Source organism: Haemaphysalis longicornis, unplaced genomic scaffold, assembly GCF_048455015.1.
Source record: "Haemaphysalis longicornis isolate Haplotype H1 unplaced genomic scaffold, Haemaphysalis longicornis Haplotype H1 scaffold_5, whole genome shotgun sequence".
Lineage (NCBI taxonomy): Eukaryota > Metazoa > Arthropoda > Arachnida > Ixodida > Ixodidae > Haemaphysalis > Haemaphysalis longicornis.
The window spans coordinates 177,630,647-177,702,735 of NW_027526385.1; the positions used below are offsets into that span (position 1 = coordinate 177,630,647).

Below are 72,089 nucleotides of genomic sequence, written 5' to 3' on the forward strand. Positions count from 1 at the left end.
ACGAAGGGGCCAACCGATGCGGGCGAACTTCACATCGGCTCCGCGAAGTACCTGTCCTCTGACGCTCCAACTTGATGCAAGGCCACAAAACCAGTACTGGTCGACAGACATTATCAACGCGATCCCCGGGAGACCAAATTTTCTTCAGGCAAGTCATTGTGTCTCATTGTACGAGTGCGGGAACTTTTGAAGCGGCGGCCGCCACGCTAACCTTAAATCAAGGGTTAGCTGGCCAGCGGCGGTGATGCAATAGCGTCCTTGAACCAAGGCGTTCTACGACTCCGCCGGGCTTTTCGTCGCTTCCATTTTCGGAACATTACGCAACAGTTACTGAAACAAGACGTCTACCGCTATGCGCGTAGAAGTGGATGGCGTGGAAATTTCGCCGGATCAATTCACTCAATCGCACGGTTGGAAAACCGCGGGCGAGAAAGTCAAGCAAAGCGGAGCGGTGGACCCAAGCCTAACGCGTAGAACTCAAGCGAGCCAAGGTGACGCAAGGCCACGACTGACGTCAGCAGTCAGGCCACTGACCTCAGTGACGCCACCCGCAACGATCTACGTCAGAGGACGCAGAAACGAATCAACAGGGGCAAGCTGTTGAAGGGCGCGCGACTGCCAGACCTACCCCGCGACGACACGAAGATAATAATGCGGCCACGCGGCGGACTTCGAGTGAGAGAAGTATTCCGGCCCGAAGTTAGCCGAGCCATCACGACGGCAGCGCAGGTCAGCGCCATTGAAGCAAGAGACGATGTCATCTGCCTGAACAACCAGCAGAACATTATAATCGTGAGCACGCCGGTGAGAGAACGAGCGTACAAGTACGCGGCCGTGGAGGGCATCGCCATACGTGGCACGTCCCACGCGGTAAGCACCTATGAGTCCGCCACTCGAGGGACCGTAAAAGGCGTGATACGCGGCGTCCCGTTAGAGGACACGGCCAAAGAAATTCAAGAATTGGTAGTGCACGAGCACAACCCGACGGCGCTACAAGCGAACCGGATCAGGAAGACAATGTCCGTAGTGATCGCCTTCGCGGGCCACAAGGTCCCGAACTACGTTCGCTACGCAAACGCTCTGATGGAGTGCACGCTGCATCGGAAGCAAATCGACGTGTGTTATCAGTGCGGGCGCGTCGGCCTCCGAATGGACGTGTGCCCAAATCCTCATGACCAGAATATGCCGGGGTTGCGGAGTGGCCAACCCGGACGAAGACCAAGTGTGCAACCCCAAGTGCGCGCTGTGCGGCGGCAAGCACCTGACCGCCGATCGTAAATTCAAGGCACGGTTCAAGACGCCGTACGTGGTTCGACGCCGGCGATGGGAACGGTGCCGGGTCGAGTAAGAAGACTACGGCTACGGTAAACAAGCGAAGACAGGTCATGCAGGGGGACCCCAACGCAGCTCCACGTCGCGGAGCCGGTGGAGAACGCCGATCCGCGGCAACGCACGTCAAAGTCGCCGCCGCTCGCGGTCCCGCTCCCGCGGCCGAACGCCATCACCGGCCGGCCGCAGGAGTGGCGGCAACCGCCGTTGGGAGGCGACCGGAAGAGATCCAGGCTCGAGCGGAAGACAGAGAGCTTCACGTTCGAGGTCCAGGGGAACATCCAGGTCCCGGGCCGGTTCGAGGTCTCCGGCCAGTTCGAGAGCAGCATTCACTGGACGACGAGGGATTCTCGCCGAGAAAAAGGTGTTCTCGACGAACGGGTCTCCCGGCGCTCGAGTAACGAACGACAAGGACTTCCCGCCCCTCAATCCCAACCCCTCCCCTTCCCACTCTAACCAGAACGTCGCGATGCAAAGTGACGAAAGTGCAGAACTAAAAGAAATCGAGAGGCAGAACGCTTTAATTCAGGAGCAAAACGCGCAGATCAGAGCGCTAATGAACAAAATATATGCGCTAGCTAGCGGTAGCTCGGCAAACGCAGTAACGAAGGTGAGTGTAGCGTCGGAGGACGCCACAGGAAAGGAATGGAAGGTGCCGCGGAGGGGCCCCCCCTCGACCCGCCTAGCGCAGGGAGTGGCGGCGAAGCCCACGCAAGAGGAACCGGGAACGCAAGAAGCGATGGACGCCGAAAACAGCGTCGACCGCGAGACGGCAGCACTGGCACACCATATATCGAGACAACTAACACCGCCGCAAGAGGGCGACAAGCTGGCAGCGATACTCGAGGCAATCAATCATATAGATGTCAGGCTCGAGGGCATCGAAGCAAGACTAGGGAACGTGGAGGCAAAGGTCGAGACGCTATCAGTCAAAAATGAAAGACTGGCGGCGAAGGTCGCCAACCAAACAGTACGAAACCGTTTCGCGGCAATGAGGAAAAAGCGAAATGATAAAATCAAGCAATCGATCGCGTACAGGCGCGGTCACATCGAAACATCTGAAGATGATGAAAAAGACAAGTAACAAGAAAACTAATCACGGGGGGGGGAACCACGATCATTTATCAATGGAACTGTGGAGGCTTACGCAAAAAGGACTGCGAATTGTTACTTCATACAGAGAGTCTGGACCAGAAGCCGGACGTCGTGGCTCTGCAAGAGACTCACGGCAAATCGCGCCTGCCGGGATACCTGACGTACACGGACCCGATAGAGCGCGGCACGGCGATTCTGGTGCGAAACAACGTCGCCGCAACGCAGCACGTCAGCCCGCAACACGGCTCTGAGCACACGCTGGTCGAGTTTCACTCAAGAACGATCGATAATGCAGGGAACCTGTTTGTAATGAGCGCGTACTGCAGGCCGTCACAGAGGCATTACGATTTTTACAAAACCGTGAGGCAGGCGAAGAGATTGGCGGGGAGCAGGCCGCTCCTGATCCTCGGGGACTTCAACGCCCCTCACCCACCGTGGGGCTACAGGCATCAATCGAAGAGAGGAAAAATCCTAGCCATGGCCATGGAGGACCACAACATGACCCTCCTGAACGAACCGTGCGTCGTCACTCGCAAGGGGAACAGCGCTAGCCGAGACACCACACCGGACCTATCGTCGCTCGCAGGGACGGCGGCGGTAACCTGGCAGGGCGAAGACGTGGACTTGGGCTCCGACCACAACATCATAAGCCTAACGATCAACGGACCAAGGCATCGGGCAACCCTGCGTAAAGCCAGAGTGACCGACCGGGACCGAATGCGCAAGCAGACGGACCTAGAGAACGAAGAGTCGTCCGAGGAATTGGAAGACTACAGCAACAAAACGTACGCAGAATGGGCGCGGGCGGAGAAGAGCGCGCTTGACAAGTTCACCCAAGAGATCGTGACGGCAGCGCAAGCCGCTTTCGTGGACACTCGACTCGCACACATGTGAGCAGCGCGCCACTCCCTAACGCGCAGGTGGAAGCGCCAACGTCACAACAAGAAGCTTGTGAAACGAATTGCGGTCCTGAACAAGGAGTTCGCGGAGTACGCAAGCAAGCTCTGCCGCGAAAACTGGCTGGCCATGTGCGACGGACTGCAGGGCAAGCTGTCGGCGCGCAAAACCTGGCGCCTGCTGCGGCATCTGATCGACCCGCTGAGCAGCAAGACTGCCAGCAACAGTAACCTGACCAAGGTCCTCAGCGCTTACGACGGGCGACTGCTGAAAGACCTGGAGAAGACTTACCTCAAGAAGGAAAAGGGCCAATACCCGATACCCGAAGAGTACGACGGTCCTGAGAAAATTCTGGACGAGGCATTCACAATCTCGGCGCTCCTCTCAGCCATTGACGATAGCAATCAGAAGAGCGCGCCGGGAACGGACGGTATTACGTGCAGGCTGCTCGGGAACATAAGCAACACGGCGGCGCACGGGCTCCTGGGTCACATCAATAAGGCCTGGGAGAGATCGCGATTGACTGCCGAGTGGAAAGAGGCCGAGGTACATTTCATACCGAAGCCCGGAAAGCCATGTGCCCGATCTCGCTCACGTCCTGCATGGGCAAGGTCGTGGAGCGCATGGTTCTCAGGAGACTTCAAGCGTTCTTGGACGACACGGACCAGATGCCGGCGGCCATGTACGGGTTCCGACAACACCTGAGCACCCAGGACGTCCTCGTCCAGTTGCACGAACTAGTAGTCAAGCGAGCCACGAAGAACGCACCACGGGAGATACTGGCACTGGACCTCAAGGAGGCCTTTGACAACGTGTCTCACGTGAGCGTCCTGGAGAACCTAAGGAAGACGGGATGCGGCCGCAAGACCTTCGGCTAAATCAAAGACTTCTTCACAAAAACGACGGCTACGATACGGATAGGCGAGGAACGGTCAGAACCCGTGGAGCTCGGACACAGGGGCACCCCTCAGGGGTCGGTAAGGTCGCCTCTGCTCTTCAACCTGGCCCTCCTCCCCCTTCCCGAACTACTCAAGCAGATTGAAGGCGTGGACCACGCGTTCTACGCCGACGACATCACGGTGTGGACGAGTCGCGTGGGCTCAGACGCCTGGGCGGAGGAGGTGCTCCCGAGAGCGGCAACGACCGTCCACGAGTACGCTGCGGCCTGAGCTGCGCTCCACAGAAATCGGAGCTACTCATGGTGCAACCGGGCAGACCGAAGGAGGAGGCGCCGCCGAACATGACCATCTCCATCGACGGCACACACATCAAGCCGACCGAGCAGACCCGCATTCTGGGCCTGTTGCTGCGAGGCGACGGCAGGGCGACGGCGGCTTTGACAAAAATCACGAACACGTCAGAACAGATTACGAGCATGATCAGGAGAGTTGCCAACCGCAACAGAGGACTCAAAGAAGAAGGCGCCTGCGCCTGGTGCAGGCTTTCGTAGTGTCGCGAGTCACTTACTCCACGCCATACCTCCGGCTGACGAAGGCACAACAGGGAAGCGCTCAGCGCGACCATAAGAAAAGAAACAAATACCGCCATGGGCATGCCGATGTACTCGTCGAAGCAACGTCTTGTGGACATGGGCACGCTCAACTCCGCGGAAGAGCTGATCGAAGCTCACCTGTCGAACGAACGCATACGGCTGAGCAAGACCGAGCACAGCCGGGCCGTCCTGAGAAAGATCGGACGGCAGATCGAACCACAGCAAGAGACAGTAGCGCTACCAAGGGAGTGTCAAAAATCGATTGAGACTAAACCCCTCCCCCGTAACATGCAAGCGGTAGGGCACGACGAGAGGCGATCGGCGCCGGCCAAAGTTCTGGCCCGGCAGCTGGAAGAGGACCCCCGGGTACTCTACGTCGACGCTTCGCTCCCGAAACACGGCACGAAGGCAACGGCGGTCGTCACCACCATCGACAAGCTGGTGACCAGTGCGTCGGTGCGCAGAAAGGACCCGCCCGAAGCAGAAGAGGTGGCCGTGGCCCTCGCCCTGGCTACGCCGGAGTCGAAGACCGTGATAACCGACTCCAAGACAGCATACGCGCGCTACCGGAGGTGTAGAGTCTCTCCCGTGGCACTAGCCATTCTGAACAAACGACCACCGGGACGAGCGATCAAGCTCGCCTGGGTCCCGGCTCCCTCGCAGGTGGAAGGCAACCTCCTTGCCGACCACCACGCCCGAGAAATTTCAATCCGGGCCGAGGACGAGCTACCGCACCCCGCCACGAGCTACAAAGACATTGTCCAAATGTACCGAAACGAGCGATGTAGGCTTCCCGGTCCGTATCCGCAGCTGGACAGGCGACAGCAGACGATCGTTCGTCGCATGCAAGCGGGGTCGCTAGCGCATCCTGTGCTCCTGAAAAGGACGTACCCGGCCGAGCACGACAGCTCGTACACGTTCTGCAAGGAGAAGAGAGGCACTCTCGCGTACATCATAGGGGAGTGCACGAAACTCAAGGCCCCCCCACCTTCCCTTCCACCTGCCCCTATCCCCAACCCCCTCGAGCGATGGGAGACCTTGCTGTCCAGCCCCGACATCGCCACTCAGTACTGACGGGTGGCCAGGGCCCAGGAGCTGCTGGACACATACGGGTCCCGTGACTAGGGAACCACCCCATCTGGTGCCTGCGCGCACACACCTTCTTTAAACGGCTCAGTAAAAGTTGATTCTCTCTCTACACAATCTGGCTATATCACAGCGAAGCTAAGTTAACCGGGAGATTGACCTATAAGCAGCGGCAACGCCGCGCTACTAGTGTACACGCTCCAGTGAGCGGTAGCGGAGAAATGCACATAGTGGGGCGCGTCGTGTCTATTTAGCGGATTTATCCGCATAAAACGCTTGTGGTGCTGTTCGGTTCCTCTTCGTTAAAAGTGTTGAATAGAAGCGGCAATAACTTTATATTGCTACGCAGAGAAGGCGGTAACCCTCCAGAAATCCCTGACCGGCCGAAGTACTTACACGGGCCCTGCAAACAATAACACATGCGACGTCACTTGAATTCCAACACGTAGCTCTAGAAAGAGCGAAAGCAGAGAGTCTGCTGCCAGCCGTTACCTGAGTTCGCGGCGGCGCGGTCCCGAACGCAGCACCATCGGCCACGGCCGGGCTCGATCGATGGACGCCGCCATTGTAGCCCGGCCGTGCGTCGGAAGGAAGGGAACCGAGACGAGCGCCTTCCGAAGGCTGAGGCAGCGGAACCTAGCCACCGTGATGTGCTAGCTCGGGCCTACACCACTGCGCGGCACAAGCGCTAAACCGAAACAATTCCGCGTGTGAGCTTGGTGATTACAATTTATGGTGATTTAAACTAGTTAGGTTTAGTAAGTATGACAATTGCGAAAAAGCTGTGGGAACTTCTATAATCCCAATTTATCAAAACCAGTTGCTTTTTTTGCCTTTTGTAAAACCTGTTCATACACAGCCGAATTGGCATAAAAAACGGAGGCCGATTTGTTGCAAGAAGGGCACAAAATTTATCATTTCTCTCGTGGCCAGATGTGGGTATGTGGTGTCTACGTTTTGTTTTCCCGCCCTGCAAACCAATCCTCGACATATCTTTCCCCTGCGACCACTGAATTCCGTTGGGTGAGGGTTACGCAGGAGGTGCTGTAGAACAGGTTATTCAAGCCGTGCGAAGTAAGGGCGCAGTTGACGTGAAGCTGCGCCAAAACAGGCCCAATACCATCGCTAAAGCAGACAACAAAGCCGACAGAAGGATCCCGCCAACGCGCCCGCCGGGGTGAGCACGGGGAATACTGGGTAATAGCGCCCTATCGCCACGACATCTTCGCTGTGCTCCGTGAGGGAAAACCACCCTCCGCCGCTCCAGCCGCGTTGGGAGTTTCTTGTACCGCACTCCACAAAAGGACTGCTGGTTGGTACAGGTAGAAAGCTTTGGTTTAAAAAACAATACTCAAGTGTGGCATCTAAGGCTGCATAGTGGGTTCTCAGCGTAATACAAAGAATTTCTTTGTTCCTCTCGGGTATTGTTTCTCTGTGATTGCCTTGGGGGTGGAACGAAGATACCTGAAGTTCGCGGAGAAAAGAACTGATAACAAAGCATAAAGCACTTATATCCGCAAGTATCAAGTCTACCAGATAAAGTCAATGGCTTCCAGAGGCCGGCCGTGCACTCCGAGTGAATAAAGCTAAAGTGACGAACATTTGCTGCAATGTTGAGTTAAACTTTCAGTGGTATTTTTGACACGTCGTTTTCCAGGAAATGTATGCCTGCGTATTGAACAAAGGTTTTAAAAAAGAGTAAAAAATGTATTCCTACGCACAGGAACCAAGGCAGGTTATTCTGTATAATTCCGACGCTGAAAAAAGGAGAATTCAGAGAATGTAGCGAAATAGGTAACAGAAAAACATATGAAAATGAGATGAGAATGTACGATGTCAGGATGAAGTTAATTGGTATGTTTCATCGCAGTTTTGATGCAGGAAGAGAGAGAGAGAAAACGCTTTTTGAAACAACAGGGACGGGGTAGGGGAGCAAAGAGTTTGGAGCTGTGGGCGGTCATCCTATTCCGGTAGGTCGCGTGCCATGGCTGCCATCTTCGCCCGAGAGATCCCGGCCTCCTGGTCTTCCAGCTGGCAGCTCTGCAACGTGCACTCCCACTGCTAAAGGGTAGGGGAGTGGGTGCTGGAGGGTTGGTAGTGCACGTCCAGATGATGTGAGCGGTGGTGTTGGGCTCATCGCAGTGGGGGCAGTTAAGTGGGTAGTTATTAGGATATATGTGGTGGAGATGGAGGTGATTGTAATACGTGTTGGTTAGAACAGCGAATTTTTTGAGCCATTACTACTTTTATGCCTATAAGCGTTTAGCGTTACACATCCTTACACATTTGACTAGATTCGGCCGAATGAACAGCGAAGTCTTGATAAAAACTTATTAAGCAGACGTTTTTGATATGTCAGCATTCGGTCAGATCCGTGATTTTTAACATATTGAAACGGCGCAATAATTGATGAAGGCCAGTAGGACAGAGAAAAAGAGGGTGTATTTCGGGAACCTTGTGCCTGATGCCTGGTAGCAGTCACACCAACAACAGGAGCTCACGAAGGGGTACGTCTTCGTCTTTTTCGCGGCTTAGGCAGTGATGATCATTCTTGTGATCTCTATGATGATGATGAAGGTGATGGAGACACACCAGAACGGCGCACACCGGCTCCGGACGATTGGCGTGGCCTACAGGGAATGCTGCGTCGGCGCCATCTGCGCTCCGCCACTGTTTACGCACGAAACACCATCCCCCTCACAGAATAGCATCGTGCCGATGCTGAAGATCACTGTCACCATGGTCCGAAGCCAGTATGGTCGTTAAGTCGCCTTTGCGCGAAGCATACGGTTTCAAACGCACTACATGCACCGTCTCTGGTCGAGATCGACGACGATCGGAAACACCAGAATTCTCGGGTACCACCTCGTAAGTTACTTCGCTAAGTTGACGAAGTACCCTGTACGGTCCGAAATAATTGCGGAGAAGCTTTGTTGATAACTCCCGACGTCGAACGGGTATCCAAACCCAAACAAGGTCACCCGGTGAAAATGCCGCGTGGCGGCGGCGAAGGTCGTAGCGGGAGCCGTCCAGGTGCTCGTTTTCGATGATGCGGAGGCGGGCAAGCTGCCGGGCTTCCTCAGCGCGTTGTACGAATTGCTGGGAGGAGATGTCATATCCATCGTTGATGTCGTGAAGCAGCATGGCGTCGAGTATTGTTGTAGCTTCTCTGCCGTAGAGGAGGCTGAACGGTGTCATTCGAGTTGTTTCCTGCTGGGCCGTATTGTACGCAAACGTGATGTAGGGGAGGACTGCATCGCAGGTCAAGTTTTCAAAATCAGCGTACATGCTCAGCATGTACGCTGATTTTGAACACATGACCTGGGATGTCATATCCGTCGTTGATGTCGTGAATCAGCATGGCGTCGAGTATTGTTGTAGCTTCTCTGCCGTAGAGGAGGGTGAACGGTGTCATTCGAGTCGGTTTTGCTGGGCCGTATTGTACGCAAACGTGATGTAGGTGAGGACTGCATCCCAGGTCAAGTGTTGAAAATCAGCGTACATGCTGAGCATGTCGGCGGTGGTTTTGTTGAGCCGTTCCGTCAAGCCATTCGTCTGAGGGAGGTACGACTGCCTTTTCGTTGAGACATGCGCTGAGTGTTAGTACTTCGTGCAGACGTTTCGCGGTAAATGCGGTTCCATGGTCCGTAATAATAACTTTGGAAGCCCCATGTCGGAGCGCTATTCTTGTGAGGAATAACTGTGCCACTTCAAGTGCGGTGGCCTTTGGAAGAGCGTTTGTTTCTGCGTACTTGGTCACGTAGTCAGTCGTGACTGCTGTCCACCTGTTTCGCGCTGTAGAGGTGGGAAAGGGACCCAGCAGGTTCATGCCCACTTGGTGGAACGGCACGTCGGGAATTTGAATTGGTTGGAGAACTCCGGCTGGTCTCCCGGGCTGCGCCTTCCGTCTCTGGCAGTCTCGACAAGTTCGGACGTACTGCCAGTGGTGTAACAAGGGGGGAGGCTGACCAGGCTTAAGCCCCCCCAAAGTTTTTCCGGCCGTCGCCATGCTGCCTGTATGCCTGGTACGTCGCCGGTGAACAAAGCTGCATATCCTTCGGAAGTGCCACTAATACAAGCATTCACGACTCAATGTCTGCCCTACGCAAGAGTGTTTACACAAAGCCACGGCCGGACTCGACTCTTTTTCCGCGCTGCGGAAGGGGAGTCGAGTCCGGCCGTGACAAAACAAAAAGGGTGCGAACAGCGGAGGGATGCCTGCGGAGGGGGGCAGCCCCGAAAGCCACGGCGCCTTCGGGTAAGCTCAGCGCATGGGACGCCAAAAGCATGCGTTGTGTCCCTTTGTGCGAGACATGTGGCAACACAGAATAATTGGCCGGCTGAGTAGTTCTCAGCAGAGGAGATTGACTCGGCCGGGGAAGCAAAGAGTGGTCCGCACTAACTCGCGGCTGAAAAAAGGAGGGACCGCCGCTCATTGATGGCTGAAGACTGGTACGATGCAGTCCCGAAAGGGAACAGACGATCTTTGTATGTTAAGAAGAAAACTGTGCAAGCGGCGGTGGCTGACCACGGCCGCTCCATCTCCTAGAAAGGGGGAGATCAAGGAGGCCGTCACATTTAGGATAAAATCTGGGACTGGCTCGGGGAGCCGCAGCGCGCCTTTTCCAGTTTCCTAGGTTAGGGGAGAGTACCGCCAAAAGCTGCCTAATCACAGGGGTGAAATTGATTGACGCAACATCGCCGTCGGAAGGGGACACTCAGTGCCCTCTGCCCGCGCACGACATTCATCCAGCTAACTGCATGTTTCATCCATTACGTAGCCCCATCGCATTCTTGAGTTACCTTGCACGAGTCTTGAATATGTGCCCACTTCCCCTAGCGTCGTATACGTAGACGCGGCTGAGTATCCGAGCAAGCCCACTTTTGGCACTGCGGTGATAGGAACACCTGCCACCGACCCGCAAGCTTCAGCCACGGTGCTCACCTCGACTTCAGTTACCGTGGAGGAGGCGGCAATTGCCCTCGTTCTTACCCAAAAACCCACCCCTCTCATTATATTATCAGATTCGCAACCCGCCATCCGAAATTACCTCAAGGGCACCATTTCATCACTGGCCCTCCAAATTCCTCGCACTCGACCCCCTTCCGAACCCGTGACGCTGCTGTGGACCCCGGCCCACACCGGCATAGGTGGTAATGAGTCTGCCCACCACCAAGCCCGAGCTTTGCGGTATGCCCCTCTTCCTCGCGTCAGCCCTTCATTCTTCCTTTATCACGTTTCTGTCGAGCCCGGGAGGGTTTTGTTGGTGTGGGCTCAGATTACGCACACCGGGCAGGCGCTTATTTTACACCTAAACACGGCGTTCCCGAGATGTCCCATCCGGTACTGCTAACATACCGGGACATCACCCAACATTACCGCCTCGTTCGCAGACAACTTCCCCCTCCCCACCCCTCCCTCACCGCCGAGGCTGCCCACATGTGGCGCCTTCTTAAGACTCACTCGTTTCCTCACCGCACTCTATTAGTGCATACGCACCCTCACCTCTTTTCCTCTCCCTACTGCCCCTTGTGTGACGCGCCGGACACGCTCTATCACTCGCTCTGCGAATGTCCTTGCGATCCTTCCCCACCTCTACCCTCCCCCACCCTCTGGGAACAGGCTCTGGGGTGCTCGGACCGCGACCTCCAAGAACTTGTCACCGGTCGTGCCCTCGACGTCGCGGCGGCCCTATGGGCCACCGCCACTCCCCCACCCTAAAACCAGAGTTCCAATAAAGTGGATTCTCTCTCTCTCTCTCCTTGGTGGGGAGTGGTTTTAATGAAGTGGATTAAATCATGAATGATCGTCTAATCCCTCCATTGGTAGGTGCCAGGGACGACTGTAGAAGAGAACGGAATGTCAAATGACATCGCCCAATCTACGCCTGGTTATGTGCTTCCGACCTGCTACAGCCATCTTCAGTGCGTTTGTGTGTGTGTCTGGAAAAGATATTCCCGACCTGACCGTTTTTCCAATAGCCTGTTCCGACCAGCTTCTCTCTTGGACAAACAAACAGACAAATAAATAAATAAATAAATAAATAAATAAATAAATAAATAAATAAATAAATAAAAGAATAAAAAATAAATAAAAGAATAAAATAATAAATATACATGGCGAAGGGATATTGACCGCTTGTTTTACATGTGGGGTGATTTGTGTATGTACCGTGCGTTCAAATATCTTGCCCGCACGAAATATAAAAAATATATGGTCCCTAGATGTTTGTGGGTCCTCGATAAAGGTGATATCCTCGCGTGTCTTCTGTGCAGGCAGTTCAAGCAGTGCTTTTACGGGATCTTCAGTGATATAATGAAGGTGCCCTCTTTTAGATTTCATAAATTTCCTGCTTTGGCGTTTATTCGTGCCTGTTTCGTTTGTGTTTCTTTTTAGGACGTGTCTAGAATGCCGTCTGATGGTTATATAAGCAGTGCACTATATCGACGTCCACCGGCGTTTTGTGACAAAATTACCGTGTCTGGCACTACATCGCTCTAGATAACGTAAGGCTAGGCAACCTAACCTAAACATAAAATAATATAACCTAACGCACAAAGTAATTCATTAAAACACCACAACTAACCCAAGGCATAAAAATTATACTTCAATTTAAAAATGAAAAGAAAAAAAAAAAAAACAACCAAGGCAAGAAACGGTCTCGAACCTCCGTTCTTGAGAACAAGAACCTAAGGCGGATCCTTTACACTACAACGACAGTTTTTTTTCTTTATTGCATGAAAAACTAGCCCGAATAGCTGGAAGTCCCACCCTAACTACAATAACGGTACATTCGCTAACACATGTTAAAACTCAGGCCGGCACACACACGCCTCAAGAAGATGCAACCAGTCCGGCGGCTGCGATTGCGCCGCATAGACACTACACAAGCGCACATTGTTGGCGAAAAATTGACTTAGTTCCACGAGGTTCCTCGGCATGGCGGTCAATCATGCGACATTTCCATAGGCTAAACAATCCTATCACAATGAAAAGGTAGGTCATATGGCACGGAACAGTTCTTCATCGCTCGCAGGAATTCTATACGGTAGGGGGTGATGAATATGTCCTTTTTAAGAATCCGCTGCAGAACATGAAAAAAACGCAGCATCCCGACATAAAACCAAACAGTGTTCAATTCTCTCCGGCTGGTTACGCAAACGACAGTAAACAGACCAAGGGACATATACACCTTTACTACTTAGCCATGTTTTAACAGGCAACGTTGACGTGTGGAACTTAAAAAAGAAAGTTTTTGCATCCGCTTGGATGCAGATTTTTTTGACGCGCTTCAACACACTGTCATCTAAAATCATCAAATTTGGTTGACGGTACATGGGCACTGGACATAAACTTTCAATTAAAATGCCCGTCCATTCTTTCTTGGAGAGTCCGTACAAATACTCTAGAGAAAAACGCACAATAAGAAACTTGAAAGTGTCAGCAACCTCTTTCAGAAAGCCCCAAAGCGGCTTAGGATTCGCGGGGTGGGTTGGAGCAAATAGAAAAGGGAAATGAGCACTCAATTTATGCTGAATAAAAACCTTTAAAAACGCACAATCAGCCGTTTTGAAAAAGAGGAACCGCAAAACGAGCTGGTGTACAAAAAATGCACCAATCCAACACCACCAGACCTTAACGGGAAGAAGAGGTTATCGCGACGCATCCTATAGCTGACGTGTCTGCCAGCGTGGTCGCTTGCTTCTAAGCCGCTTGGTTTTTTGCTTTCCTGGTTCAGGTGATCGGCCAACCTTCAGGTAGATTAGCGGTTGTTTTCCGTCATTTATTTGGTCTTCTTTTCTTCCAGGTTGCTGGTTTCCGCGCCTGGATGTCTTTTGAGTCGCCTGGCCAGGGGAATTCCCCCTGGGCGGCCTCTACTCGTCCGCAGGACGTGCAATTGGAAGCCCTAAAGCGCAGTGGGGTGGGCAGCATCCCCGTGGCCCTGGTGCCAGTAAGCGGCGGATTCATCCGGCTGAAAAACCCGCGGGCTGTACAGGCGGCACTTCGAGCGGCTACTGAGAAGTTCGAGCACATTACGGAGGTTCGCCCGTTTGGCAAAGGTGGCGTCTTGTGCCGATCGTCAGACGAGACCTGTGTCGCTGACCTCTTGAAATGTACAATGTTTGGCTCTGTTCAGGTGAGTGCATTTATCCCCCCTCACCTGGCTTGCGTGAAGGGCATCGTTCGAGGTGTTGATGTTCAGATGACACCTCAGGAGGTACTAGAGCAGTTTTCGGTAGCGGGAGTCACGTCAGTTTACCGTTGCAGCCGTGCTGTAGAGAAAAACAGGGTGCCAACAGAATCTGTCATCGCTACATTTGTAGGGACCGCATGTCCATCGGAGATTAAAGTATGGCCACTCATTTACCGTGTGGAACCTCTCTCTCCTCGGCCACTTCAGTGCCACAGCTGTTGGCGTTTTGGCCACACATCCAGGGCGTGCAAATCGTCTCCCCGGTGTCGCGCATGCGGTGAGAGCCATTCTGTCGAGCTATGCACTGCCCAAGATGCCAAATGTTGTTTGTGTGGAGCGGCACACCCAGCTGACTATTCTAATTGCCCTGCTAGAGCTCAAGAAGTCCAAGTGGTTGAGGTCATGGGTAAGCGTCGCTGCTCGCGCGGGGATGCTGTTGCCATTGTCAAAGAAAGGACACATGGGTACGCTGGAGTTACTGCCAAACAATCTCCATCACTCGCTGACGCAGCCGTAGTCAGTACCATTGTTGCCGCGGTGGAAAAAGCGGTTGCCAAGATCCAACAGCCTTCCCTCGCTGACCCAGCTTTTGCTTCCGTGGTTGCGGCGGCCGTTGAGAAAAGTGTCACTTCAGTTATCACCCAGTTAACTTCCAGCATAATCGAGTGCGTGTCCCGCACAGTGGTGACTCAGCTGGCGCCATATTTGCAGCCCGCTCCGCTTTCGTGTACCTCTTCTCCTCAAGTGATCCAACAAGTTTCCACCGCCCCGGAAGGTCCGCTGCTCTCAGCAGCTAATCTTGTCTTGGATTCAGTTAAAGTCTCGTCTACTCCCACTACCTCTGTGCGTGGATCCGACCATCTTACTTACGCTGAGGCTGGTACTTCGTCTGTTCGTGGTGCTACGGCCGAAACAGACTATTTCCCCCCCCCCCCTTTCGCCCTCTTCAGACTCGGACATGGAGCTTCAGACTTGGCCCATGGAGACTGTAAATCAGTCTAGTAAGCGTTCCGGATCACCTAGTACCGAAACCCTGGAAGTGCAGCCAAAAGCAAAATCCAAGAAAGGTAAATCTGTTTCAAAGCCCAAGGGTAAGATATTAGAGGCTGCAGTTGCTGCAGCCGGTCTCTCTGAATCATAGGGGTTCTAAAAGTTATTCAGTGGAATTGTCGCTCTGTTTCGGCAGGCTTTGCAGATTTACTTTGTTTGTGCTCCCAATTTTCCCCAGACGTAATTTTGCTACAGGAAACCTGGCTTAGCAGCAACCACGAATTTGGTCTTTATAATTACCGCACCTTTCGGCTAGACAGACCAACCCGAGGTGGCGGTCTGTTAAGTTTGATATCTACAAAGTTTGCTCACAACGCGAAGGTGTCCTTCCAACTTCAACGTTCTGACTGTGAAATTTTAGTGCTGGAATTGAAGCTACCTGGTTGCCTCCCTTTTTCATTAGCCAATGTTTACTTTCCCAGTGGCGTCGTTGATTCTGAACCCCTTGATTTGGCTATTGCTTCGGCTGTACCTCCAATTATTTTTGCAGGAGACTTTAATTCCCACCACGTTACTTGGGGCTTCCGGACGGATTCTTGCGGTAATCGCTTGTTGGATTGGATTACAGATAACAACTTAACATGCATAAATTCGGATTCTCCAACCTACTTTAAGGGACAAACGCAATCTGTTTTGGATTTAACTATATCTTCTCGAGGTGTTTCAGTGCCTTCTTGGTCGACCATTGATGGCGGGTCGAGTAGTGACCACATCCCAATAGTTTTTGACATCGGGTGTCCCATCCGTTTAATTAACCGCCAAAGCCGATCTTTTGTCAACTATAAAAGGTTTCAAATCTCTCTGAAGGAGTCCTTGTCCTCTCTGGTCACACAAAACGAAGCTGAATGTGCGACAGGCCTTTGTTCTGCCCTTTCCACTTCAGCTCAGTCGTCATTATTTGAAGTGATGTCGAAGAAGTCAGTGTCGCCTAGTCCCTGGTGGGACGAAGAGTGTTCGCGCAGCTTTAGACGTAGAAAGGCGGCCTGGAAGAAACTTTGCCAGAACTTATCCCCGCTTAACTGGTGCAACTTCAAATACTTTTCAGCGGTATTCAAACGCGCAGTTTCCAATGCTAAACAGGCTTATGACACAGATAGATCTTTGTGTCTCTCCAAGCCTAACAAGAAGCGTGCGCTTTTTCGATTTCTTCGATCGCGGAAAGCCGTACCCTGTCCAGATAATACAGACTCTGTGGTGCTATCTCCAGGTGAACTCTCAGAGTCCCTAGAGTCGATAGCTGATGGGCTTCAGGCTCGTTTTTCATCTTCCTTAGCGGTGTCATTTTCCCCGCCAGACGTGGTAGACGACTTCATAGAGGTAACGCTCTCAGAGCTCGCTGATGTCATGACTAAATTGACTGCGGCAGCTCCTGGCCCAGATGGCATTACTACTGAAATGCTGAAATTATTATATGATGAAGCTCCGAATCATTTACTTAACATGATCAATTATTCTATTAGACATGCACGGATCCCCGATGTCTGGCGTCTCGCCAAAATACTTCCTGTACTTAAGAATGCTGGTCAGGGCCTCTTGATTGAAAACATCAGGCCTATCGCGTTGACATCGAACGTCGTTAAATTAGTCGAGCGAATTTTGCAGCAACGCATAATGCAATTGGTGTCTAGTTCTAGAATCTTTAGCCCGAGACAAATTGGTTTCCGCCCTGGGTGTTCCATTTGGAGTGCGCATATTGACCTTGAAAGCCGGATTAAACTAGCCCGTCGCACTAACCAGTTTTCGGCTCTAGTTACCCTAGATGTAGCAAAAGCTTTTGATAGCGTGGAATACCCCGTGTTGTTGTCCCGGTTACAAGTCCTAAACTTCCCAAGGTACATTATAGCTTGGATTTGTGAATTTCTGAAGGACAGGCAGTTCAGTTGTGTTAAATTTAATGTTACTTCCTCACAGCGGCCACAGTCTAGGGGCGTTCCGCAAGGGGCGGTCTTTTCCCCTGTTCTTTTTAACATCCTTGTAAGCGATATTCCGGTGGTTTCTGGTGTCTCCACATATGTATATGCCGACGATGTTGCATTTTTTGCATCAGCACCTGACATTCAATCACTTTACGCTTTAATGCAGTCATATCTGAACCTCATTGCCTCCTGGTTGGACAGTATTGGTCTCTCTTTGAACGTCAACAAATGTTCCTTATTAGTTTTTCCGATCTCAGGCCCTGTTAACATTACGCTCAGTTACCGGCAGTGCATAATTCCTCAGGTTCCTTCCTTAAAGTACCTTGGGATAATTTACACCAGTGAACTTGACTGGACCCCACATATAGCCCTCATTGAGGCCAAAGGTGCACGTGCTGTTGGGATGTTAAGACGTCTCAGTCATAGAAAGAAGGGAATGCGCAGAGAGACCCTTCTTATGATATACAGGATGTACGTTCGCCCCATTTTAGAGTTTGGGTGCGTGTTATTCGCTGGGTCAGCGGCGTATAAGCTTCATCGTCTGGTTATTCTGGAGCGCCAGGCTCTTCGCTGCTGCTTAGGGTTGCCTAAGAATGCAGCAAATGCAGTAGTCTACTTGGAAGCGCGCGTTCCTCCTCTGCTTAATAGGTTCCGGACACTGACTGTTGAAACTTTTCTGAGAGCTTATAGCTCTGAGGTGAACAGGGAGCAGTTTATCTTTATTGCAGAACCAGGTGCGTTTATGGTGCACCAATGGCCCAGGTCCTCATGTCCACAAAGCACTTTGGTACAGAGCCTCCTTTCTCCGTTGGGTGTAGCAATAAATCAGGTTATTCCATATAGAGAAAGGAGTTCTCCTCTTTCTATCAATTTCCAGAACATTTTCCCCAAAAATGCCAAACTTTTACCAGCCCGACTGCTCAATCGTCTTCTCGAAGGTTATTTGGCCTCCATGCAGCCAGGTGCTACAATATATACAGATGCCTCTCAACGAGAAGAAAAATCCGGTATAGGAATAGTTTCCCTTTCCCTTAACTGGTCCTTTTCGGTTCGTCTGTTTGATTTTATCCCGATATTCTTCGCGGAATTCCTGGCAATTGTCCTGGCGCTACGAAAGCTGGATGTATCAATTACATCTCCAATCATAATTTCTGATTCTTTTTCTGTATGCTTAGCCCTTTCTTCCCCTAAAGACACTCCTCTTCTGCGGACGTTTCGGTCACTCCTGCCACCTCACTTCACTGAAATTAACCTTCTTTGGGTTCCTGGTCATGCGGGGATCACATTCAACGAGACAGCCGACTCTCTAGCAAGGATAGCACTTTCTGGTCCTGTAGTATACGTCGTAGAGCCGACACCTTTAATAACAGCAGCTAGGTACCGTTGGATGCTGAAACTCAGAGAACAGCAAGAATCGGTTTTACTGTCATTAAGTGAATCTAATCATCTTAAATTCTCATGGAAACCTGAATGGTGCCCTTCACGCAACTTAGCGGTGGTTATCACAGCCTTACGTTGTCGAGTACCCCAGTTAAATAGGTACTTGCACAGGTCTCGTCTGGCGCCAACAGCTCTGTGCAGCTATTGCAACGAAGACGAGTCTGTCGAACACTACCTGTTGACATGCCGACATTTTTCCCGACTGAGACGTCAGTCCCTAGAGGTGCCGCTTGGCAGTTTGGGGATATCACTAACAGGGGCGGCTATGCTATCGTTCGGGGCATCCGAAACGGGGTTTTGCCGCCGGGATGTATGCACTGCTCTCCTGCGCTACATTGAAAATTCTAAACGATTCTCTTTATGATTGAGATTGGTCATCCTCGCTTTAATTTTCTAGTTTTTTTTTTCTTTTTTTTTCTTCTCAAAACCAACTGATCTAAATTATCCTTTCTAGGCGTGTCGTGAATTGATAAGAGTACCATTCATTTTTACAATCCTCTGTTGTTTGGCCGATCCCCTGATTGGGTATGCGCCATTAATTATCAGGATCAACAACAACAACAACAGCATGTGCTCCCACTTAGACCACCATACGAAGGTAGCCAACACTCTATGAAATGCTTGAACCTTATTTCGTGCACAACTAAGGACCTGCAGAACATAAATAAGCTTGGAAGCAAAACATACATCCGTTTTCTTCAAGAAAACGAAATACATTCAAGAAAAATTCGTCCTGGACCAGGACAATTTTTTCTTCAACTGCGGAGTTTCCGAGAAAGCAGTGTAGCTTTCCTCTGTAGCCGTATGGCTGCATTTAGGTGGATGTCAAACTTTCCTATTAAAAAAAATGGTGTTCAAAACAACGGTACCAGTCGGCAGACGTGGAAGGACGATCTTGTAAGTGTTGTCTTTGTGTCCAGACGATCAAGAACCTCGGCCAAAGGCCGATGCGCTAATTCCAGCTTGCATATTTCGAAAAACACAGCCGCTCACGCCTGCTCACGGTGCTAGCTTGGTATTCAATATTTGAATATCGTCGGACGGCACTCTAGCCATGCCTGCAGCGGCCAGCTAGAGTGCCGTCAGACGGCACTCTAGACACTGCGTTCTTTTTATACTTTTTGGCCCTTTAATGCTCTTCATTTTAATTTTTGGCCCCACTACTCTCTCAAAATTGAATTCTGCGTACGCCACCGCTGGGATGGTGATGCCGCCCAAAGAAATGTTTTTATTTAACCCTGGCACCCCCATACTACAAGAAACTTGTGGTCCTTATTCCACACCAGTACTGGTTGCATTTGCATAATTCCACTCTTCAACAGCCCTAACCAATGGCGCAACTGACGCCAGGGCATTTGAGGAGATGTGGACATTAACGTTCGGTTTTGAAGATTAACTCTTACAGAACGAAATGCAAGTGGATTCCGAAATACTCTCAATCAGCTGATGATATTTTGCAGAACTAAATTTCTTTTCAAGAGAATCCTACGGCTAGCTTAGAAACTTTAAAACTCCGAGAGATTTCGGAGAGAAAAAATTGACTTTTTTATAGAAAGGGGAGGCCTGTTGAAGCCTACTGTGCCCTAGACGGCGGCAAAGATGCATTGGGTTGTGGTGACGTCTTCGGACCTTGGGACGGCTCACTGCTGGATTTTGCGGTTTTCAATGTGTGGTATGTTAGCCCGTTGCCGCATCCTAGTGATAATAAATTTCCTGTTTGAATATTTGAAGTCATGTCTCTTCATACTGGGGCATTTGCTCGTGTGTGTGCAAAGCTTGCAAGCCCAGACCAGTGTTCACATCCATCACTGTGTATTTCCGAATACAAAGGCCGGGTGATCCCTTGGTTAGGACAAGTGTTCGTTTAAAGGTGTCTCCACGGCAATTCTTGCTTCTTGGTGACCGAGAGGTTAGCAGTCGGAGAGAGAGAGAGAGAGAGAAAGAGAGGGAGAGAGAGAAACATCTTTATTGGGCAAGTGAGGTCAGCCAGGCTGGGCGCCCGACTTGCTACACCAAATGGGGGTGCAGGTGGGAAGAAAATATATGAAAAGAACTCTCACTCACACATCAATACTCAAAAACAGACGTAGACGAAAAGAACACACACAATCAGACGATATAGCCATTCCTCCGAGAGTTCATAGCTCACTCACAAGTACAGTGCTCCGGAGGAATGTGAAGAGCGCTTTTGTTGCGCGACTTGAAATGCCGGTTGTAAGCCAGGGCCTAAGGAGGTGCCTTGAATAGATCTGGGTGGACGCGGGCAGGCACACAGGCGGCTTTGCTCTGGTACGCTCAAGTTCATAGCGAGGACATGGGCGGAGAACCGGTTTCAGGTTTTCGCTAACTGTACAGGTAGGGCACACAGGTGAGGAAGCCTGGCGAAGTTTGAAAAAGAAATGCCTAATGTAAGCCACATTCAGTCGGACGCGATGTAGGACAGCTTCATCTCGCTTGCACAGACCGCTTGGCATCCGAACGCGACACTCTGGGTCTATTGCATGTAACGGAACGTAGATCTTATTTGGGTCGGTCCACAGCAATCGCTGAGAGCTCTTGGCAAATGATGACACCAGAGTCGCTCCGTCTCACCTTGGGAAAGGCACTGGTGTGATAATTGGGCTGAAATGAGCTGATGAAGCAGCTCTGTCGGCTTCGTCGTTGCCATCCACACCGCAGTGAGATAGAAGCCACTGTACAACAACGACGTGGTGGTTGTTTATTGCCTGAGTATGCAGGCTATTGATTTCTTGAGCAAGCTGCTCTTGTGGCAGCACCATGAGGTACTGACGGGCTGCTCGAGAGTCAGTGAAGCTTGCCCATGCCTTAACTGGAGCAGTTAAAATGTGTGGCAATGCAGCACGCAGGGCCGTACGTTCAGTGACCATCGATGAGGGTTTGTGACCTACATTTGCGGTAATTTTTGTGCGGATTGATGGGAACCATATTCCAATGGCAGGTGATATATCCATCACCGATTCATCCATAAAAATGTAAGTGTAATTTTGGTGGGTAGTAGCGATGTGCTGCAATGCAAAGAGTTTAAAAGCAGGCAGAGGCAACTTAGCTGTGCCCTGGATGCCAGGAACGGTTAGTGTTATTTTCCAGGATGCAAATATCCATCGTGGCTTGGTAAGCTCTGGTGGGCTCTGATACTCTGGTGGTAATAAGGCACGTACCTCGGCTTCCGAGTTACAAGCCATCAGATGGGCGACAGCCCTCCTCACAAACAGCAAGCGTGCGCGAAGGAGTTCTTGCTGGCAAGGAACCGTTGGAGAGAGGCACCTACTCTCCCTGAAAGTCCCAAAAGCTGAAGTATTTTTAGGCACCCCAAGGCACACACGAAGCACTTTGGCTTGTAAGCCTTCTAGAAGCCGTGAGAAGCCGTCTGTCCTTTTTGTAGTGATGAAGTAGATGTCGGTAACCACCGTGACGATGTTGGAAGTTGTCTCTGGTACATTTTCCGGGAGCTCTGGGTGGGTGAGGTCTAGAGCAGCCTTGTTGGCCCGTTATTTGCCGTATAGCGCCCCATGTGCTGGTGTTCATATCAAGGCGGTTCAAGTGTTGTGGTTGCGTCTTGCGGCTGGTAAACACCCTGAGCTTCATGCTGAAAATTCTCCCTCGTGCAAGGTTGGGGAATGCTGGCCGGGAATCGCTAATTTCTTTTTCACTCTGGTGGCTGCTTGGACCCTCGAAATGGCGATTTCTTCGCCTTCCTTGTGGAGGTTGGTGCGGATGGAGCAGGTGGCGGGAACGTTGGCAGAGTAGCCGTACCCTAAACGACCGAAACCATAGGTCCACGTGGCCGTGTCGGTATAAAGAAAGTGCGGATTTCCTTACATTTGTTTCTCGAGCCACTGGCTTCCATCTCTATCCGCTTCTCGTTGTATTGTGCGTGCATGTCCCTCAGACGCGGTGGAACACAGGGGCGTTTCGTCGTTTGGTGGGGATGGAGATCTGGTCGCCGAAGGTCTTCTCATGCGGAATGCACAAGCTGTATACTTTATTGTCTGGCGGCGGATGTCTTAACGAGACGCTCTCGGTGCGCAGTGCCTTGTTCCTCGATTAGTTCTTCGAGGGTGTGCCGCAAACACAACGCACCCTATTCCTCGGTTGGAGTGAGCATGGATATTTCCAGGGCTTGTTCGTGTTCTCTCTTGATGAGGTTGTTCGGGTTGGAGTCGTTCTAAAATATTTACAAAACCATGCAATGATAGAGTCGCGTGTGTGGAAGGCTGGAACACGTGAGTACTTGGTATTATACGGGGCGATGGCGATGCAACCACCCAAGCTGAGGGAATGGTTCACTACTGTTCGCAAACTGGGGTCGCTTCAAATTTGCGCTATTTACTACGCCGATATACATTACTACGCCGATATACTACTCACGCATTAGCAGCAATTTCGAACAGGAACTGAAGAAAGTCTTGAAGCAGTGGAGCGGGCTTCACTATCGTTGAAGAGGGCGATTCGATTGTTATTGTTCGCTGCACGGCTATGGGGTTGGAATCCGGGGCTACAGCTAAGACGGTGACCTCATCTTACTTGCAGAATGTTCAAGAGACGTTATGCAGGATATGGACTTCCTGCGAGCGGACGAAGCTGTTATTAATCACCACTCGTCCCAAGTAACGCCCTCATCGAAAGGTGCCGTCGCGAAAACTGACCCAGCTAAAGTGGAAGTTCGTGCCCTCTGTGTGGTAGACGGCGAGGCAATCGTACCGCCGCGAAGCCCCACCGTGGTCTTCGTAAGGTTAAACGTATCTGACAACTGTGAGCAGCTGGTCACGGGGGGAGATCAATTTGCTGCTAGAAAGAGAACTCTGCGTAGCAAGAGGCCTTCTCCACCTGCATAATGGTTGCGTAAACATCCTCCGGACGAATTTCGGAAACGTGTTCAACACGTCGCAAAACGAACCGCCATTGCCTCTCTGCATGAGCAATTTTAGTCAGCTCTGTCACCGTGTGGACAGGAGGGCTTGAAGCATCGGAACCCAAGAACTAACAGACCTCCTGGTGAACTTCCGCGATTGTTTATCCATGTCATCAAAGGTTTGATAAACACCAGTTGCTAAACATCGAATCAATATGGACGAAACCCCGAAGCCCGTACACCAGCACCCACATTGCATGTCCTACAAGGAACGTAAACCCATGCGGACCAAAGTAAAGGAAAACCTTCATGACGACATAATTCAACCGTGGAAACGTCCGGGGCATCCAACTGTGGTGCTGATTGAAAAGAAAGACAAGAGCCCCCGCTTTTTTGGATAACACAAAGCTAAACAGCGTAAAAAACGAGACGTGTAACCCCTTCCGCGCATAGATGAAGTGCTCGGCCGGCTACGCAACAGAAGGCATTTCTCGTCAGTATAACTTAAAAGCGGATTCTGGCAGATTGAGGTAGAAGACCGACCCCGGGTGAAAACGAGTTTCGTCACACCTGACCAACTTTTCGAGTTTTAAGAGCTCTCCTTCAGCTTTTGCTAAGAAGCTGTGTCTTTGAAGAAAAATGATGGGTACTTTCTTTGCCGTATTAAAATGGCACTCATGCCTGGTCTACCTCGATGATGTCGTTGTATTCTCCGCATCCCCCGATGAACAACTATATTGACGGTTGCTTGCCCGGGAAGCTGTCAGTTGTGGTTTAACTATGAAGGTCAATTAGTGCCACTTCGGGTACAAGCAACTGCGTTTCCTTGGCCACGTTGTCAGCGCAGCAGGAGTGTCCCCTAACCCTGAGAAGACGGCAGCTGTCGCAGGGTTCTCGACACCAGCTGGCAAAAAAAGTTCTGCAATTATGCTTATTATACAGGCGCTTTGTGGCAAATTTTTGGACATCAAAGAACCCTTGACGCGTCTCACAAAAGACGACGAACGATTTGTGTGGCAAGAAGTCGCTTTCAACGAGCTAACAAACCGGCTACCAATACCCCCTGTCTTTCTCATTTTGACGCAAAGGTGCCAGTAACGTCGGTCTCGGCGCGGTCCTTGTGCACTGAAAGGACGCGGCAGAGAGAGTCTTAGCGTGCGCAAGTAGCACGCTCTCAAAAGCAGAGGACAATTACTCTGCAACAGAGAAAGGCTGGCTCGCCAGTCTGGGCCATCAGCAAATTCCGGCCATACCTCTATGGTAGGACATTTAACCTCTTCAGCGACCACTACTCATTGTGCTGGCAGGCCACCTTGCAGGACACATCTGGGCGCCGTTGTAAATGGAGCCTCCTGCTGCAGGCGTACGGCGTCAAAGTCGTGTACGAGTCTGGACGCATTCACAACGGTACCGATTGCTTGTCCCGAGCATCCATCAACTCACCATGACAAAAAAAGCATGGTCTACTCATTCTTCAAGCCGTCAGCGCTTCCGAAATAGCCCAACTGAACGTGCTCACAAAAACTGATACTCATAATCCAGCATCTGAAATATCTTGAAGTTCGTATCCTCTCCCAATTTATCCGCAACATTCCATCCTTAATTCAGTCTCCGGAACAGCATTCTTTGCAAACGCAATTTCGTAATCAATTTCGCAAACCCAATTTTCGCTGGCGGCAATACGAGTGGAATCTTCGACGCCGGTCACGACGAAGCCTCTACGGGGAAACTGGGTGGCAGGCGCACGATGGCCGGGATTCGTAAACAACGCCACTGCCGAAACGTTTGAAAATGGTCCTGTGATACGTTGAGAGTTACCGTGAGTGAAGAAGGAAGACTGCGCCATTGAAAGTGCCAAGGCTTCTTGATCCGATAAGACCGCTTAAAGTGGCTTCCCAGCAAATTGGCATGGACCCTCTTGGCTATTTCCGACGTCGACAAAGGGAATAGGGGGATAGTGGCTGTGACAGACTACTTCACGCGTTATGCGGAAACAGCGTCTGTTTTGTGGTCAACGAAGGCTGAGATTGCGGAGTTCTTTACAAACAGGGTCGTTTTACTACATGGTGGTCCACAGATTGTAATAATAGACTGAGGAACAAACAGCATTTCTAGCGAATTTCATGCAGTCCGTCATGATGTTAACCCAGACCACTAACAGGCGAACTAGAGCTTACCACACGCACACTAACGGGATGAGCGAGAGAAAACAAAGCCCTCGTCCACATGCTTCCGATGTATGCTCATGTCGAACACGAAACGCAGAATGAAATTCTGCCGTATGTAAAATTCGCGTGCAAGACAGCAGTTCAGGAAACTACAGGACGTTGTCCATTTCAGTAGGTTTACTGTTGCACGGACACTGCTACTATATATGCGGTGCTACCCTTTCACGAGCACGAAAACAACGTTCACGTCAAAGATTTTGCACAAAAAGCGGAGGACGATCGAAAGCTAGCACAACAGCGGATCGAATAACAACAGCACGTCCACACTGGAGACGCGGTGTTGGCGTGGATTCCAGTACGCCAGTGCTGACGATCAGAAATACTGCTCTGGTGCTACTTCAGGCCCTGAAAGGATGCTATTCGCACTAGCTACTTCAACTATGAAGTTACCCCGTATGGTAGGCCGCATTCCTCGCGACGCACGTCAAATCTGAGGTCATGCGCATCTCAGAAATGAGATCGTACAAGGACAGAGACTGTACCCGAACATGAAGCCCCCCCCCGCCAAGGCCCAGTGTGGCAACTCATCTCTGCGCCGAAAACTCTATGCGCCTTTACAGTGGTGCGCTACATTGTCTTCGCCATTCAGGAGACCCCATCATCACCTCATAAGGCACCATGACATCACAACGATGTTCGCAGAAAAGGGTGTGGTGTGGTGGTGTCATCTGAAGCAGGTACATTGGAACAGCACAGGCTCTCTTGTTACAGTGGCGATATGGTAAATCCCGATAACGTTAGGGCGAGAGAGGACCATCCGAAGAGAAAGACGAAGGCCCTTGAACGCGTGCTTCGGCCATCAGCTGCACCGTAACTTTGAATCACAATGTTCTTTGTGAAGTTAAGTTATGAAAGAGCTTTTATGTTTGCGAACACTCAAGAATATTAGATACGACTGCATCTCATTCACTCGCCTTGTCCCTCCATACGGCGTTGTTGTCCGTCCACACCCCTCCCCCTACACTATAAAAAAATAATAGTCAGCGGCGCCCGGTTTCGATCCCACGACACTGTGGGCAGAACGCGAGGTACATGGGGCTCTTCCCACTGCGCCACAAAACCGAGACAAAATCAAATGCTACGAACGCGCCTTATATCCTTGACTCATTCGTACCACGTCAAGATGCTACTGATACAACGCATGATGGGGGAATGATTAACACTTGCAATAAAAGAAAAGAAGCTCCCACTTACAGCAACAATGATGGAGTAAAGGTCGTTGCGACAGTGAAGCCCAAGCATACCACTTAGAGATATTGACCAAGATTGGCCAATAAAACATAATAATAACCATAAAACATAATAATTATACGTGTTCCCGACACGTTTCACGCGATTTCAGAATCAGTCCAACGGAAACACCAAGTGAACCCCACGATGCGTCGCATCTACACAGGGTTCCCCTCGCGGGGAGGTGGGCACAATTTTTTCCAGTAGCTTACACATAAGGAAGTTAATGATATTCGCCTATGGTTGAAGGTTAAATGTTTTTCCCCGGACTTAAACAAGCGAATAATTGCGCCAGATTCTATTCTGTGAGGTAGAAACTATCAAGTCAAGTCAGTGTCAAGAGATTTTTCATATATCAGGGTAAGATAGCGGCTAGACATAAGGTAATTCCAGACCAAAAAAAAGGTTACTGGCGATTGTTATCCTTCCTAATTCAAAATTTGGGCGCAGCCCCAACTGCAGTCTTATCGGTCACGGCGCATGGCTGCTGAGTCTGAGGAAGTGATCACGTGATCAGCGAACCCACGGCGGCACGTGCTCCTCTGTCTTTTTCTCGCATCCCTTCGCCGCCGCCGAGCATGGTCTGTGTAAATCGTGTTTGAACCTCCCGCGCAAATGTCACGCGGTTCGGATGAGCCACGCAGCAAGGGGGACGCCGAAGGACCACGTGCAGCAGGCAGCGGGTACTGGGCTTCTCTCCTGCGCTACCCTCCCCCTCACACTTTCGCCACACTTTCTCGCTTGCTTTTAGTGCCCAGATGTCACGTGGTTTGGTAGAGCCATTCAGCGTAGAGCACGCCGTAGGACAGCGTGCTGTACGGAGGTGTGCTGGGCTTGTGCTCGGCTGCGCTGCCATTCCCCTCGCGCTTTAAACCCACTTTCCTCCACTAATTTCTCTCTGCCTTCGCTCCCTTGGTTACGACACCGTCACTGCCGCCAAACCGCTCTAGCGGGCGCGAAAGTTTTGCGCACTAAAACGCATTGCGAATATCGTCCCAACCTTCAGATTTCTTCGTGTTTAAGGTTAAAATTAGGTTCATAACGCCTTGGTTGGCCTTCCTAATGTCAGGTATTGTTAAGGATGGGTCTGAATTAAAAAAAAGGAAGTGTTTCTAGCTCGTCGCGAGTGAAAACAGACTAAAAGAATGGATTAAATGCTTCTGAAATTCCTCTAGATTGGTAATTGTTTTGATCTGGGTGGAAAATGAAGCTGACGGGTATGACGGGGCAATATTGATGACTAAAATTGCGTGGTTTACGGGAAAATAAGTTGTGTACGTATACTAGAAACAAGTTTTGCAGTGTTTATTTAGCTCCGAAGTACCTGCTTTGCCGTACGTGGCAGCGCCGTGACCGGGGAAAAGAGGGTCCTGGTGGTTGAGCCGACGCCGAGTGCTTGGACCTTTAAGGCCCCTTGGCGAAGGCAACACACCACTTTGGCCTCCGCTTCTCGTAGACGGCACCTCCGGTCTGACCCGCCCGGGGGGAATCGGCAGTCGCCTTTTCCTGTCCTCCCCTTCAACCTTTCACTTTCCTATCTTCTCTCTAACAACTTTCCTGTCGTCTCGTTCTTTCTCAGTTTCCTTTTTTCCTGGCGGCTAGGGTTAACCTTGTGTGGCGGACAACCCTGTGTTCAGCCGTATTTGGTTATAGTCGCGGTGTACAGCTGGCGTAGGCATGACTTGGTCACGAGTTCATGTCCCGTCCCCTTGTTGGGCTCCATGGTGGGTGGCTGGCACCATGGCCGAACAGTTTTTTCAATTTATGGCTTCCTTTTTTCGCCCATCTGATCCCTCTCGTAAAAGAGGAGGCACCGACGCAACCGCCCAGTTTTTCACGAAGAACGTTGCCAACTTTCCACGCTTCCACGTAATACACAGCAGTGACGAAGAGAAGACTGCCCGACTTGTATCGCCATTTCTAGTCGCAAAGACCCTAACTGCCACCATTGGGGAAGGCTATAAGATCAAGAAGCTTGCAAATGGAGACCTTCTACTTGAAGTACTTTACAAACATCAGCTCGACAAGCTCTCAGCGTTAACTTCTTTCGGAGAAATTCCTGTAACTGTCAGTGAGCACCGATCACTAAATACAGTCCGCGGAGTCATCTCAGATGACGACCTAAAGTATGTGTCCGAGGAAGAGCTTCTAGAAGGTCTGAAGGAACAAAATGTGACAAATGTCTACCGTATCAAAATCAAAAGAGAAAACAAAGAAATTCAGACAAGGCATATCGTCCTCACCTTTGCATCAAGCATCCTCCCAGAATCTGTGGAGGTGGGCTATACCAAAATGAAACTTCGACCCTACATCCCCAACCCACGGCGATGCTACAAATGCCAACGCTATGGCCACGGCTCATTGAACTGCCGGGGCCAACAGACATGTGCGAAATGTGCCTCTCATGAACACCCTCCTGAAAACTGTCAAGCCCAAACATATCTTTGTGTAAACTGTGAGGGCAACCACGCAGCGTACTCACGTGTGTGCCCTGCATGGAAAAAAGAAAAAGAGATAATAACACTCAAAGTAACAGAGAACCTGACATTTCGCGAAGCACGGAGGCGACTCTCCTCGGCGCATACGCGACCCTACTCCGTTGTGGTGCAACAGGGCGCAGCATCACAGCGGTCTTCGGCGCTTGCTGAAGCCACACAGAGTGAGGTTCCAGCAAGGCACCCCGCGCCCCCGGTGGAAGCAGCTAGCGCTGCGCCACCACCTCCAAAGCGGGCTGCACGGACCCCTGGTTCGGCAGTCTCCAAGGCCTCACCGCACACGGTGAGGTCAAACAGTTCGACACACGTGCGTTCTGCACGAACCTCCAGCGTCTCCGAAGAGACGATGGACACATCTGAAGGAGGTTCTGCGCCCTCTACGTCGGATGGGCGGCGGAACTCCCTAGACAACATAAAGAGAAACAAGCCCCGAATCACAGGACCGAAAACCTAGTTTTCACCCCACCAAAAAAAGCAGCATGGCATTCATTGTCCACTGGAATTGCAGAGGACTTTTAAATAATTTAAATGACATCAAAGACATCTTCGCCACACACTCTCCTGTAGCCGTTTGTGTTCAGGAAACAAACTTAGGTCCTAAACACCATAATATACTCAAAGGTTACCAGGTCTTTCGCTGCGACCGAGAGCAGGCGAGTAGGCTCTCGGGCGGAGTGGCAATAATTGTCCAAAATGGCATAGCAACTCGAGAAGACAAACTTAAAACTAGGCTAGAAGCAGTGGCGGTCACCCTGCTTGCATTTAAAACAATTACAGTGTGCTGCGTGTACATTGAACCACACCTCACAGTAACACTGCAAGATTTTGAAGACTTGGTAAAGCAACTACCGGAGCCTTTTTTAATAGTTGGCGATTTTAATGCCCACTCTTCTTTTTGGGGGAGCGAAAAAACTGACGCAAGGGGGCAGATTTTAGAGGATTTTATTTTATCCAATAATGTTTGTCTTTTAAACACCGGCAAACCTACATACTGCTCTCCAAGCTCAGGGAAAATGAGCTGCATAGATTTATCTTTTAGTTCAGCGAGTGTTTCTAGCGATATTAAGTGGGATGTCATTGATAACCCATACGGGAGCGATCATCTACCTGTAATCATTAGCGTAACATCATCATCACCAACCATTATCCCGACAAAACCACGCAGGTGGAAACTTCAGTTTGCCGACTGGGGTCTTTGTACTTCCGAAGCTACTTTAGACCAAGTTTTTTCGGACACACTGAGCATCGACGAATTGAATGAAAGGTTTACATCTTGCATTCTTAAGGCTGCACGCTTAGCTATTCCACAGTCCTCGGGAATGGTGAGACAAAACAACAAAGTATGGTGGACACAAGAGTGTAAGGAAGCCAAAAAGCAGCAAAACAAAGCATGGGGAGTCTTGCGGAGATATCCAACGCAAGAAAATTTATTAGAGTTTAAAAGGAAACGAGCTAAAGCCCGATACATTCGGCGGAATGCCGAGAAAGATTCATGGAAAAATTACGTCTCGTCTATAAACAGCTCAGTCACATCAAAAAAAATGTGGGAGCAAGTTCGGAAACTCAATGGCACGTACTCCCCTTTTACAGTTCCTCTTCTAACAGCACCTGGTGTACAAAGTAGCCTAGAAGAGCAGGCGGATATACTGGGTGAACATTTCTCCAGCGTCTCCAGTTCTGTGCATTATGCAGAAGCATTTTTAAAATACAAACACACTGTAGAGAAACAAAAACTTCCAACACACGGTGGTATAAACGAACCTTATAATAGTTTAATAACGCTCCAAGAATTGAAGAGAGCTCTATCGGCCGGTAAGCAGACTGCACCCGGCCCAGATGATATACATTATGAAATGCTCGCACATCTTTCGGGTCCTTCTGTAGAAGTACTTCTGAAGTTTTTTAATAAAGTTTGGGTATCGGGAAGGATGCCGGTAGCCTGGAAAAAAGCATTCATTGTAGCTTTACTCAAACCCGGAAAGCCGCCAACATCCCCAAGTAGTTATAGACCAATAGCCCTCACGAGCTGTCTAGCCAAAACTTTTGAAGTTGTCGTGAATACAAGGCTAAGTTTTGTACTACAATCAAACGAACTTCTTGACATTCACCAGTGCGGGTTTAAAAAGGCGTGCTCAACAACTGATCATCTTGTCCGCCTCGAAAATACCGTACGAGAAGCATTCATACACAAACAACACTGTCTTGCTGTCTTTTTTGATCTGGAGAAGGCTTATGACACTACGTGGAGGTTTGGAATAATGCGGGATTTAGTAGAGTTAGGCATCCGTGGAAGAATGTTGAATTGCCTGAATGACTTCATGGCAAACCGTTCATTTCAAGTACGCCTGGGCTCAACCCTCTCGAGAACATTTGTACAGGAGAACGGGGTCCCTCAAGGGTGTATTCTAAGCACAACACTGTTCGTTGTAAAAATGAACTCCATATGCAAAATAATTCCAAAGTCGATTATGTACTCTGTCTATGTTGATGATCTTCAAATTGCTTGTACATCTTCCAATGTAGCAACATGCGAGAGACAAGTACAGTTGACTATAAACAAACTGACAACATGGGCAGACAGAAATGGTTTCCAGTTTTCAGCACGCAAAACAGTGGCTATTCTCTTCTCTCTCAAAAGAGGCTTACAGACCAATCCGACCCTACACCTCAAGGAAACCGACTTACCCATACAAAACGAACACAAATTTCTAGGCATAATGTTCGACAAAAAACTCACTTTCCTGCCCCACATCAATATGCTTAAAAAGAAAGCTTCGCGAGCTCTAAATATACTTAAGGTTCTGTCACGGAAACACTGGGGTTCCGACAGATCATGCCTTCTACAAGTTTATCGCTCCGTTGTTCGCTCCTGCCTAGACTATGGTAGCATTGTTTATGGCTCCGCGAGACAGTCCTACTTGAAACGATTGGATCCCGTTCACAATTTAGGTTTACGTCTCTCGTCTGGGGCGTATAGGACATCCCCAATAAACAGCCTCTACGTAGAAACAAATGAACCACCACTCACATATAGAAGAACAATGCTCACATGCTCATACGTACTAAAGATCCGTTCACTGCCGAAACATCTGTGTTACCCCATAGTTACAAAATGCCCATCTAGAACACTGTTCAATAATAAACCCCAAGCTATCAGACCATTGCTTCTTCGGTTTGAAGAGAGATGCCAAGAATTCACTACGCTGCACACGTTACCTCAAATTTCCCATAGACAGAACCAACTACCCCCTTGGTATAGTTTTCCTACAACATGTGACTTCACACTAACACGCCTTCAAAAAAAGCAGACACCGCAAGAACATATTTTGCAGGAATTTTTGGCACTAAACGAAAAATACAAAGACTACACCTCATTTTACACAGACGGTTCCAAAACATCATGCTATGTCGGGAGTGCAGTAGTTCAAGGGAAATGGGAAAAGGTGATCAGGCTACCCCAGTGCGCTTCGGTTTACACAGCTGAATGTTATGCCATTGCTGTGGCGGTAGAAAGGATACTGAGGAATAAAATTAAACGCAGTATTATATATACAGACTCTCTCAGCGTAGTCACAGCAGTGCAATACAAAAATGCAGCTCAACCTCTAGTAGGAGAAATAATACACAATTTGGTAACAATCACAACACAAGGACAGGAAATTAAGTTGTGCTGGGTCCCTAGCCATGTGGGAATCAAAGGAAATGAGAGAGCCGACGTATGTGCCGCACAGGCGGGTAACGGAACAATAGAGACAGTACAGATTCCTCACAGCGACTGCATGAAATTTATACAGAGCAAACTTAGGGAAACTTGGCAGTCCTCATGGGATAAGGAAATCGACAACAAACTCCACCTGGTTAAACCCACGATAGAAGAGTGGGAATCAAGCAGACATGAAGAACGCCTCAAAGAAGTGATTTTATGCCGTCTCCGCATTGGACACACACATCTTGCACATAACTTTCTTCTTATGAAACAAGACAAACCGAGATGTGAAGATTGTGACCAGGAACTTACAGTAAATCACATCTTATTCTCATGTACGAAATTCGAGGCCTTGAGGAAAAAAACATTTTAGGCTGTTCTACAGCGAGCAAATTCCATTTCACCCCAGCCTACTTCTAGGAGAGAATGCTGTTGTCAAACTTCCCTCTGTCTTTAGTTTTTTAAAAGAAGCTACACTTCTAAACAAGCTATAACAAGATAAAGCAATCGGTTATTATCCACAAAAAACACAAAACCTTTTGTTTGGCGCATGATAGCCTTAGTTGCTTATGCGCCATAAAACACAACACAACACAACACGTACCTGCTTTGCCTGAAGAAATTTGTTGTTACCATCAGAGGTACTGTATGACCTCGCCCTCGCATCCTACGAACGCGACGTGAGAGATGCAAGATTTCACGAATCATACTGATAGCACTGCTATTTCTCTTTTTTTTTGTTTTACTGGGAAGAAATTGTAGATTGCAAGTTTCCCTCAATGCCCAAAGAAACTAACTAACGCGTCAACATTGTTGGATGTGGCAAGTGCTATAACGAATTCCAAGTTTCTTGGCTACCAAGCCGAGATTCGAAACGCATCATCCCGGCGAGAATCCCACAAAGCAGTGGCCTGGAATTGAGGGTTTATTACAGAGCAGCGTACGGAAACGTGCACTGCCTTTAGATCGGAGATACCGTCGGTTTTTTCGCATTTGCACAACTTGTCAACAAAATTTGAACTGGCGGATATCAAGTGTGCGAGTGCATCACGCCGGGTGTCGCCAGTTCTATTTGGGAAGTCCAAACATTAACGATATATTTATAAGCTCACTATGAATTTGTGGTTCACAGCCACTATAAGTTAAAGAGCACCAGTCATCTATAGATTACAGCGCCGAGAATCTAAATACACTGTTCTCGCGTAGACCAGTTGTTTAATAAGGCAGCAAATACCAGAAACCTGAAAACAGGCGACAACACCCCGTAACCTTTTGGGTACTACGGTTTGTGCCGTCACAAAAATTGTGGGCGGTGAGAGCTCATTAGAGAAGCACTTATACATGTTTTCTAAAGTTCTTAAGTGGTTCCTAAGTGGTTCAGTATGTAAAATAAATGGAAATGATACTTTCCGTGAGCTGATCTAATTGTAACAACGCAGGCTACCGCTTTACACAGCACGAGACAGGCTGCTTCCCTCGCGCTTCAGAGTCGCCCAATATGCTTTCAGCTTCGTTTTCGAAAAGCATTGGAGGGCAATTAGCGAAGTCAATATCCTGCCAGGGTGAACGCCCACGCTCCTGCTAGCAATAACCCCGGCAGGAAGTGAACAATGGTACAAGATGCACTGCAGGTGGTTAAGCGAACCGCCTGAGTCTCTAATCCGTTCTTTGCGCACGGAACGTTTTTTTTTTCGGTTAAGCGTGGCCGTGCCTGGTTCGAACCTTATCGCCCCTGAAAGGGGAGAGTACTTACTGCAAGTGTTTATGCCACCAAAATCCGCACTTGTGCTCTTCCGTTCACTGCGAGACGCTGTTGATAGACAATCAATAAACCGTGCGTCGCGTAGCTGTACCCTTGATATGTTTGGGCCGGGTGGACTTCGGCCATGAGAACTACTCCAGATGGGTGCCGGAAAGTGAGTGCATATTTCACGTGAGGTTGGCGTTAGAGAAGACAAGATGGAAGTGATTGCCACACAATGTGATATGAAGGCGCCAGCATGAGCGACGCATAGACCAGCATTTATATAAGGCCACTACGCAGGCCTAGCAGGGCAGCCATGTTTTCCCGATATTTGACTTAGCGCTTGTCACTTCTGAAGGGGGCTTCGGACGCGTCGGCTTTATAAGGTCTGGCTTCCTGGTGTAAGCGGGCACAACGGGTGATCAGGCGTTTAAAAGGAGCATCAATGCGAGCAGGCCTATTTGGAACTGATTCATTTTGAAGGTAATAGCGCACAGACACGGGGACAAAGAAAGGAACACACGGACAAGCGCCTTCTATCAACTCAGTAATTTATTCGAAAAACACAGACTTTTATACCCTACAACGCTGCGCACACCAGTACAAGAACCCTTCGACGGCGCACATAGCAAAAAACGTGTACGCTCAACAATTCACACCAACGATGATAGAAGCGAGACTTCCTTATCTAACAATGTTAACGATGTTTTTTTAAAGGAATTTCCGGTTCCGTCGGTACATGTCCAAGCCTCACTTTTCAGCAAAAAAACTGTATCAGCGGTCGGCTATAGCTTGCAGACAAAAAAGGTACCGTTGCCAGGGTGTGAGCGCCTAGCACCAACCGTTTAAGCTTTAGACCACACCGGTGCCTCGCTCCTACTTTGTGCCGGGCTGACTATCTCACAAAAAATGAAAGAGAAAAGGGAGAAAGAAATGTGAACTTTATTAACTTATATATCAGCGAATAACGCAGCATTGCACGTCGAACAAAAGGTGAGAGTGCTACAAAACGTAGGATCTTTCAGTTAAAGCAAAACATTCATTCAGCCTTTGGTGTCCACTCAAGTCCGAACGACAAAGCAACACTACGACACCCCATCTGCCATTTCGTCGATCACCATGAACTGTGACATATCCAGGTGGGGTGACTTGGAAATCATTTTTGGCCTCGTTGATCGAAGTTTTAGTTATACCTTTGACTTGTGGGCGAATGTCGATACGAGGGAAAGTAAAGGAATTTACGTGTTTAGCTTTCTCCGCTAAGATCAATAATAGCTTGATTGGTGGCGGAAGTAATGCGGAGCTATGAAGACAGCGATGCAGAAGAAGGGCTGGGATTATTGTGCAGCAGCGCCTATGGCAAGCAGGGGCCGTACCCACAACATTCCAAGCGTGGTTCCACTTGTAGCGAACGTTTTCGACAAATACATGGTCATACAATCATAATACTGAGGAACCGATATTGCGAAAAATATGTTCCGCCCCATACCGTGCTGGGGATACACCGCACTCTAAAAGCGGGATCATCGGAGATACTAAAATCGGAGCCTTTAAGAAGTTTCGCGTTGTTCAATACAGCCAGCTTCTTGCTAAAATCTAAAACTTTTCTTCTTAGAGAGCTGTAGCATTCCATATTTTCCGTGTCTTCCGTGCGTACCGTGTTGACGGGGACCCGACTGGGCAGTTGCGCATTCCTTCCTGCACCCCTGACCGTGCCCGCGTATTCGTGACAGTGGTGTGTGTCCCTCTCGTCGTGCCCGCGCACGCAGGCGTAGTCGGGTTCCGGTACTGACGGTACGCACGGAACGGACGGAGCACATGAAGTACTAAAACTCTCTATTGTCACGAGAAGACAAAGACGGGGGCAGTGGGCATACCGCTGTGGTCCCGACAATCGACGACGACGACGCTGTGTGGGGCGTGCAGCCTTCTCCCGTGACCGCATTGAAAATATTGTAAATAGAACTCATCGGACTGTAAACCGATCGCTTCATCATCAACCATGGTTCGCGCCATCTGTTCTACAGCCATGTAGAATTGGACACTCAAATCAGATTGGGCACGTTTGCGCCCTTAACGCGGTTTGCCCATTCTGTGCAGACGCTGTACATGCGGTATCTCCGTTTTCATTGTATGAGCTGGCAAGCCCAGGTATGCTAAACAATAAAGAATGGCCATTCTCGCAGTTGTCACCTGGAAGGTCACGTAAGATATTATTTTTCTGGAAGGATTTCGGAGCCCCGTATTTAGGAATAAGCTGTGCAATTGTTTTACTGACCGAGGCGAGTTAGGGGAAACAAAGCTTCGCACGCACTTTTTGATTCGGCACTAGTTGACACAGAGTCTATAGTATTGTCTGACGTCATTCTGATTGATTGGTTGATTGATTGATTGAATGAGTGATTATGAGGTTTAACGCGCCGACGCTACAAGGCGATGATGCGCACCGTAGTGGAGAGCTCCGGACTGATTCTGACCATCTTGGGATCTTTAACGTGCGCTGAAATCTCAAACACACTGGCGTTTTTGCTTTCCGCCTCCATCAGAAAAGCGGTCGCTGCGGCCGGGAATCGAGCCCGGGACTGGCTCAACAACCCAGCCTTCGCCACTGAGCCACCGCGGTGGGTCAGCCGTGATTCTAAGGCCCTTTATCTTGCGGTGAATTGTATTTTATGTATAAAATGTGGCTAGGTATGTGTTTTTTCCTTGCAAATAAGCGGGAACGCATTGTTCATTTTGTAGCAGCCTCACAAGATGTGCTCGAACTTTCTCTAGAGCTCGTTGCGGGTCCGTGAGTGCCTTCGGTTAGCCTGACTGACTTATTTTGGGCGAAGGCCAGGATCTTGTTATATGTCACCCTACGAATAAGGCGAGAAATAAAATATAGCGCAGGTGGAATTAACAAAGTAACATGTGGTGGGCGAGAGAGCCGCAGCAAGGACAGATCAGATCTGAAGCACTATGGGCGGCTTACGTAATGTACGTGTGTGAAGTTGATGAAACAATTTCCGGTGCGTTGGCTACTGTAAAGATAGCAGTTCGCAGGGATTATATAGGCAGTGCCTATTCTATGAACCAGTAAATGATGATGATCATGACACAGGATAATGGGCAACATTATCCTGTGTGGACCAGAGCAGACGATGATCTTCAGGTTTATCCAGGGGGCCGTCGAATTATGATGATCATGGGCACAGGATAATGTGAATTATCCTATATTCTGTGGAACAGAATTCTGTTAACCATACTACGGTATAGTTGATCCTTATTTGTTTAAAGAAACCTAAAAGATACTAATCCGCTCTTATTTACATAAAGGATGCGTAGAATTGACCTAGAAAAACAGGTTACAGCGAAAATCCACTCGTGAAGTTTTGGTGTAACCTTGAACCCATTACTCGAACCCATGACATTTGCACCAAAATCCAGACTTTACCTCTACTCCACGGAAGCCGACGAGGGCAGCCATTTCAGCAGTAGCTCGAAACGAAACATAACCTTGTGGTCTGGACCACAAAATAAAGCTGAACATTATTTTGTGGTCATGTCCTTATAATGCGCAGTGCAATGTACACACCCAGAAGCAGGCGTGGCATGCAGGTGATGTTCGATGACTGAAGGATGAAATGCGATGTTATTCCGGATGGTGGCGTGTAAAAGTGCTGCCAAATCGAACATATTAGAAACATGCAGTCGCTGGGGTGCCCAAGCTGTGTTGGATTGTCAGTCGTCGTCGCAGCACTGCGTTCGGTTTCGAGCGCAGTAATGCCATGGAACCGCGGTCCCCACCATCGGTGCGAAGACGAAATGGTTTAGCACGCTGCTAGAGGTTCTGCTGCCTGGCCTTGATTTTTGGGCAAAATGCTGAAAAGTACAGAAATACAAACCATGCAAATACAATACAACCGGATTCACAAAGGCCAATATCTCAGGTCAATATCTCAATATCAAAGGTCAATATCTCAGCAATGGAAAACCATTCAACGACTTACTCAAAGTTCGGAACAAAACAGCACAAGCTAGACGGTACGCGAAGCACCTCAGAAGAACCCGCTGGCTTGACCAGTGCGCAAGCCTAAATGAATGAACCGGTTCCTATGAGCTGTGGCGCACTTACAAAGCCCTGTTTGGTACGACAAAATCTCTTAACACCACGCAAAACATCCTACTCGCTCAGTCTATAGACGAAGACAAACTGGAACGAGTTGCAGCCCAGACATTCTTCCCCCAAGATAACGTATACGACTCGACTATCTACGCCCCAACCTGCGGTGATCACCTGAAGCCTGAGGACACATTCTTCGCCATTCAAGAACTGCACATAGCCCTTGAGGCTGTTAATGTCAAGACCACTCCCGGAAAGGACAAAATTACTTGGCAAATGCTCCGTAACCTTGATGAGAAATCTAAAGAACAGTTGTTGGCGAAAATTAACACAATACGGGAATCTGGGATACTCCCTCTTGAATGGAAGCACTCCGTTGTGCACCCAAAACCAAAACCTAAAAAAACCCCTACTTCCATTTCCAACCTTCGTCCCATTTCACTTACATCCACTCTTTGCAAACTGATGAGCGCATGATCCTTACTCGTCTCACCTGCCTGCTCGAGACAGCGAACGACGCCATTTACGACCCTGCACTAACCGGGTTCCGGCCCGGTCTGACCACTCATTACAGCCTGCTCTTATTACGACCAATGATAGAGAAAAATGGAGAAAGAATGGTAAGACAGCTCCAGGAGTCCTTGTTACTAGTGACCACAAGAAAGCATTCGACACAGTTTCCCACGCCTACATCATTTCGATTATGGGAGAACTTAGCAACATCGGTCACAGACTCACCAATTTTTTCAAGAACTTTCTCTGCAACCAAACGTTTGAAATGCATACGGGTAAAGAGCACCCCCACATCTTCCACAACCACCGAGGTGTACCGCAGGGTGCTATTTTATCTCCGACTCTATTCAACCTTGTCATGTCAAAAATTGCCACGCAACTCCGACAAATACCCCACATTCAAAGTACTACATATGCCGACGATATTACGATTTGGATTGACCCCCGTAAGACAGACCTGACCCAACAGCAAGTGCACGTACATATTCGAACTGCACTCGATACTTTCGCCGACGCCCTCCAACACACTGCGATGCAGCCTTCGCCTGACAAAAGCACATATGTGCTGTTTGGTGGAACACAGCAACAGAAGAACGCCTAGACTTTTCAGTTTGTACGATCGCTCCTTAAGCCGTCCCCCGAAAATTGGGTTAAAGTTCTTGGCATCCCTGTCCCTGAGGATGGCGGCTGCTGTGTGTGGCTTGAACAAATCAAGAAAACATGGCATCAACAGCTTCACATAATCAAAGGCATAAGCAACCGGGTAGGAGGGGCTACAACGGAGACACTCAAACTATTGACCCAGGCTGTCCTCACGAGCAAAGTGACATATGGGGCAGTATGCTTCGACTTCACTAAGGCTCAGTTGCAGCAGCTGGAGGTGCTACATCGTGAGAGCCTTCGAGTCATCACTGGTCTTCCCAAACATGCCAAACTCGAGGATCTCTACAAGCACGCTCAACTCTCCCCTCTCAGAGAAATCATCCGAACCCGTCAGGAAGACCACGACTTCCGACGAGCATCCACTCTCGCCGAACGTGCGCTACTCGCGCTACTGCCACAATGCGCGGCGCCACAACATCCCATCCCTTTGCGGCTTCCACCATGGGACGACTTCATCGTCGTTAACCCAAAGCCACTCCCAGTCACCGGTCCTACGCTTCGCCACTCCAAAAAACACAAACGCACACCTGAAATGACCGAGCGGTTTCCACATAGCGCTGTTTATACCGACGCCACTTGGGACCCAACCCCGAATACTGCCGGATTAGCGGCCATTCACTCGACATTTCAAGCCGCCTGCCAACCAGAATATCCAAAAGCGCCATCGTCTACCCACCTCCAACTCGAAGCGATATTTCTGGCTGTCCGACAACCTCAAATTTCTCACTGGCCTATCAACTAGCCTCATGCAACTATCTTCACAGCCAGCCAGGGGGCCTTCCGCGCATTGCGCCGGGTGCCTTATCAGAATTCTATCTGTGCGTCCATCAAGATGCTTGCCCGAAGGCTACAGTGTACAACAGGACTACAAATTCGGGTAGAATGGGTGCCAGGGCACTGCGTTAACTCCTCCAAGGAGGCCGCGAGCGCCCTGGCGAGCGATGTTCTTTTCACCCGCTCCCACCCAGTTTTGCCTCATCACGACCCCAACTTGGACCCCTTTGAAGCCCGTGCCACCTACCAACGATGTGCTAGAGCTCGACTCCGCAGCCACATCCCTGCCAATGACTACCCGTTACCTACAGGACTGCCACGTGGCCTTCAGGTTCTGATCCACAAGGCTCGTGCTAGGGCGGCGCTTACAGAGGACATCCTTTTTAAGTGGCATTCTTACATACCAAAGAAAGGGAGGCCACCCGTTCTCCCAGGCGCTACCGCAAGCAATTCACCTCCGCCGGCCATGACACCCCCCACGTGCGTGACGTGCTCTGTAGGAGCCACACCGACCATTGAACATCTCCTTTGGACGTGTCCAAGAGTGCACGCGGAGCGCACGTCTTGCAAACACAGCAGCGTTACGTGTTTGATGGACTGGCTCTACCCACCCGCAGCCACAGCCAAGCAGGTGTTTGCCTACTTTGCTCTTGCTACTGGCGTTCATCTGAGAATGTAAAGTAGTAGTAGTAGTAGTAGTAGTAGTAGAAACTTTTATTTTGCCCGTGAAGGGATTAAAAAGAAAAGGGACGAATTCTCATTCGTCCCTTGGTGTCTTCCACTCGTCTTCCTCTCCTCTTCCTCAGTCGTCAGCCAGACGCCCTTGGACTCTGGCGGCGGCCTCGGCCATCCGGACGACCCGAAGTTGCACTTCCGATTTGGGGCTGAGCAAAGCGGTCTCCCATAGCTCCATGTTCGTTACAGTAAGCGAGTCGCTTCTAGCCTTTGCTGCAGCATTTTGATTCTGTCTTGCGGGGCACGACCAAAACATGTGGTAGAGGTTCGCCCGACCCGCGCATATCTTACAATCTCCTGAGTATATTTCGGGATAGCAGCGACTGAGCGCAACCGGGTTTCGAAACGTGTTCGTTTGTAACTGCCTCCACCATACCGAGTCCGTTTAGTGAGGCTGCGGTGCGCGGAGGGATACTTCCGTCTTGCCAATCTGTAATGATCTATGATTTCTCTGTACGGCACCATGCGATCCCTTTCCGATCTCACGAGTTGGGTGAGGTGGGGTCGATGTCTGCCTGGCTGATTAAACCTCGGGCGGCGTCGTGGGCCCTCTCGTTTCCTGTCAGACCCGAGTGTGCTGGCGTCCAAGTTATTTGAATTTTTCTTACGTTTTTCGCTTTCGCGGGTATGCTCGTGGTTCGAGGCGATACCCTACCTTTTGCAAAGTTTCGACGGCCGATTTCGAATCGCTAACAATTATTTTTGCGCTGGTGTTGGATATGGCCATGGCAATGGCCACCTCCTCACCTTCCGTAGGTCGCACCGTAGCGAGCGATGCGGCCGTGAGTAATTGTCACTGATAATCGACTATCGCTACGGTCATGGCGTCGCGGGCACGATAATCGGCTGCGTCAACGTAGACCACGTCCTCAGATCGCTCAAATCGTTTGTCTAGCGCGCGTGCTCGTTCCCGCCTGTGCTCGACGTTGTGGATAGGATTCATGTTTTTTGGTAGTGGGGGAATGTATAGGTACGCCCGCCATTCAGGGGGGATCTCCTCTTTCGGGCCCGCCTTTGTTTCGCATGCTATTCCTAACGAACGAAGAATGTGCCTTCCGGTTTGGCTCTGGGATAGTATTTCGTAATGGGCCGTTCTCTGGGCCTCCACCAATTCGTCGAGCGTGTTGTGAATGCCCAACGCTTCAAAACGATCATTTGCAGTGCTGAAAGGAAGGCCGATCGCTTGTTTGAACGACTTTTTGATTAGACCGTTGATTTTTATTTTCTCGTCCACTTTGAAATTTAGAAAGGAAGTCACATACGTAATTTTGCTTATCACGAAGGACTGAATGAGGCGCATTAGGCTTTCTTCTTTAATGCCTCTGTGTCTGTTTGCCACCTGTGAAATCAATCGCATAGTTAGTTGCGTGCTTTTCTCTAATTGTTTAATGGTTTCCTTATTGTGGCCATTATCTTGAATTTTTAGGCCAAGCACTCGGATACTGGCCACTGTAGGAATGAGTTGGCTGCCCGCGTAGAGCTCGATGTTCGGTGTGGCAGGGTCCCGTTTGCGTCCTCTGCTAGTGGGTCTGTATATCAAGAGTTCGGATTTTTGGGGGGAGCACTCGAGGCCTCTAGGGCGGACGTAATCGATTATCGCATCTATTCCACTCTGTAACGTGCCTTGCACATGTCCGTCACTGCCACCGGCGACCCAGAGGGTCACATTGTCGGCGTAGAGGCTGTGATTTAGAGTGGCTATATTGTTTAGTTTGTCGGGTAGCCCCATCATAGCGGCGTTAAATAGAAACGGTGAAAATACCGAGCCTTGTGGCGTCCCACGGCTTCCCATCTCAAATTGGCTCGATTCGATGTTTCCAATTACTAGGGATGCCGTTCTGTCAGAAAGAAAATTTCTAATGTAATTGTAAACTCCTTTTCCGGTCCCCAGTCTCTCGAGGCCCTTAGGGTTCGTCCCAACGTACCTGTCCTTGATCTCCGTACTTATTTCGGCCTCCGTACCTTTGTGCTCGTGCACTAGCCGGCCCATGTTTTGTCGTTGTGTTGTTTTACTCTTGTCTGGATCAATGAGGCTGCGTAAGATGTTCCAAGTTTGCGACAACCCCATTTGAAGGTCCATACGTTCGCAGGCCTCATTCCAGTGCTGATGCGAGAGCTGATTCGCATAGTCTTCGATGTCTCTATCCAGTCGCGCGATTCGCCTCCTTAGGGACCTGTTTTATTTCTGTTTATTCAAACGTTTCTGTAGGCTGGATGTGGCTTCCCACATGTGTAGGAGCTTAGCATCTGCACATTGAAGTTCGGCTTCCTCCGGAACGGTCTCCGTGGAGCGTTCTACGTGTTCCCGGAGTAGTGCCGTCCATTCGTCTATGTGAGCAATTTCCCTTACATCGTCCCCCGTTCCTAGTTCGGTGTGTCGAAGGGCCCGAAACGCATCCCATTTCGTTATTCTTATTTTGTCTCCCCCAGGTTTGGACGGTCCCGCATTTAGGTTCGTAGAAACGATGTAGTGGTCACTGCCCATACTTTCCTGCGTATTGTTCCAGTGCGCAACGAACACGTTTTCCAAAAAAGTCAGGTCCGGTTCTGCGCTGACGCTGTTGCCACTGCGCATGGGAAAGGCAGGGTCTGTAATAAGGGTCAAACGTTCTTGTTGCGCATCGATCCATAATTGTCTGCCCTTCGGTATTTCCTTCGCGTAACCCCATGCCGCGTGGGGCGCGTTAAAATCGCCAATTATAATTAGCGCGTGCTTTTTGGCGATGTCTAATGCTTGACGGAAAAGTCTGGCGAATCTATGTTTCTTTTTTGGGCTGCTATACACGTTAAGCACAAAAAGACTACCCTCTCCCCTCTTTTTAGTCGGAAAAATTTGGATAAGAACGTGGTCTACGGTCGTCACTCCAGTATCGTGCCTGATTGCCGGTAGGTTTCTCTTAATCATCGTGCAAAGAGGCGGTTTAGTATCGCCCTCCCCCATGGTGCTGCCGTAAAACGAGTTGTAGCCGGATAATTTTGCTCGGCATCCCGCTTCCTGTAATGCAAACACGTCCGGTGCTTCTCTGTTTTTCTTGGTGTTCAGTAATTGTTGCGGGTTTCCCCTCTTGCGGCGAAACCCGCGGCAATTCCACTGCCACACCACGTATTTATCATCGCTGCTACTCCGACCCATTCCGGTTGGGAGTGTCTGATCTGCTGGTTTTGGGGCTGTCAAACGTCGTGGGTCGGGCGTAGGGTTTGGACACTTTAATAGGCCTCACGCTCGTGGTAGTTGAGGCGGCGGGTGCAGTGGCCCCATTTCTAAGGCCGTGATTCTGGCGTGCAAACCTGCTATTTGGTTGTTAATGTCTTGGGCGAACGTCGAGAACATGTTTTCGAATTTCTTGCCCAATGCCTCCAATGTACTGTCTATTTTATTTTCTATCTGCTTTCTAATTCCTCTAATGGGGATTGTTTGGCTGGGGTAGCTCGAAGCTTCTGGTTCTGCTCCTTTTTTTTTCTTTAATGGCGGGGGGTTTGTTCTCTCTAGTTCAGTGGTCGTATCCATTTCTACCTGATTTTTTAGCTCGCTAGTGGACGCCTGTTGTAGCTGTTTTTGTTCAACCGCTTTGTCAGCGTGGGTATGCTTTAAGCGGGCTATTTCCTCCTTCAAGGCTATATTTTCGCGCGTAACCTGTTCTAACATCTGTCGTATTCGCGTAAGTTCTTGTTCTATTTTGTCGTTTTTGTCTTGACCTCTGGCGGGTCCCTGACCATCGCTTTTTACACTTAACGGAGCTTTCGAACGGGAGACCGTCCCTGCCCAGCTCACCGTATTGCCGTTGACTTTGCCTCGAGACCCTGCCGTGGGCGACGTGGCTGCGTTGTCTCCGTTCCCTCGGGAGCTTCGGGATCTGGAGCCGGATTCTCGTCTTTCCCCGCCACCTGCAGGTTGCCGCCGAGACTTGGACCGGGAGCGGTGTCGTCCTCCTGTTGACGGTGCATGCGGTCCGTCACTCTTGTTGGGCAGACGAGGAAAGGAACTGAAGCGACTCCTCTTCCCATCCCCGTCTGAGTCCTTGAAGTGGCCTAGTGTACTTTCAGATCGGTCTCGGTAATCTTCCGTGGTGTGGAGAATTCCCGTGCGCCTTTTCCCTGTGCCGTCGTCTTCCTGGTGGAGACTAGAAGATCTTTGGTGATTATGGCGTGTACTTTGCTCTTGCTGCTCTCGTTGTTGTCTTTTTAGCTTTTCCCGCTGCCTTTGCTTGAGAAGAAAAGGCGTTCTGAAGCGTTGTCGGCAGGTCTTGTCGCCGGTTGAGTGGTCTTTACCACACAAGGCCCATTTCGGGTCGCACGGGTGGTCCTCGCCAGGGTTGCGCTCGCCACATCCCTTGCAGATTTTGTCTTCTGGTGCTGGACACACATCGGATCGGTGACGCAGTCTGCCGCACGAGACGCACACTTCGTGTTTCTTCTTGTGGAGTAGACACCTGTACTCCGCTCCTCTTTAGTAGACGAAGTAGGGAACCCGTTTCCCTTCGAATATTATGACGACCTAGTTGGTATTGCCCATTCTTCTGGCTTGTAATATCGTGGGGTTTTCTTATACACCAGACTTCGAGTGATGTCCTCCGCCGTGTCGTATGAAGGGATGCGGTGAATGACCCCTTTGACCGTATCTTCTGGTGCAGCTGCGTATGCGACGGTTTCGTAGACGGCATCGCCTACTCGCAGTTTTCTGATGCTGTTGTACTTCTCGGCATTCGCCGTGGTCAGCGTGCTGATTATGACGATGTTCTTCGTAGGGTTTGATCGAAGAATGTCTTCTTCCGCTTCATCTCGTGTAACGCTTGCCGCGGCGAAAACTGCGTCTCTGATCTGAGCGTCGCTCAGCTTTTTAACGTTCAGCCCGTCGCGTGGCCTCAGAATGATCTTAATATCTTCTTTCGGCAGCTGCGGAGCACGTGGCGGCTGCGAGTTGCGCGAGCGCTTCGTGTGGAGAGTTTCGTGGCGGGTGTCGATGACCTCCTGCCGTCGCGAGCTTGTTGTTCTGTCGTTAGGCATAGCTTGCTGATCGCTCGGCTGTTGCGCTGGCGGTGGCTGGACAGCCATCCCACGTCGCTTTCGAATTCTTCTGGTGAAATTGACTCACCATTGACTTCGACCTCCATGTCGCCGATGTGATGGTCGGAGGCAGCACGCTTCCCCGGCGTCGCTGTATGCGCAGCCGGTGTACCGGGGCCGTCTCCTCGTCAGAGGTGGCTGTGTAGCGCCGAAGCCCTCGCAAGGCTTAGCGAGGCCCAGGCCACTCCAGGTCAAAGGATGGCCGCAAAAATCGAACCGGTGGTCCGATCTCCCTGAAGTTGGCGTCCACCTGCATCGTTGAACTTTGTGGATCCGATGTTCAAGAGGGGTTGTGCGAAATTATGGTTATTACGCCAACAGAGAGATGAAAATGCGGAGCCTATATGGAACACGCCCACAGTACTTGGCCAATAAGTGGCCGACCTGAGAATGTAAAGGTTTCCCGAATTGACGCCACCCTCCCCACCAGCCCCCACATAGGCCGAGTCGCCATCCTTGTGTCAATAAAGTTTCACTCATTCATTTATTATTTTATTTATTATTTATTTATTTATTTTATATATTTATTTATATAATACAGTACTCTCCATGACTTGAAGGCCGTTACGGAGAGGAGTGGGTAAAGTTAATAGAAAGTTTAATATGGCCGTCTTGAACGATGATGGGTCAGGGTTGCTGGCGATGGAGGCGGGAAGGTGGTTCCAGTCGGTGGCTGTCCTTGTAAGAATGAATTGAAGTGCACGTTTGTTCGAGAGCTCGGCACGCTAACTTTAAATCTGTGGTCAATACGTTCAGAAATATAAGCAGGTGGTAAGAGAAGGTCGTGTTTAATATCCGGATTGGTGAAGTAGATTTTGTGGAAGAGGCAGATGCGAGATACCTTTCTTCTGATAGGTAGGTTAGAAAGCCCAAGGTTAGATTTATAAGAGATACGCTGGCGGTGCGGGAAACAATAAAACGAGCTGAGCGGCTCTGGATCGTTTCAATTAGGGAAGAAAGAGATAGCTGGTGAGGGTTCCAAATCGCTGAAGCATACTCGAGCTTACTTCTAACAACCGTCTTATAAAGAAGCAGTTTTAAGGAGACTGGAGCTAGCGAAAAATTACGGCCGATAAAGCCAAGCATGCGGTTAGCGTTCCTAGTGATGTAATCAGTATGCTTATGCCATGATAGATCGTTACTTATGTGAACACCAAGGTACTTGTAGGAGAGAACGGTGTTTAATTGTGTTGAGTTAAGAAAGTATTCAGGCAGGTTATGGCGATTAGTAATGTTAGAAACCCTCATACATTTGCACTTACTTGGGGTAAGGTTCTTGAGCCAGTTGTTGCACCACGAGGATACGTTATTGAGGTCAGACTGCAGTAAAGAAGAGTCCACGGGGTTGGTTACTTTCCGAAAGATTACACAGTCATCCGCAAATAGTCGAATTGAAGAGGAAACGTGGTCAGCAAGATCATTAATATAAATAAGGAAAAGCAAGGGACCCAAGACAGAGCTTCGGGGAGCCCCGGATGTTACATGGTGCATGCGTGAATTGCAGTTATTGGCATTGACATACTACGTTAGATTTGTTAGAAAAGCTTCTATTCATTAAAGTAGGCTGTAGTCTAGGTTAAGTTTGCTCCATTTATAAAGAAGAAGATGGTGTGACACAGAATCAAATGCCTTCCGGAAGTCGAGAAAGATGCAGTCGGTAACAGACACCTGATTAAAGGTGGAGTACAGATCGTTAGTGAAAAGTAGTAGCTGTGTAAGGATTATTACCAAATGAGACTGTAAATGCATCCTGTAAAACTTCGCAACACTGGTTAGAAGGAATAGCAGAGCCTTGGTCATCGCAAAGGTTGATTAGTTTTTGTTTAGAGCCAATAATTAAATACCAGAATTTACGCGGGCTAGTTTGAAGCAAAGAAGGCAAGGTGGTTGCGAAAAACTTCGATTTGCTCTTTTTAAGTGCCCGCTTGCACTAAAAAAACAGCGATATTATGAGCGGACCATCTGTCTGCCTTATCAGTCGACACAGCTGTTATCGGCGCCCACGTGCTCTTCTGATCCAGCCGTACAGTGAACGTGTTCCATACAGTAGATGGACGTCTTTCGTGAAGGTGTCAATTGAGTTCTAATCGAGAAGCAATGCAGCTTGTCGTAACGCTAGAGGTACAAGGTACAATTTTTCAACTGCGCATTAAATGTAATAATGTAACGGTGGGCCACCCAAGTTTTGAGTCAAGCTCTTATGGAGATCACTGTTGCGTTAATTTTTCACACCATACAGAGGAAGACAGGAAAGTTTGAAAGAAAGTTTTTTCTCAAGGGCCTAATTGGCAACGCACCACTCCCAGTAGCGCCTAAGTTTGCCTTACCTTTTAAAAAGGTAGACTCTGGCCCTCTCCTGTAAAAGCATCGCAAAGGGTACCGAGGAGATGTGTCTAGAAAGCGACGGTCAGAGTAGAGCCAGCATGATACGAGGGGACGATACAGAGCAGAACGAAGGAGTCTTGTATTTGGGAAGAGGGACTATGAGAGCAGCAAAGGTTACTTGTATACTTACCGAGGTCAGATAAATTGGGAGGGAGTTGTACGCTTAGATGTCATCAGCAGTTTGACTTGGTAAATAAAATTATTGTTTGAGTAATTTTGAAATTTGCACATTGTGTTGTTCGATGGGTCGCACGGCCGGTGACTTTTAGGAGTAGCTGTAAATTGTGGAGAATTATGGACTTTCAACCTCAGTGTGCGAACCCTTTTCGAGTGGTGTTTACAGATTGCGGCTTCGGCGAATTAGGGAGTAGTTCTGCATAAAATACGCCATAATTCAACGTTCAGTTCCGCGAAAGACTGTGTATTCCCAAATACTGACTGTCGCCATGAACGTGTGGACAATACCGGAATAAAATGAGCTGTTCTTAGGAAAAGAACGCCTAAAAAAGGGAGCTATTTTCAAGACCAGTTCTGCGAAGAGGAGGAGTTCGCGGGTTTAAAATAGACAATGAAGATAGAAAAAGCCCAAGGCCAAGAAGTATGGTCGATCGCGACAAGAGTCACTGTGAAGAAAATGCAAAAAAAGGAGCAAATATGAAAGAGAAGGAGGAAGACGACAGGAGGAGGGGTACCGGCTACGCTTCTGGATCTGAGTATCACCTTTATACGCCTCCGACCTGAGCTAAAAACTTGAGTGCTTTGTTCATTCGGTGCAAGCACTTATCGGAAACACGTACAAAGATCGTTGCTTCTTGCACCATAACTCTTGGTTGTCCCCCAGAAGACTTCGTTGATGAAGTTGTCTTTTCATTCCGTCTCCCCAGCCCATACAATGTGAACCTGGTTATTCTTGACATTTCTTGTTTGCTATAATTGACATTGCATAACATAAACTAGCGGTAGTACCCGGCGATGCCCCGGTGGACCATTATACAAATGACACAAATGTACGTTACACCTGTTTAGTAATTTCTTGTCGAAATGAGCTGGTTTGCCGCAAAATTGTACACAAATCGGAACTATCGCGTGCTATCAACATATCGGCTCCTACCGGAGGTGTGTGGTAATAAGAAAAGGCTGGAACTTGTGTTTTAATGGAACTCTCCCGAAACACATTGTGCCAAGATGGTGCGCACAAGCGACTACTTATCCATGGGAAGTGTTATCAGTAGGTATGAAGAGTACTGATCAGTCACAGTTTTACGATATAACACGGTCTGGTACGGGAAGGCGCGTGGTTGCAGAAACTCCCAACAGATGGCGAGAGCTATGCCAACGCGAGAAACATGAACTGAATTGTACGACCAGAGAGGTACGAGTTCAAAAATCCAGCTCGCGTTTTTAAACACGTGTCAGGATAAAACCTTGCAATTAGTTTTTGGACAACCGCATGGGCAGCATGTTCAAGCAAAAACGAATTGGATATACAATAGGGCTGTTCCGTTATTGAGGAATTTGTTAAAATACGAAATTTTCTCAAAATCATGATTGTTCGTATTAGGCGGGTGTTATGAAAAAAATGATACAAAAGTGTTTGATATAAATGATGTAAGAACGTTACCTATATAATCAAAACCCAGATCAACATGTGAATTGGCGTGCGATAAAAATAATTATATGAAAACCTAAGTCAACGCTCCTCACTCAACGCTCCTCACTCTCTCGCAGATGTTTTTTTTTTTCAGCAATATTCCGCTTCTACACTATAAGCAGAATGTCTCACTGAACATGAAACCCTTTAAATGAGCAGTTTCACTAGGCGTTGACATCACCTGTTAGACCTTTTCTGCTCGTCAGGCGTCTCGTTTAATAAAAAACTTTTCGCCTTTTTACAGACGTACCAGAGCGAAATCCTTAAGTTGGTTTTGTGTGTTTCTATTAGTAACCTTTATTAACAAGAACCAACTGGATAAATCAATCAGTGACGCATGTATTGAAGAATCTTACAGAACCCCCATTTTGTTCATAAATGGAGAATCGGTCCAGTATTGTTGGTTAGCCGAAACCGCAAAACTGCTTTTTAAAAGTGAAGCTGTTTTGTAAATTGTAATTTTTTCTGTACGCAGTTAAAAATACCAAAAAATTGCCGAGCATGCGCACGTAAGCGCGGGCCTCGCGGTGACCGCCCGGCAGTGAACGTGAACAATACCAAGAAAATGCGTAGCGCTACCGTGTGCGTTCCTCGCGACAACCGCCCAGTGTCCCCTGCGCACGTTTGTCAAGCCAAGCACACTCACTTAGGACGACTGGCCAAGACTGCGGGGACTGCTCGGCAGTTAACAAAACCAAGAAAATGGCTAGTGCTCGTGTGTGCGCGCGATCGTGTCGACAAACCAGAGTGTCCTAGTGAAGTCAAGCATGCCCACTTAGGAGATTGGCCAATTTCGGCCAAGAAAAAACCAGCGTTAACCGTAATCGTGGCAACATTTTCTCGGAACGTGAAAGACACGTCATAGAGTACGCCCCTTAAAGGTGATATCCAATGATTATCTCTTCCAAAGCAATGAAACTAGCTGACACTTATAGCAACAATCATTGGGTAAAAGTCGTTGCGCAAGCGAAGAAGAAGCAAATCGGCTGCAACCATGGACTTGAACCTTTGTAATGGTCGTGAAAGCTGCGTACATCTTCGCTACTTTCAAGTCTTGCGCGGTAATGTGAGCTTCCTTCATTTTTTAGGTATTAGCAAGGGCTACGAATATTAGCCCAAAACCCGTTGATATGTGAACGGGGGAGCAAGGTAATGACGAATTCGCGAATAAAATTTTCCCTTTTTTCTTGCTTGGGAGTACAATTTGTGAAAATCCCGTGTTAGTGAGCCCCTACATCATGACACGAATATACTCCGGAAATTTCAAGTCCCTAGGTGTAGACGGTTTGTCTGGGCGTTAATGAGTGAGTCAGTCAGTCAGTCAGTCAGTCAGATTGACAATCGGGCGCTTCTTTTTATCATCATCATCATCATCATCATCATCATCATCGTCATCATCACCAGCTTATCCTCTACGATTATTCTCCTCTACGATTATTCTCCAAAAGCCTCTACGATTATTCTCCAATTACCTCGGTCCTGTGCCAACTGTGACCAATTTATCCCCGCAAACTTCTTGATCTCATCTGCCCATCAAACTTTCTGCCGCCCCCTGCAACGCTTGCCTTCTCTAGGGATCTACTCTGTTACCTTAAATGACCAGCGGTTATCTTGCCTTCGCATTACATGCCCTGCCCACGTCCATTTCTTCCTCTTAATTTCTACTAATATGTCTTTAACACCAGTTTGCTCCCTGACCCACTCCGCTCTCTTCTTGTACCTTAATGTTACACCTAACATTTTCCGCTCCATTGCCCGCTGAGTCGCTCTCAATTTAAGTTGAACCCTCTTAGTGATCCTCCAAGTTTCTGCCCCGTAGGTGAGTACCGGTAAGATGCAGCTGTCATACACTTTCTTCTTCAGTGACAATGGTAGGCTGCTATTCATTATCTGAGAATGACTGCCATATGCACCCCACCCCATTCTGATCCGTCTAATTATCTCTGCCTCATGGTTGGGATTTGGGGTCACAACTTGGCCTAAGTGGACATATTCGCTTACCACTTCCACTGCCTCACCACCTATCTCAAACCGCTGGGCTGTCCCGAGGTTATTGATCATTATTTTAGTTTTCTGCATATTAACTTTCAGGCCCACGGTTCTACTCTGTTCGCCCAGTGCGGAAAGCATGCTTTGCAATTCGTCCCCGGATTTACTAAGCAAGGCAACGTCATCAGCAAATCTGAGGTTACTGAGGTATTCTCCATTAACCCTTACTCCCACCTGTTCCCAATCCAACGTTCTGAATACTTCTTGCAAACATGCTGTGAATAACATTGGAGAGATTGTGTCTCCTTGTCTGACACCCTTCCTTATAGGTATTTTACTGCTCTCCGTATGGAGGATGATGGTAGCTGTAGAGCCATTGTAGATATCCTCTAGTATTCTTACATAATGCTCATCTACCCCCTGGTTTCGTAATGCCTGAATGACTGCTAGGGTTTCGACCGAGTCAAATGCTTTCTCATAATCTATGAAGGCTATATATAGGGGTTCAGTATACTCAGCGCACTTCTCTATCACCTGATTGATCGTGTGAATATGGTCCATTGCTGAATAACCTTTACGAAACCCTGCTTGTTCTTTTGGTTGACTGAAATATAAGGTTGCAGAAATTCGGTTAGCGATTACCTTGGTAAATACCTTGTAGACGACTTACAGTAAGCTGATCGGCCTGTAAATTTTCAAGTCCTTTATGTCGCCTTTCTTATGGATTAGGATGATGCTCGCGTTCTTCTAAGATTCCGGTACCATTGCGGTCATTACGCATTGCGTATACAGGTTTCCCAGTTTTTCAAGTGCAATTTCTCCGCCATCCTTCAAGAGGTCTGCTGTTACCTGATCCTCACCAGGTGCTTTGCCCCCTTTCATTTCTTTCAAAGCCTTCCTTACTTCTTCGGTCGTTACTGGTGGGATGTCTATCTCCTCTGAACTACTGTCTCGTTCGGCATTATCCTGTATGTCCCGGCTACTGTACAGATCCCTATAGAACTCCTCGGCCACTGTGACTATTTTATCCCTATTTGTGATGACATTGCCTTGCTTATCCTTAAGTGCATACATCTGAGTTTTCCCCACGCCAAGACGTCTCTTCACTACTTTCAGGCTAACTCCGTTCTTTACAGCGTATTTGGTCCTCTCCATATTATACTAACGTATTTCAGCTGTCTTACGCTTATTAACTTCGAGAGCTCGGCTAGTTCTATTCTGTCAGCTGCAGTAGAGATTCTCATGGTTTGCCGTTTCCTGATTAGATCGTTCGTCTCCTGTGAAGGTTTACCAGTATCCCTTCTAGCCATAGTGCCCCCGACTTCTACTGCACACTCCGTGATAATGCGTGTAAGGTTGTCGCTGGCTTTCTGTGTCGTAAGCTCGGCTTCCTCGTTAAGAGCGGAATATCGGTTCTGCAGCGCGATCCTGAATTCTTCTACTTTACGTCTTACTGTTAGCTCATTTATCGCATTCTTTCGTACTAGCTTGTAGCGGTCCATCCTCAAATCTAGCCTAATTCGAGATCTTACCATACGGTTGTCACTACACCTTACCCTTCCGAGTATTTCCACATCCTGCACGAGCCAGGGTTATCGCATAATATGAGGTCTATTTCATTTTTGTGCTCCCCGTTCGGGCTTCTCCAGGTCCACTTCCGACTCTCCCGTTTATAGAAGAAGGTGTTCATTATGCGTAGGTTATTCCGTTCTCCAAACTCAACTAGTAGGTCCCCCCTGCTATTTATACAGCCCAGACCATAGTTCCCAACTGCCTTTTCTCCAGCCTGATTCTTGCCTACTTTAGCATTGAAGTCCCCCATAACTTCGGTATACTGTGTTTTTACTTTAGCCATTGCCGATTCCACATCTTCATAGAAGCGTTCCACTACTTGGTCGTCCTGGCTAGATGTGGGCGCGTAGCCCTGCAACACCTTGAGCTTGTAATTCTTATTGAGCCTAATTACAAGACCTGCTGCCCTTTCTTTAATGTATAGTGTTCGTCTATGTTGCCAGCTATGCTTTTATAACCTAGAAATTCCACTCCCAGTTCTCTTCTGTCCTCTAGACCACGGTAACATAGGACGTGTCCATTTTTCAGCACCGTAAAGGCTTCGCCTGCCCTCCTAACCTCACTAAGCCCTATTACATCCCATTTAATGCCCTCTAATTCCTCGAACAACACCACGAGACTTGCTTCGCTAGATAAGGTTCGCGCGTTAAACGTTGCCAGGTTCAGATTCCATTGGCGGCCTGTCTGGATCCAGGGATTCTTGATGATTAGGGTTTTATGGCGCAAGGCCGACGAGGGCAAAGAGCGTCATGACAATGGTGGGATGCTATGAGGCGATATTAAAATGGAATCTAAAAAATCCACTACATTAAAATTAAACTATGGAAGTTGGTGTATAGGGCCATAATTAAAAGTAAGAAATATTGGTTGCAAGGTGTTAAAAACCCCACAATACCGCCATTGTTTTGTGGCAGAACATGAGGACTCACTTGTCCTCATGTTCATGATCATGGGGAGTATGTTATGTACTTTAAGAAGTCAACATCGGCCAGGTAATTAGACTCTTCTGTAAGAGAACATGGGACTATCTGATAAAAATAATGAAGGGTCCAAGGGTATGCAATGAGTGTATATTTCATGAAAGTGACGTTTTATCTCACTGTTGCACATCTCGCATTCAATAAGTATATGAAGAACTGAGACCTGCCCCCCACACCGATAACAGTGTGGCTTGTTTGCGTCTTTTAAAAGGTATGAGTGTGTGATGTGTGTATGGCCAATTCTCAATCTGCATAAGGCTACCTCCACAAATCTGTCATGTTTTTCAGCAGGGGGCTTTTCTATTTTGGGTTTAACGACATGTAGTTTATTCTCTGCTTCTTTGTCCCATTTTTGCTGCCAGTGGTCCCGCAGCTTCCTTTTTACAAAAGGTTTCAGATCTTGATATGGGAGCTTGTTTATGTCTATGCTGCTTCGAAGGGCGGCAGCTGCAGCACTACGGTCAGCAGCGTCATTTCCAGGAATGCCGCAGTGGCCAGGGACCCAGCAGACTGTGACAACGAGTTCCAGGCCATAAGCAGAGTGGAGAGCTCTTAAAACACAATTAAAAGTACGGTTTCTACTGAACTTCCCAGATGAAAGATTTGAGACGACACTGAGAGAATCTGTGTATATAACTGACTTCTTAACTTTGTTTCGAAGAATGTGGTTCAAAGCCAGTAGAATACCGTACGCTTCTGCAGTGAATATACTTGTGTTCCTGTTCATTGTTTTGGATATATTAAGTAGCGGGCCATTTGCAGCACAGGATACGGTTGTGGTAGTTTTTGAAGCATCTGTGTAAGATTCAGCTGCCTTGTATTTGTCACGGAGGAACAGAAAATGCTGAGTGATGACAAAGTTTGGTACATTTTTCTTTTGAATTTCTCTAAAGGACATGTCACAGTGAATTGGGAAAGTGTCCCTCGGAGCGACCAAAATATAAATTGAGGTAGAGTAGACATCAGTGAGAGGAACTTGGAACTCGCTGACGAAGTGTGAAACTGCCAGTGGGAAAGGTGGAGCTATGGATGGTCGGTTTTCAAAGAGATGATCAGCTGTGTTATTTTTATTATGGCATTCAGAGGGTGTTCCTTCAAAGAAGTCATCTTTAATGTGAGCTTGTGGTCGAGCAAAATACCTAGAAACCTGAGTTCCTTTTTCACTGGTATGGGCTGACCTCCTAACGTGATACAAGGAAGAGGTTGTACACCGCGTATCCTAGAAAAGACAACAACAGCACTTTTATCAGCGTTAAACTTAAAACCATTTCTTTCAGCCCATGTAACCAGCCTGTTGACACTTAATTGGATTTGACGTTCACATATCGACAGATTACAGGATTTAAAGCTAACTTGGATATCGTCAATGTAGGCAGAGTATGAAACAGTTCGAGGCAGCACAGTTTTAAGAGAACTCATTTTAACAATGAACAGTGCACAGCTCAGCACTCCTCCCTGGGGTACGCCATTTTCTTGAACAAATGTTCTAGACAGGGCAGTCCCCACACGGACACGAAATGTGCGATCAGACAAATAGGCTTGAATAACATTGAGTATATTGCCACTAAGGCCAAACGACTGCAAGTCCAATAGAATGCCATATCGCCACGTTCTATCGTAGGCTTTCTCCATATAAAAAAATACAGAGAAGCAGTGCTGTTTATGGACAAAAGCGTCTTTAACATACGATTCAAACGCAACCAGTTTATCTGTAGTTGATCTCCCAGACCTCAACCCTGCCTGATTTTTGTCTAGAACACCATGAAACTCCAGAAAGTAAAAAAGTCGCCGGTTTATCATTTTTTCCAGGAGCTTACACGTTCTATCGTAGGCTTTCTCCATATCAAAAAATACAGAGAAGCAGTGCTGTTTATGGACAAAAGCGTCTTTAACATACGATTCAAACGCAACCAGATTATCTGTAGTTGATCTCCCAGACATAAACCCTGCCTGATTTTTGTCTAGAACACCATGAAACTCCAGAAAGTAAAAAAGTCACCGGTTTATCATTTTTTCCAGGAGCTTACACAAACAGCTGGTCAGGGCAATAGGCCTGTAACTAGCAGCAAAGGATGGTTCTTTCCCCTCTTTTAGAAGAAGTACAATGATTGCCTCTTTCCATGCTTTTGGAAGCTTTTGGAAAGCGGCCTTTCTGCCATATTTTGTTAAAGAGAGAGAGTATTGTGTAAAGTGTGTCATTGTGTAAGTGCCTGATCATCTCATAGCTGATTCTGTCAGCTCCAGGAGCTGACTTACCACATGTTGACAATGCAGTGATTAGTTCGGGCATCGTAAATGGTGCGTTGTATCCTTCATTTGAGCGTTGGTTCACACAAAGGGGCTGGCGCTCAGCTGCCTTCTTGTGGTCTAAAAGTATTTGTGTGTAATGGGTGGAACTGAATACGTGTTCAAAATGTTTGCCGCGAGCGTCTGCTTGGTCTTTTATTGTGTCATCCGCACTACTTACAAGGGGAGTATGGTTGGTCTTGTGGCCCTTTAGTTTCTTTATTCTAGTCCATACTTTGCGAGAGTCTGTGTAAGAGTTGATAGACGATATAAACCTTGTCCAACTTTCGTTTTTTGCTAAGCGCCGTGTCCGCTTTTCTTTGGCTTTTGCCCGTTTAAACTTTAGCAGGTTGTCTGCCGTAGGATAGCGGCGTAAGAGTGCCCATGCTTTATTCTGTTCGGAACGTGCACTCTTGCACTCCTCATTCCACCATGGTCTAGGTTTGGGGAGGGTTTTAGGAGTGGTCTCTGGAATGCTGTTTTGAGCACAGTCAAGAATATGGGCCGTAATAAGTGAGCTGGCTGCTTCAACATCTAAATGACCTTTTAGCGAAGGGGTTAGTCTGGAAAGTTCTTCGAATGTTTTCCAGTCAGCTGCGTGTTGTTTAAAAGTTCGAAGTGAGTCGGTGTCTTGGGAGTTATTGCTTATAGCTAGTAGTTTCACGGGGAAATGGTCGCTGCCATAGGGGTTGTTAATTACTTTCCACTCACAGGTGGGCAGTAAAATTGCGGAGCCAATTGCCAGGTCTATTGCAGAATATGTGTTGTGGGCCGTGTTGTAGTATGTTGGGTGTTTCTTATTAAAGATGCAACTGCCGGATGATGTGGTGAACTTTTCAATTAGCCGCCCTCGCGCATCAGCTCGACAAGATCCCCAGAGAGGGTTGTGGGCATTAAAATCCCCAATAATTAAGTAGGGTTCAGGTAGCTCATTGGTGAGGTTTTCGAATTCGACGCTGGATTGGCGATAGTCCGGTGGAATGTAAAGAGAACACGCTGTTATTATATCAAAAATTATGGCTCTAACGGCAACTGCTTCAAGTGAAGTTTGTAGCTGCAGGTGTTGACAAGCAACATATTTTTGTACTATCATTGCCACACCTCCAGACGGATGGTGGTAGTTCAGTCTGTCTTTACGAAATATAGTGTATTCTGTTAAAAAGTTTGTCTGAGATGGGCGTAGGTGTGTTTCTTGGAGGCACGTATTTTTGGTTTCTGATTTGAGAGTATATCATATATATCGTCAAGGTTGTTCAACAGCCCCCTACAATTCCACTGGATAACACTTTCAGCAGCCATAAATACCAACAGAAGAAAAATACAGACCATGAGATGTATTTTTTTCATTGAAAGGGTCCTTACTGAAGGAGTTTTTGGGGGTTTGAGTAGTTTACCTAGGTCGGTGGGTTAGTTCCCGGTGTAGTGATCTTGGATGACTTCGGTTTGTTTGATTTACCCCGACCAGCGGAACTGCGGCGCTCCTGTTGTGTTTCAGAAGCAGGTGTGCTTGGAGAGACATCCATGGCCTCATCCAGGGTTTCTGAAGGAGAAGTGTCAGTGGAGACACTGTCTGTGCTGGAGGCCGCAGCCACAGCACTGGACATTGCTGCAACAGCAGTGACCACAGGAGCAGCCTTCTGCTGTTTTGCAGATGCCCGGGATGGAGCCAGATCATCACTCATCTGGACTGAGCTCGTGCTTGAGGCCTTAGGCACAGCACCAGAGCTCGTGCTGGCGGCCTTAGGCGCAGCACAGGTGGTCGCGCTGGAAGACTTAGGCACAGCACTAGAGGAGGGTGTAGCAGCAGAAGCCACGGGAGCAACTATCTGCTGCTGAGCGGGGGGCTGTGGCGGGATCAGGTTGCACTGGGTGCCCGCATCCACCAGACGACGCTCCACCCCCCGGCGAGCAGCGTCTGCGTAACTTCTGCCTGAAAGCAGGGCATGCTTCAGGCGTGCTTGTGCAAAGGTTAGGTTTTCAGTGACTTTGAGTTGGATTATTTTTTTTTCCTTTTTGAATGCGGGACAGCACGTGAATACGCAGCGTGTGGTTCACCACAGTTTGGACATTTCACTTGTTCTTTTTTGCAGTCATCACTAGTGTGGTCAGCACGTGCACAGTGAGGACAGGTGGGTCGGCCACGACAAGACTGAGTTCCGTGGCCATACTTCTGGCAATTGAAACACCTTCGAGGACTAGGTATGTAGGGGCGTACTGGACAGGATATGAAGGCAGCATGGACGGATTCAGGAAGCGTTGGACGGTTGAAGGTCAGAACAACATGCTTAGTTCGAATTTCCTCACCTGCGCGACGCATGGTGATCCGCAGCACAGACGTGACGCCCTGGTCCCTCAGTCCTTCAAGCAAATCCTCATCTGTCTCGTGAAGCAGTTCCATATCATAGATCACCCCTTGCGTTGTATTCAGGCTACGATGTGGTGTGACCGTTACTTTGAGTTCAGCCAGGGTGTTCTGTTTTAGTAGGTTCTGACTTTGGTTCTTTCGTTGCACCTCTACCAGCACATCACCAGAGGCTAGTTTCTTAGCTTGGTAATCCCGGACGACGACGCTTTCAAGGCACTTTGCAATGAGGAAGACAGATTTTTTAGCAAGTGGTGCATTTTCGTCTTCAGAGTGGATAACAAGGTATTTTGTGAAAGTTTCACCTTGGGAGACTGGTTTCAGTTGTGTATACCTCGCTGCGGCTCCTTTTAGAAGGCCGATCAGTTTTTTTTGGGGGGGGTAGAAAAAGCCATATGAGCATGGAATCAATTCGGCGGCAGAGCCGGTCGCCCACCACCGAGCCCAACATGGGAACGTGACGTTAAAGTACACGCTAACCGTTACCCTGCCGCTATAACCCTATACTTGGTACCAAGGTTGATATCCTTGCACAGGGTTAACCCTTGCGGCCAGGAAAAATGTAGAAGTCAGGAAGGGAGGAGATGACAGGACAGGGGTATGAGAGGAGATAGGAAAGTGAAAGAGTGGAGAGAAAGAGAGGGAAAGGCGACTGGCTGATTCCCCCCGGGCGGGTCAGACCGGGGGTACCGTCTGCGAGATGCAGGAGCCGAAGTGGAGTGTTGCCGCTGCTGGGGGGCCGTAAAGGCCCAAAACAACCCCAACTTTGGCTCAGCCACCAGGTTCCCCTTTTCCCCGGACACGGCAAAGCCACGCACAGCCGGGACGTGGGTGGGTCCAACCCACATGTGCTCGGGTCCGTGGTGTTGCAAGACACCAAGTGCCTACGGCAGTAGGCACCCCTGCGAAGCTCGGGACCGTAGTGGCGCTACTCAGCAAAACACCTTGAGTACACAAGGTGCCCCCTGCGGGGGATCCAGGGATTCTTAGCACCCTCTGCTGCGTCACAGGTCTGACCGCCGCCGTGGTCAGTTGCTTCGCAGCCGCTGGGGACTGAGGGCCGTGGGTTAATTGGCGTATTCATGGGAGGTTGTGGCCGTTACTACACTAGGGTGGCCAATCCTGCTCTGGTGAGGGGAGTGCATTACCGGCAATGGTCGCCGGGGTCAGGCAGCACCCCAAGCCCCTTTGTGGAATTCCATCAATACGCGAATTTTTGTTTTAATCCGGTGGGAATTGTGTGGCACCGGGATTCGAGCCACGGTCCTTCTGCACGCGAGGCGGGTGTTCTACCTCTACACCATCGCTGCACGCTTCTTTTTATAGGTATAGATAAGTAGCCGCCCACATGCCCTGCTCAATTCCCATGGATGGGTACGAGCTGCTACAGTAAGCAGAACAAAACCAAGAACGCAGCCATACTTCTTGGAGCCTGGACAGCACGTAGCGGAGCCTCAGGCCGCGAGAAACGAGTTCCAGGCTCAGTTCTAGAAGTTAGATCCCACAGCAATGCACCGCTCGCGGTTGAAACTACGGAACGAGACCCGGCTGGGCTCCCGGGCTGGGACCATGCATCGGCAAAAGTGGACCCCCCTCACATTCGCTCAGAAAAATATATTTTTCCTCGTGCTCTCGCTTGCAGTCGCGCTCACCCTTTGGCCTAACTACTCAAGCGCTCACGCTCACGCCATCGCCGACGCAACTCGCACTCACTGTCGCTCAGGCCCACCGCTAGCCGTAATCACTAGAAATCTCTCGTGCTCATGCTCACCACTCGCCATCACCACTCGAGCTCACGTTTCCCACTCCCCCTCTCCCCTCGCAGTCATCGCGCTCACGCTCACCAGTCTGCCTCACCACTCGCAGTCCCACGCACTGGTGCTCTCCACTCGTAGTCACCCCTCCAATCACTCATGCTCACTACCTGTAGTTTCCACTCGCATTCGGCATTCGCTCGCACCACTGGCATTTGTCACTCGTGCTCACCATTCCATTCGCCCCTAATACTAACGTGAATTCACATTCACCTCTCGCATCCTTCAATCACACGCCTCGCACTGTTGCCGACCTTTGTACACCCCCCCCCCCCTTACGCTCAGTCTCAACTTACTATGCCAGTAAACTTATTCGCATCCCTACTCATTCTGCCTTTTTCTTTGCAGCATAGGAATTACAACTTCGCTTTTATTTCTAAAATACAGGAAATGTTTCATTTTGGGTAAATCTTCCATCCGACCCATTGAGATGGATACTAAAATACCACCTATGCGTGAAGTGACGAAGATACTGGCGGCCTTTTAGATCCAAAGCTCCGCATTGGCTAAAAGACGTGCCGTAGTGGAGGGCTGAAGAATCATTTCGACCTTCTCAGGTTCTTCGGCATGCAGCGAAGTTTCGAGACATGCAATTTTGCTTTTCACTTTCAGCAGAAATACGCCGCCGCGAGCGTACCTGAACCGACTTGTTCGGTTTCAGCTAGCAATAAATCGTGTTAGCCACGCACTGCAGCGGCGTATAGAAAGTGAGGAGTTTACCGCTAGATGCAATACCGAAAGCTGTTGGTCAGTACTTACCGACGAAGCGACCAGAGCGCATTATAAGAGCAATATAAAAACCGGCGAAACTGCCTTTAGTCAGACTGCACAACCAACTACGCTTCTGTACGGGCAGTACTATTTCTAAACTGCTGATGCAGCGTCGAAGATTATGAGTCAATATCGTCGTTCCCGCAAGAAATTAAATGCCACTCATAATCGCGGCGTGCAGGCAAAGGAAGCCTACGTTACTCAAAGGGCAGGACTGCCGTATTGCTTTTCGCAATGCCAATCTGGAAATGCCAATTTCGCAATGCCAATACCTGGAAAAAAGATTATATAATCGCCCATGACTGCAAAATAACTCCAAAAGAAGCACTAACTTAAACACGCGGCGCTATCATTTGTGGAGGTTCTCGGCGAGCGACTCTCAAATCAACTCTCGGTGAACGGCGCTCATGACGGCGTGTGAACTCTGGTGAGCGCGTCTCAAGCTTGCAAGGAGCCAGTCTTGGTGAGCATCGCTCACGCTGCGGAGTGGTCTCTCTTGGTTAGCGGTTTTCCTGATGGCGAGTCGACACCCGGTGAGTTGCGCTCATGCTGTCGACTGGGCATTCTTGGTGAGCGGATGTCTTAGCAGCGACTGGACACTCGATTAACAGCGCTCATGCCCACTGTTGGTAAGCGGCGCTAGCACTCAGGAGTGTCCTCCCTCGGTGAGCGGCGCGCGCGATGAAGAGTAGCCACTTTGGATGAGCGGCGCTCATGATGGCGAGCGGCCACTTCTGGTAAGCAGTGCTCAGGCTGCGGAGTAGGCATTTGGTGAGCGCCGTACATTCATACGAATGGCTATTATTGGTGATAGGCGCTAATGCTCCGGAGTCTCCTTCCTCGGTGAGCAACCCGCACAATGGAGAGGGGTCACTCGTGATGAGGGGCGCTCATGCTTGCGAGTGGCCACTTTAGGTGAGTGGCACTCATGCTGCCGAGTGGACATTCGGTGAGAGGCGTTGACGCACACGAATGTAACTCTTAAGGAGTGGCTTTTTTAAGGGCGATTGGACACTCGATGTATGGCGCTCATGCTCAGAAGTAGCCACTATCAATGAGAGCCGCAAACACTTGGGACTGTCATACCTGGGGGAGCTGCGCCCACGATTGAGAGTGGCCACTCTCGATGAGCGGCGCTCATGATGGCCAGCGGTCACTCTTGCTGAGTGGCGTTCACGCTCACGAGTGGCTATGCTTTGTTAGCGGCACTGACACTCAGGAATGACCCCTATCAGTGAGTGGCATTCACGACTGCGAGGGGCCGCTGACTCCTATTCCCGCTCCAAAGACGAAGGGCAAATACCTAGAAGAATGGCAAGGTCTTGTTAGTTGCAGAGGAAAAGAGAAAGAGAGCGTGAGGAGACCCTGTATTCGAGGACATGGTTACAGAAGACCAACATTTGAGCAAAGCTCCGGCAAGCCGAGCTGTGGAACCTTCCCGTAAGGTGATAGTACCATTTCGAGGTGGGAGTAAAATGTTTTACAATGCCATTCACGTGATTCTTTTATGATTGTAATGACGTGCCCGGCCATGGACACACACCCACGGGGGGCGCCATGAGCGTGCTACATTTTTCACAGCGTGCTTTCACTCCCTTTTCTACCGCTGACTACTAGGGGAAAGCAAGTATAGAACTACTTGAGTCTCTTACGGTTTTAATTCCAACTGTACACCGAATCCAACGTATGACAGCATTCTGGCCGTTAATGGGACCGCTACCCGTTTGGCATGGGTGCCGGGTCACACGGATCCGGATGGGGGCAACCAGGCTCCACATGATGTAGCTCAGGAGAGACTTGATAGTACCCTCCCCTGGACGACCACGCGTCGCCCCCATCGCCCTGCCCTCACTCTGAACTTGATCACACACGCCGGGAACGGAGATGCCGTCTTCCTTTTCTTACTCTCCCCTTCCTGGGTACATGGCTCTGGCTCCTCCGATGCCCCGCTCTGCGGACGTATTCGTCACCAAAGCTAGAGCCAACGCAGCGCTCACACCCCACATCACTAGAAAATGGATTTACCCAATGGGGCCTCCGCCTCCTTGCTGTCCTCACTGCCAGATGGCCGTACTCGCACCCATTGACCACCTAACCTGGCACTGCTTCGTGTTTTCACTGTACCTGCCTATCCTCACCAATGTTATGCCTCCCGATTCCTCACAGGATAACCCTCCATTTGAAGATCCCATTTTTTCTCAGAGCTCGTGGGCTGTTTGGCGTAGAGGGTGGTCTATCAAGATTAGTGTAGACTGGAGCCTACTCCAGTCATTAAAATTCGGTAATAGGGGGTTGTCACCTTAGTCTGGCCCCCGAAGTCTGAACGGAACTCCTGTGTTGTCTTCATGGCTACATCGTAACTTCAACTGGGCAACGTCTCCCTTAACCTCCTTCCCCCCAATCCTATTTTGGCCGTAGGGCCATCCTTTGAGTAATAAAGGGCAACAACAATAATTAATTCCATAATGTGTAATTTATTAAGACCTTCATTCTTCGTGTCGGAAGTAGTACAGGCTTTCTTTAAGAATTTTGTGGCAATGAGAGGCAGTTTCTGCCGTCAGAGTAGTAGGAGGCAGTACAGATACTCCCGTGAAAATAGCAGACGGACCAAAAAAAGCTGTTATTGAAACAACCTAATTTCAAACTATTTGCTGCCATATTGAACCATTCACCTCCACAAGAAGAGCTTCAGTGCTCTGACAAGACCCCCCTGACAAGACGACTCCTTGAGAAGCACTACAAAAGCAACGAAATCCTTACTGGTAAATTAACACCTTTGTGTTAAAGCAAACACATTCAAATTAGAGCGACCTGCCAGAGTGGCTCTGTAGTTTTTTGAAAATCACGGCGAGTTCAGGCGGTCCGTTCTGGGGAAGAATTTCGGTTTTTAATGAGAATATATCGCATTTAAATTTTAACAGCGAAGCTGTTTCTGTTTACTCGGATACAAATCCGTCTGTTTTAATTATCTAGTTTGCGTTATGCTGTGAGCGCTACTTGGGAGGTTTTCCCATGTGGCACCTCCCTTCGCCCTTATATAAAACTCTTTGATCAGGACATTTAGAGGAATTGTAAATATATGAATAAGCGAAACGTGTTTTGTGGCCAATATAATTGAATTCCGGATTACTTTTTCTCTGCATATATGTGTGTGCTCAAGTTTTGTATGGCAATATCTTCCAGCATTCTTTCCGATGCCCTCTTGCCGATTAATGTATTCGTTCAAAATTATTCTATATTAATTGCATTTAAAGAGGCCTAAGACGCCTCTCATGTTCATGGCTGGTGTAGCAGCTTATATGGTTGGTGTGGATACGTGTTCATCGCTGGCGGTCATTTAATTTTTCTTTACGTTGATTGTGTCGAGGTTGGAGCAGTTTTCTCTGATTTTCGCAAATCTCACTACATTAATTTTGCTATGAGAGGCATTCGACCTTCCGGCTGTCTAAAAAACGAACACTTCGGAAGATAAAATGCTTGCTGATTCGAACCGAAATTCGCCTTTTTCATGAATGGGGTCGCACTTTTTGTAATCAGTGTAGATGTTATTCACATAAATGTTGTGCGGGTGATCACCTCTCTTGGCAACACTGCAAACCGAACTGAGAGTGGCCGCCGTGTCTGCGCAAGCGTTGGCATCAAGCAGAAAAAAATACACAGGACTCAGCGTCCGATGTCGGCGCCGTTATTACCGATTCTAGGCCGTAGCATCAACAGATATAAGTAATCGTACGACGCAAGAAATGACTACGCTGCTGCGCAGTGGCAGGCGACCGCGGATATTGAGACAAGTGCGCCCATACCTTGACCATGGTAGAGTGGTTCAACGCAAAAGCAAAATAATGATTCCGAAGAAACTGTGACCGTTCACGACCAAGCCGATTGAGATACAGCGGTAGCGTGCCATTGAGAGGAATTTTAGTTAGAATACTAGCGACATCTTTCCGCAAGTAGCCGAGCATACGACGTCAGCTTAGCAACGTGTACGCGTAGGCACCGGAATGGTGGTGCACACACAAAGTTTCCGGAATGCGGGCCACGCCAGTGAATACAACATTTGTTTTTGGTTTATATAAGCGCCTACCTTGTTACGTCACTTTCAACACCGTAAATATCGCTGCACTACTTTTCAAAATGACGACATTCTTGCAAATTTGTCGGAAGCAAGGAATAATAAATTTTAGTACTTATGTACTCCCTTTCGTTCAGTCTTACAAAAAAACACTGAAAAGTCTGGCAAGGGTGGCCAAGTTAATTCCGTCCCGACGAAAATACAGAGGACCTGCTGCTGTCTTTAACCACGCTGGGTAGTACGCGCAAATATTACCATCGGGAAGCTTGCACTAATCGAGAAGCCTGCACCAATTTTTCACAGTCGATAATTTGTTGCTAATAGCCCTCAAAATGGTTTCTTCCAAAATGAGTCCCAGCTGAAACAGGGCGCAGAGTGGCGACGTCTAGTAACACCCTGCCACGAAAAGATAGAAAGAAGCAAGGAAGGTGTGCGAATGCTACAAAAGGAAAAGGGAAGTCGCAATTTCACGTCCCTGTATTTGGGCTTATCCTAAGTGGCGTTAAGCTCTGGGCAAAGAAGGAAGAAAGCTGTAGTGAAGGGTCAATGCAGTGTGGTGGCCCGCAGAAGCAACCCCTATTATGAAACGATGGTCCAAAGCCTCAGGGGAAAGGGAAGGGCAGGGAGGATGCTTATAGTGCCCAGCCATGAAGGCCGCAAAGACAAAGCTCCAGAGTATTATCAATGTATCCTTGACGCGCCAAGAGGGCCGAATCCACTCTTCGTATGAGTGAACCCACGCCGGGTGGTGTTGGGCACGAAGTACGGCAAGGCCCGGGCCCGACCAGACGAGGTGCCGAAGGCGAGATTTGGATGTGCCATCACATGCGTAGCAGAGCGCAGGGGGTTCTATGAGTCAGGGGGAGCAACTGGGTGCAGATCCGGTCTGTTGAAGTCCTGCGAGGTCTGCCGAAGGGGAGGTTCCCGCCAAGGTTGCCGTCAGAGAACCTGCCGGCGGTATGTTATTGCCTTGCTGGAAGCCGTTAACAAGGGGGGGGGGTGCAAAGTGAATGTGCCGTCCTCGCCACCTAGCGATGATGTCGGCGGTTATGGCAAAGCCGGAGCTGGCCTGGTTGAGAAAAATTTGTGCACCGCTTGATAAGTCCGGAGGCAGAGGATGCGGGTTCTGGGGTACTGACGATTGGAGCTGAAGGCGCTGGGTATGTCTGTGACGGTGGCGCTCCTCGTCAAGATCGAAGTGGGTTCCGATGGCAATGGTCTCCCCGGGCTGACGGTGGTACGACGAAGATGCCTCGCGCACCAGTCTGTCGGCGCTTTCATTAACTGGATGCCCTCCATGGCCCGGGATGCACCACGCTCTTACGGGTGTGTGGAATATGTCGTGCAGGGAGCTGCATGATGGTTAAGGCAGTGTGCTGCCGAGTGTTTTTGTGGAATTGAGTAAGGCCTCAGCACAGTCCGTGAAAATGTGCACACGGTGGTACGCGCGCTGAGTGCTTGACGGCAGAAGGGAACGTGCTAGGCGTAAGCCTTGCTGAATAGCGCGCAGCTCAAGGTTCGTACTGTCCAGGACGGAGTCGCCGATGTAGGCTCTAACGCTGCATTCATTGCTGTCTACTGCTACAGCTGCAAGTGCCACAGCGGCTGTGAGAGGCTGCAAGGAGGCTTCCACGTACACACGTAATGTTCGCGGATCCGCAGCGTCGGTAGCTGCGGAGGTCTGCGCCAATGTGGAACGTTGCGTCGCATGAGTAGCACGAGCAGTTTTGCGGGGTGCTTGTCGTCGCTGTGTGATCAGCACGTTCTCCCATGGGTGAACGTGCGGATGAATGGGTGGCTCATTTAGTAGTCGCTCACCATCGTGACGTAGCAGCCAGCGTCCCTGCAGTGTCAAGTGACGACGGTCGTTGGCGCCTGCTATGCGCGCAGAGATGGTATCCACAACCGTGGGCAAACCAGCATAGCGGTACAACTATTCGACGCGAGTGTGACGGGGCAGGTCAGTAATAGCCCTCAGCGCCTCCCGATACACCTCAAGCAGGTGAAGTTGGTGCTTCGTGAGATCGTAACATATGGCGCCGTAGACCGATCAAGAACCAGCACTGCATGTACTAGGCGTCGAGTGATGTCTTGTGAAGCACCACGGAAAGTGCCAGAGATACGACGTATTATGTGTAGGAGACGTCGAAACAATGGTTTGAGTTGTCTCAGCCCCTCTTGAGCTTTCCCGTTTTCAGGAAGCGGTACACCCATTATGAGGACCAAACCGTCTGGGGCTGGCTGGAGGGTTTGCCCTGCGATAGGTAAATGAATACTTTCAGGATTAGGGGCTTTGCCCCATACAGCTAAGTAATTCGTTTTTGTTGCTCACACCTCCATGCGGGTGGGTATCAGATGGGCTGTGAATATGTCCATAGCATGTTGCAAGTGCTGTACGGGGGCATCAGTCATAGGATGATCGTTGGCCTTCGTCCAGATTGTCCCGTCGTCATCATAAGCCGTGACATGAACCCCTGTGATGGCAGCAACGACCCTTACTAGCTTCGCCATTATGATATTGAATAATATCGGGGACATTATGGCACCTAGAGGTACCCCGCAGGTGTTCTTAAAATGCTGGGTATTCACAGATCCCTAGTACATTTCAAATATCCTGTCTGCCAGGTAGGGTCACACAAAAGTCATCATTCTTTTACCCGGGTAAGCTTTACAGAGGGGTTGTAGTACCGCTTGGTGGGAGACGGTGTCGAAAGCCTTGCGAAGGTTTACAGCCACCGAGCTGTATGGCTATTATGTCGTGTACGCCGGAGTAACCGCCGAAGGAGATGGATGCGGTCATGTCTTGCGAGATTGGTTGTGAATCTAGTCTGGGCGGGGTGGAAAAAGAAAGCATTCTCTTCCAAGTAGTATATGTCGGTAGCGGCCATACGTTCAAATAATTAGCACAATGTCGACGTCAGGGAGATGGGGCGTAGATTAAATGTCATGAATGCGTCTTTTCCAGGCTTAAAAATGGGTTCAACGACAGCGTGCTTGAAAGATTCTGGCAGATGTCCTGAGGCCCAAATGGAATTGAATATTTCGAGTACGTCGCGTCTAATTTGGTCACCTGAATCCCGCAGCATTGACCCAGTCATACCATCTTTGCCAGGTAGACAGCGCACGTTCACTTACTCGAGTGCGGTTAGAAATTGAGTAATAGTGAAGGACGCCTCAAGGGGGTCGTTTTGTTCTACCCCTTCCGAGAAGTAAATGTTCTGGGGTGGTGTAGAGGATGGCTGCGGGAAGAACGTCCTTGCAGCTTTTTGCTCCAAAGCCTCGCGAGTGGCTCCGGTGCGCAGAAGTACATCCGGGACTGCAGCCTGCGAGCTCGTGCCACAAGCGATTGCCCGAAATGTTTCCCACAACTTCCGAGCTCCGGTTCAGTGAGAAAATGAAGCGCAATGCTCCTCCCAGCGGTTCCTCGCAAGTTGCTTTGTGTGGTGCCGAATTCGGGCGTTGTGTGGGGGGATTCGCACGAGGTCTGAATGAGTGCGGCCTCCAGCACAGTAGCGCTCTTTTAAGTTGTCTCGAATCCACCACAAGTGACTGAGGTGGCGGTCTGGAGGTGATGTATCAGGTGCAGTCAGTAAAGTTGGAGTAGCTCCATTAGCTACCTCAACAATGCGGAGAACCAGCGCATGTGGAGGAGTAGCGCCTGGCTGGTGGAATAGCTGGGATGGTGTTTCGGCCAGAAGTATTCGGTAACGCTGCGAATCTGTAAACTTGAGTTGCTTCGTACGCAGTGTGGTACGAGTGGAACTGCTGAGCCAAATCCATAGAGGATAGTGGTCACTACTCCAAGCAGAGGTTTCGGGCCACCAGTTACCTACCGCGCTTGTAGTTGCCCATATCAAATCGGGTATTGTGTCTCGTTGGCGGGGTCCACAGCCTAGAAGGGTTGCGACTGTTAAAATATTTATTAGTACTCAGTCACCATCCTCGACCGCCTTTTTCAGGCTGCGACCCCGAACAGATGAGCAACGGTTGCCCCACATTTGGCTTAACCTCCACCTCCAAAAACTGCATCGTTGTTGGGATAGAGGTACGGAGCCGTCGAATCCATTAGAAATCCGCACCTCTAACAGCAAGTTGAAGGTAAGCTGACGCCAATAAGGGTTTTTGACTGCCCAAGGAAACCCTCACTGCTACCACCTCCTGTACATCGCTGAAAAATTCCATCGTGGGCGTTTGGCAGTGGGGAACACCTTGCCTGACGTAAACGGCGACCTTTTGCGTCCCTTCCATTTATCCCGACCTCCAAGGAAGAACCCGTCGGATGGCCTGAGCAGCGTATCTCCGGTAGCCACGTATCTCAAGGCCAGATCCACGCGTCTCTTGCAGCAGAATAGCAATCGGCTTGCTTGCCATACCGTGCAGGTGTTCATTTAGTTCACAAGCATTGGCGCGTAGGCCGCTACAGTTCCACTGCAGCAGCAGTGGAGTTGGCGTCAACTTACCGAACATACTGTCGCCACTATGGTGCCTTCAGACATAGCAGTTTCATGCAATGACCTGCCATAGCGTATGTGCTGTACGCCGGTAGGGTAGGTTAGGAATTTCTAGATTAATGTGGTAACAATATCCTTCACATCTTCTTTAGTCAAGGGTGTCGGATCCGGGTGACGAGTGGGAAGGCGCGACTTGATGTGGACGGGAATTCTCCGCTGGCGCTCCTCAACCATGTCGAAGCGCTCGTCCTCCTTGTCATGATATTCAGCAAAGGGCTCCTTGTACTAGCGCTACAGGACAACCAGCTGGTCATGTAGTGCATGAATGTAGTCAGGTAAAGCTGTAGGAAGCCACTCACTGCCTGACTTGGTACTTTTTCCTCAATGGCTTGGGGTTTGTCTGCGCTGCTGTCTTGGAGGACGGCAAAGCACGTCGGCTGGAGCTACCTGAAGTCAACTGCTGTAACAGTCGTGCCATCCCAGAGTCCTGTATGGTCTCGGTATCAGGTCGACGGAGCTGGAATTTTGCCATGCTGGAAGAAGGGGCAACCTGGAGCATTCGAAAACGCATGGTTCGCGGTTCACCACGCGCCCATTCATGGCGCGAACGTTCTGATTTTCTTGCCAGCGCTGTATTCCGGTGACCTTGGTTCCACGCTTTTCAGATATTGCAGTAGAGCACCTCTTGCGGACAGGTGTCCTCGCCATACAACAAGATCACAGTCACCCGAGAAGGATACAGCGCTAACGACATGCGCGCAGATATTATATGTAATATACATATGGTAAGCCGGATGTATATCCTCAAATCATCAGAATTTAAAAAAAGAAAGTCACCATCATCAAGGAGAAAATGAAAGCTTCCTTTTCTTCATGATCAGTATGCCGCAAAAGAATGTTCATCAGAATAGGCTTTCATAAAGGTATACAGTGAACTGCCAGTTTCGTACTGCTTAACCCAGTACACGGGTTTGTTTCCAGCCGCGGCGACTGTTTTTTAGATAGAGGCGTAAAGCAAAAAATTCCCTCGCACTTCCCCGAGGGGGAGAGTGTGTAAGTGCGAATGCACGGTTGTTGATTGCGCGATTACGGTGGATATCGTGCTCTTGGAGTGGAGAGGAGGCGC

The 72,089-nt window shown here is 49.2% G+C and overlaps 1 protein-coding gene across 1 annotated transcript; it reads left to right on the top strand.

The window, feature by feature from the left end:
- Positions 1-4,867: 4,867 nt before the first annotated feature.
- LOC144140017 (uncharacterized) lies at positions 4,868-43,880 on the top strand. The gene is made up of 3 exons (XM_077672231.1): positions 4,868-5,483; positions 28,639-29,609; positions 43,803-43,880. Exons 1-3 carry the CDS (start codon positions 4,868-4,870, stop codon positions 43,878-43,880), a joined length of 1,665 nt encoding a protein of 554 aa, XP_077528357.1.
- The last annotated feature ends 28,209 nt before the right edge of the window (positions 43,881-72,089 follow it).

What these genes read in the sequence shown, in the direction of transcription:
- LOC144140017 (XM_077672231.1), top strand. Translation starts at nt 4,868, where the DNA reads ATGGGCATGCCGATGTACTCGTCGAAGCAACGTCTTGTGGACATGGGC. An exon ending in GGCTCCCTCGCAGGTGGAAG is followed by an intron (nt 5,484 to 28,638) that starts GCAACCTCCTTG and finishes CTCGTAAAAGAG; the next exon opens with GAGGCACCGACGCAACCGCC. An exon ending in CCAAGGCCTCACCGCACACG is followed by an intron (nt 29,610 to 43,802) that starts GTGAGGTCAAAC and finishes CCACATGTGTAG; the next exon opens with GAGCTTAGCATCTGCACATT.